Consider the following 70,741-nt stretch of genomic DNA (forward strand, 5'->3'; position numbering starts at 1 on the left):
TCCAACGCTGTACATTCACTCCCGGCTACGTAACAGCAAGGCCTTGCCGCCCTGCACGTTGCAGCTCAAGGCACCGAAGCATGAGGCACCGTGAGAAAAACGCCCAAGTCATCTCAGCAGAGTCCCTTCCATACCAGGAGGGCTCATTCTGGAATCATAAATGAAAGATACAACTGTCCTTTTCTAAGCTTACGTGTGGTTTGGTGGGTTATGCAGAATCACTTCATAACTGGGAAACGTCAGTGGCCCCAAATGTATTCATTTCAACGTGACACTTGTCGATAGCACGGAGGAAAGGAGAGCGGCGGAAGGGCCTTCTCCACAAGTGTCCACCTGGGGCCCCGCCAGCCGCCCATGCTGCAGCCTTGCAGCTGGCGCCGGGCAGGGCGTGCTAGGATGGGTGGTGGTGGTGGTAGTGGTGGTGGTGGTGGTGCTCGTGGTGGTGGTGGTGCTCATGGCGCTGCACCAGGGGTGTGGGGTAGCCCTCCCCGACCAGCAGGGGCGGCAGGTCCCTTACCACCTCGTGCTCCATTACCGAAGGCTGGCCCAGTGTGGCCTTGAGTGGCGAGTGGCCCTCCCTGCCCTTCTGCCGGTACCGCTTGTGGCCGTAGGGCTGCGGCGGGGGCTGTGGTGGGGGCTGTGGGAGGTGGTGGCTGTCCTGAGGGGGCTGGGGCAGGGCAGCTGGTGGGTAGTAGCTGAAGGCCCTCCCAGGCTTGCCTCCACCGGGTGCACCCCCACTGGGCACCCCGGGAGGCCGGCTCGAGCCCTTGGGGGACTTGAGGAACTGCTTTTCCTGCCCCTTCAGCCGGGGCTGCATGTCCAGGGCCCGGGCAGCGGGCTCACCAGCCAGGAGGACGTGGTCAGCCAGCACCTGGGACCTGCGGTTGTGCACAGTGTGTGCGTCCGACTCCTGGGAGCGAGACCTGCTTGGGAGGTGTGAGGCTTTGCCCTGGTGCTCCTGCTTGGCCTGTGTTGGTGGGGATCCTGCACACATGGGATACAGACTGTGAGACCCTCTGGACATCTCACCTTGGATGTGATGCCACAGCACAGCTATTGCAGGAGCCCTAGAACCCTCAGGCCAGGGCTCGTGCTCCTAAGGGAGGTGCCCACATCCTGGGAACTGGTCCTTGGTACCTACCGGGTCCAAATTTAGATGTGTAGTTTTCTATTCCGGCCAGGTCTAGGTAGTGGTTTCTCCGCTCAGTGTTCTCATCCACGCAGTATGGCCCCCTCACAGGGCAGGGGTGGGGATCAGCATTGGGCCTCCTGTGTGGGGCACAGGGCAGAAGGGGCCTGACCTCCACACCAGGCCAGAGCAGACAGTCCTCGGAGACAGAGTGGACACTGGAGCAGATGGTCCTGGGCAGTGGGCTCTGACCAACACCCACCTCCCAGAGAGAAGCATCAGAAAGGGTGGGTGTCCAGGACAGCAAGGTCCCCAGCAGGCCTGGGATCCCGTCAACATCCCAGGATTATTGTTGCAAATTGCCTTAGATGGACCTCTTCTGGTCCATCTAGGACCCTGAGGCAGAAAATGGGTGACTGCTCTGACACCTCCACTATCCCTGTCCCCAGCACAGCCAGTGAGTGGAACCACAGTATGCCAGATTGAGGGTCTCAAGGCTGACCTGCCCTTCAAGCCTCACCCATCTCTCAGACAGACGCTGGTGTTCTCAGCTCCAGCTGGAGTGCCGGGCCATAAGATAGCACCCTCACCCCAACAGGAGGCTGTACCCAAGGCTCCTCCGCACCCAGGTGCTCATCCTGGCAGTTTGCCCTGAGAGGGCAGTCCCTGAGGCCCGCAGAAAGCAGGGGTGTGGGAGGGCTGTTCCTACCTGAGTTGGATACACCTGGAGGGTGGAGCCGGACCCTAGCCCCTCACCTGATGTGAGCAGACAGCCTCCTGTCGGCCACCCTGGGGTCCTCGGAGACCTCGCCTTCTGTCCTGCAGCGCGTGGGCTCCCGGTCTGAAAGTGAATTCACTCACTCATTTGTTCACTCGTTCATTCATTCACTGAACAGACACCTCTGAGCCCTTGCCAGGTGCCAGGCCCTGCTTTCCATGCTCAGGAAACCAGAGATTTTGCCACGGTGTGTGAGGGGCGGATGGAACACTGAACAGTAGACACAGTGAGCAGTAATCCCCACGGCCTGGTGTGTGGAGGTAAGGGCTATGGGGAATTGCAGAGTGCGATGGGGGGCCAGACGGGGTGTCTGCAAGGAGTGGGGGGCTGCCATTTAAAGCAGAATCTTCAGGGCATCTGAGTGGGGGAGCCAGGCCTCTCACCCTGTCCGGCAGGGGGACTCTCCCTCCTCTTGCTGGAGGGCTCAGGGCTGACGGTCAGCTTCACACGGAGGGTCTTGCTGCTGCCAGAGGAGTGATTGACTGAGGCGTCGACGACCTCGTAGATGGTGTGCATCAGGCTGGACATGTCCTGAGGATGGCACCGGCATCACTGACACAAGCATACCGGGCTGGGAACTGCCCATCCCATGCCACCACCTCCAGGCTGCCTGCCTATTTGAGTCACTGCATTCCATACAGACCCTGGCTCAGACAGAATGACCACTACTGAGCAGCCTTTCTTACTCCAAATTTAGCCCCATGTGGCACCAAAGAGCCTGAACAAGCAGCCCTGCTGCTGTTGGAATCACATCTCTTGGATCTTTCAAATTTCACACTGAATCTATATGTGCAAAGGACTTAGCAATCAAATAACTACCAAAGTTTTGCTCTAACCCAGACACTTATTTGTCACCCTACATGTCTGCTTCCTTTTGAGGGGCATATGGCCCATCCTGGACACACAGACCAACAGAGGCGAGTGCCAGCAGCACTCCTGGGACTCTCACCAGCATTCCCAGGGGCTGCTGGCCCCACTAAAGCTCAGGGGATCCAGCACAGACCATGCAGGGCTCTCAGAGCCTAGGGCCACCAGATGCCCAAGGCTCCATCGATTGCCTAGATCCATCGCCCCGGCCCCCATCCCAGGAAAGGTCCAGACTCTCCTCCCACCCTAGAGGGCTCAGCCTGTCTCCCCATCCCAGAGACCATGGTCTGTCTACTGCCAGCCCCCTGCCCTGTGGACCATCTTCCAAAAACTAAAGCACATCACCTCCCTGGTGGCCTTCCCACTATTGTCAAAGCCATAGAGCGTGAAGGTCCACTCCTGGCGGTTGTCCTCCTCCACCGAGACATCACACTGGAGCGCCTGCAGGGCACGTGGGGACAGAGGCAGGTGGGGTCATCACCCTGTGCTGGGACTCCTGAGCCTCCCCCCATCTCTCAGGAGAATGACCCCCCTTATTGCTCCCTCAAGCTCCTGCTCTGGGTGAGCCGGGAGACCAATGGTGGACCTCTGTGTCATTCCCCTGGTGCTAGCGCCATAGCTGGGAAAGTCCCCCAGATTACTTGGTGTGATCAGCCAGTTTTGGCTGGATTTGTGGCCACACCTCCCCCTTTCCCAGAACTTACGGACGCTGGAAACACATGCAAGCTTTGCTATAACCTCTCCAACCTCAGGCAAACTGCCCAGGCAGGAGGCTGTTTTAGGGCCAACATGTGCTTATCCCAGCTGCAGACCATCTTGCACCACGAGGCAGAGCAAAGACCTACGTCAATGTTCAGGTGCTTCTTGCCCTGGCCTCGTGGGCCCTCGCGGTTTGCTGCTCTTTCAACATCATCCACACCGAAGAGCTGTCCAGTACCCTCTCGACCGTCAGCCTTCTCAGAGGGGAGGGCCACTGGAGATACAAGAAGCAGAGAAGAGCTGTTTCCCCTGATCCAGCCCAAGCGGGTAACTCAGGGCAGTGGGGATGTGGGAAGGTGCAGCTAGGGAGCCTGTGATTCTTTCCAGGTATTCCTGAGCTAAGAGCCTGTTCTTCCAGAATGAGAAGGCATCAAGGGGATCTATGCAGAGGGCAGGGAAGCCCTCACCTCAGTTAGCCATGGCCAGGTGTGCCCTCAGCCCTAGCCTGGGATAGCCAGACATAGCCAGGTGTGCCCTCCTGGCTCTGCCCCACCCAGCCAGCAGTGGCTTCGGAGATCAAGGTGAGAAGGAGGCTGCCCTGGGTTGGTCTGGACTTGGTGGGGAAGTTAAGGAGTGTGAAGCATGGGTGGTCCATGTCACCAAGGGCTCATCTTGTCCAGGTGTCCTGAGGGTAGGTTTGGGCATATGCCTGGCCTACAGGGTAGAGTCTATGAGGTTTGGGGAGCAGGACTTACCCTCTAGAGGACACTGGTCCTCCCGGAAAGGTCCCTCCGTGGGGTCCCCGCTGAGAAGCTCCTGCAGAGAGAACAAGGAGCATGTGACCCCATGGTTCAGTGGGGCAGGCCATGGACACCAGCCACCGGGGATGTCACTGCAGAGATACCAACCTGCGCGCACCTCACTAAGCGCCAGACTTTTAGAAAGTAAAACACACACGTTCCATTAGAACCATCTCCAGGACGAGACGCAGCTGCCAGACACAAGAACTGGAAGAGTGACACCCGTAGCTGCCCGAGAATGCAGGTGGCCAGGCTCCGGCTGTGGGGGGAGGTGCCTCCCCCAGGGCAGCCAGGTGAGGCTGAGGGATAGGCTCAGAGAAACCCCTCAGATTCCAGAGCCAATCCCAAAACCAGTCATGGAAACTTCCAACAGAAACTCTGCAGAACACAAGCCCACATGGTCCTCATAAAGAACCCACAAAATAAAGAACATGAGGAAAGGAAGCATGACCAGGGTGATCAGGGAAGCACCGTGAACCAGAGGACCCTGCCTGGCAGAGAGACTTATGCCCACACCAGCCACTCGCCCCAAACAGGAAGGTTTCCTGGGGACTCTGGGGGAGGCAGGTGCCCTCTGCTTCCCAGACACTTCTGTCCTGACTTGATGGCTGCAGAGTGTTGAGGGCCTGGCAGAGGGTGGAAGCAGAGGTGTCTGCATGTGGACAAGGACCCCCGAGGCTACTTGGTGGGACAGCCCGCCCAGCCCCACAGCTTCATCATTCCCCCGACAGGGAGCTGCAGTGCCATGGGAGGCCCCTCACCTCTTCCTTGGCCACAGGCCTGGAATCCAGTGTGACTACTGCCCTAAAGTGCCCAGAAGTTCCTTTTGAAAAAAGCGTTCGTCCACATGTATCCCAACGCCGCTAGAATCTACTGTGTTTATCAACGAACTACATCAGCAATTACCTCTGAGATACAGAGAGGCTCAAATAAGGGGGAAAAACATTTGGGAGAAAAGTAACAATTCTCATCCCTGTGACTGCTGGTTTCAGTCAAATTCGTTCTGGTTACATAAAAGTGTCCTTTAACCTGTGCTGCTCTGGCTAAACAGAAGGGCCAAAAGCTTTAATTGTAACAGATAAACCTACCACAAGGATGCTGGCCAGATGTGCGGCCCCACTGGGATGACCTCCTAGGCATCTAGTCCCAGATCATTGGGACCCTCAAGGGGGACAGGTGTGTAAGCAGACAGCCCATCTCCTGAAGTCCAGCAAGTGCCTGTCTCCCACGGAGCCCAGCCCCCCTCCTGGGGTGCCCCTTATCGGTCTACCCTGATCTGACCACCCTGTGGCAGAGACCCCCGGTTCTGGCACTTTATTCTCCTTTGCCTCCCCCAAAGGAGTCTCAGCCATATGTGTATAAGACTGCCTCTTACCCTGACCAGTGTGGCTCAATGGGTTGTGCATCAGCCTGCAATCCAAAAGGTTGCAGGTTCCATTCCCAGACAGGGCACATGCCTGGGTTGTCAAGGGGCGTATGAGAGGCAATGGATCGATGTTTCTCTCACAAATTGATGCTTCTCTCCCTCTCCCTCCTTTCCCCTCTCTCTTTTCTTAAAAAATATTTTATTTATTTTTAAATAAAAAAGTTTTAAAATATTTTATTTATTTTTAAAGATTTTATTTATTTTTAGAGAGGAAGGGAGAAAGAAAGAGAGGGAGAGAAACATTGACGTGTGAGAGAAATATTGACCTTCTGCCTCTCGTATGCCCCCTAACTGGGGACTGAACCTGCAACCCAGGCATGTGCCCTGACTGGGAATGGAACCTGTGACCTTTCAGTTTGCAGGCCGGTGCCCAACCCACGGAGCCACACCAGTCAGGCAAATAAATAACATACTGAAAAAAAAAAAAAGTCCGTGTCTCATCCAGATCTGGCCCTACCTTCTGCCTAGCCAGGTTTCTGTAGAGGGTCCTTAGCACTATTCTCTACTCCTCTGGCTGAGAGCTCCGTTCCTGCCACTGCGACCCCTCCATTCCTGGGGCTCCCTTACCAAGCAAGCAGGCTGGGCCTGACCTTCTGCTGTCCCCTCAGGCATAGGAGGGTGAGGGTCGGCGGACAATGCTCCACGCTCTCCTCGCTTCCCGCTCCCACCTGCAGCTGCCCCAGTGCATTATCCAATCATCCTCTAGCCTCTGTTGGGCCCTTCAGTGGCCTGGCTCTGCTGGGCCCTGGGACAGGATTTCAGCCTGAGGCATCCTAATGCTTTGTGAATGTCCAGATCCTCCTTTTGCACATCAATGTTAGGTGGCTGTGCATGTGTTGCAGGGTCCCTGTGGTCTGATCCCTACCCCCTCTCACCCTGCAGGTGCTCTCAGAAGAGACCACTCAGGCCTATGAGTCAGCTGCCCCAAGGCTACCATCCACATCTCCTGCCCAGCTCTGACCTGAGCTCAGGCTGTGGAGGACATCTGCTTCACAGGACATAGCACAGGACTGAGCTCCTTGCCCTCCCCAGCAAGCAGCCCTGTCCTGGACGGTCTGTCCTGGAGGGGTCCTAGTGAAAGGCCCAGGACTGACCATCTGCTCACGTGAGACCGTGAGACATTCCCCACAGCTGTCTACAGGTGCAGGGTGTTGGGAAAGTCACCTGGAATCTTGGCTCCTGGCCTCCCTTGAAAGACCAGAAGGTCTGGCCACACTTTCCTGTGGGACAGCACTCAGTAGCCCAGCAGCCACACCCGGGTCCTCACCCCCATCCACCTGAACTGTGGTGACATGGGCTGTTCAGCCAGGTGCCAGGTTGGGGAGACCTCGCACACCTGCTGAGGGAGGGGCAGGAGACCAGCTCCTGTTTATCTCACCCACTGGGGTGAGACAGGAAAGGAGAAACCTTTTGTGATGCAGATAACCACACGCTGAGTGCCTCTGCTTTTCAGATTTCAGTGTTCACCTCCTCCTTCAAAATTTGGTGCATCTGGGACCTTAGCAAACACATTCCTCATTTTCGGGTGCCTCTGTTTCCCTTGGAAACCCCATGCTCATGCATAAAACAAAGGTGGGAACCTTTGGGAAAGATCTCTGAGGAAACCAGTGCAGCGGAGTTACTGCTTCTTTACTGATGACTGAGCGAGACCAAGCATCATGGAAAGAAAGACCTCATAAGAACTGCTTCATGTCCAACCAGCGGCCATTGGGAGTAATTCAGTTGTTTTGCCCCAGGAAGGACAGGTGCCTCCTGTTTTCCAAACAGATAAAACCTGCGTGGGTTTCCCTTGAAAGATCTGTGTTAGCTCAGCCTACAGTTCTTTACAGGAGGTTCATGTGGAGGTCTTGGGGATTTGGGCTTCAATAAACAGTCTGAGGCCCTAGCCAGGTAGCTCAGTTGGTTAAAGCGTTGTCCCCGATATGCCAACGTTGCAGGTTTGATCCCTGGTCAGGGCACATACAAGAATCAACCAATGAATGTGTAAATCAGTGGAACAACACATTGAAGTCTCTCTCTCTCCTTTCCTCTCTAAAAAAAATGTCAATAAATAAAATTTAAAAACAGAGTCTGTCGAGGATAACAGGTTCTGAGGGACAGTGATAGCGTCCTGGAGCAGCCACAGCCAATAGCCACAAATTGGGGGCTTAAACAATAGAATGCACGCTCTCCGTCCTGGGGCCAGAAGTTAGAAATCTAGGTGTCAGGGGCCTGCACTCCCTCTGGAGGTTCCAGGGGAGGGTTCTTTCTGTCTGTTCCAGCTCCTGGTGGCCCTGGGTCTTCTGGCCTTATGGCTACACCTGCAACTTCTGCTCCGCTGTCAATGGCCTTTCCTGTGTCTCTCTTCCAGGTCAAGTCTCTCACTGCCTCCCTCTTAAGCAAAGCCACATGTGCGGGCAGTTAGGGCCCTACTAGGATGAAGAGCACATCTGCAGAGACCCTTTTTCACATCAGGTCACAGCTGTAGGTTCCAGAGAGGAGGACAAGGATCTCTGGGGCCAGTGTTCATTCAGCTCCCACTGTCTGAAGCTGGGTCTCTATTCTGCTACAAGTGGCCAACAATTCTGAATCGGCCACCTAATCACTTGAGCCTCAGTTTCCTTTTGGTGAAACGAGGAATGGGTTCTGAGGAGGGAGCTGGGGCCCTCCAGGTGCCCACTGTGTGCCAGGAGTGTCCCCACATCGCACTGGGGGGGCTTCCCCCCAATGGGGAGACCTGTGCTGTGAGGACAAACAAGGTAACACCGTTGGCTCTGACATTTAGCTTGCTGACTGGCATTCCTCCTCTTAACCTGAACAGGCCAGTGACGAGGCTGAGGGCAGAGGAGATGTAGTTCCTGCTTCAAGAGAGAAGTGTGGTGGACACGCTGCCAGAAACTGGTTTGCTTCTCAAAGTAGACACTTCGCAGACGCCAAGAGGCCTCTTTGGCTTGCGTTCCTGAGAACGTGGTGTTCCCCAGGGGCAAATATTTGCGCAAGACCAGCTCTGTGTGCTGAGTCCCAGGAGCAGGCCCCCCTTCTGTGAAAGGGTCCAGGATGTGTGTGATGAGAATCCAGTGTGACCACCAGGAGGGTAGGCTCCTGGCACCGGGGTGCACCCCACCCACCAGGCAGGAGAGTTGCTCCGATTCCCCTGACGCTCTCAGAACTGCCCCTTCTTTTCCATGAAAACAGACTCAGGTGACCCACTCAATGGGACTGAGAGCTCCTGATGGCTCACGACCTAAAGCACCAGCACCTCTGGCCTTCTGGAAGTACTGCCCTCCTGAATTATGAGGTCAACGCTGCTCCTCGGAGTTCTGGGTGAGTTCCCATGTCTTGTGTCTCCTACTCCCAGGTGTAGTGGGGGGCGGGATGGGACTCCAAGCAGACCAGAGTCCAAGCAGGTGAGAAAGACAGGCTCGTGCTGAAGGTGGCCAAGGCCACTTCAGGGCAGTCTGGAAGGTGCCTGGGGCTGGGTGAGTGTGGAGGGCAGTGTGATATCCAGGCCAGGATGACCTGGGCCCAGGAGGTGCCTGAGCTCCCACTGGAGGCCATTAGGACACTGGTGGGGGAGGGGGTTAGGATCATCATGCACCAGACAGAACTGGACCATGCAGGAATAGGCAAAGGGCAAGGCTAGGTCCCGAGGAACCCCAAGTGCTGGGACACCCCAGAAGGGGAGAGGAAAACTATCAGGGTCAGAAGGGTCCAGGGTCTTGAAGAGAACAAGGAGGCCCACAGCGCAGCTGGCAGGATGGGCACCATGGGAACTGTCACAGGGCAGGTGAGGGTGGGTGGGAGGAAGAAGTGGGATGGGGAAATTGGGGGGGGGCAGGTGGAGGGAGGGGCTGAAAGCCTGTGCTTTGTGCTCCATGGAAACCTCAGGTGGGAGGGGCCCATCACTAGGCACTCCAGCAGAGATGCATGGACGTGGAGGTGGGCAGCAGCTCCCAAGGCTGTTTAAATAAAAGAATCCCATCGTCAGGGCCAGGAATTCAAGGCAGGTTTCCAGATGCCACCAGACTGACGGCTGTGTGGGAACACATCTGCCCCCGAGTGTCTAAGGGAATCAGGCTACTTTCAGAGCTTGTTGTTTGTAAGAAGCGCTTTGTGAGGGGGTGGAGGCTGCTTTCTGCTGGTTGCCAGTGGATGGAATTTGACTTCAAGGTGATCCGCCAGCGTCTGTCTGGAAACACCACGGCAGCTTTGAAGTGGAAGTCTCGGTTTCAACGGCTAAACAGTTTCAGATGTGACAATGTAGTTTTATGGGCTTAATAATTCCGACACATGTGCGGCTGAGGCCCACGGAGGGTCCCATTCAAGGGGCCTCTGTAACTGTTATTCTGAACTTCTGATTTTAAAGCAAAAGATTAGGGATGATGAAACCAAGCCTTCACGGGCAGGGGGCCTTGCAAACAGGCTTCTCAACGAGCTGCAGATGGTTTTAGTTTCTTTCTTTCAAAATTAAAGCAGAGCTTCAAGATCCGAGAGGGGCATTTCTAAATTCTGCCCATCTGTAATCCTGGGATTATTTAATCAGGCTTTGTAATAACCAAATTTGGAATTTACATCTAGAAACTCAGCCATTTGGGATCAAAGGGTCTCCTAAAATAAACACGTGTCTCCTCACATGACAGCAGTGACTTATATCCTGTATGAAGTCTCTATCTTCTTATCCCTGTCCCAGCTTTTCACAGTTTTGCTCATTTTAGTGAGATAAAGTGCATTACACACTCCACTTACCCAGGTTTATGGAGGTTTATTTGTTGGCACTCACCCCCCAAAACACCCTGACCCTGGAGAGGGCTCCCGAGGGCCCCACACTTGGACCTGATGTAGAATGACTGCCAAGCCTGTGCTAAGAGTGGCTGAGGACACATGCCATGAGGACAGGCGCATCCACTGATGACACATGGGGACAGGAGTGTCCACGGATGACACACACTACTAGGGATCCAGCCCAGTGGCCAGCCCACAGTGTGTCATTATGAATAGGGGACCAGGGGTGGACCCCGGCCACCTGCTGCAGGAGCAACTGCCCCATGAACACATGCAGGACAACACTGTCATGAGTAGAGGGTCAGTGAGGAGCTGGGTTTAACAATGTGATGGCCAGGATTCTCCTTCTGCCACACTTGGGAAGAGGGACTCATGTTACCCACATTAACTGACATGATTGGGAAGATAAGCAGTAAGAGCCCCTGGCCCCAAGCCCCAGGCTTGTCACTGGGACCAGAATCCACATCCTCCAGTCTCCACTAGAATCAGGTGTGGCTGAGGGTGAGCAGGCTTCCACAAGCGGGAAATGAAAAGTCTCAGCACAGATACTAAGTGTACAGGAATACAGACACAGGTATATGTACATATGAATACATATGTACATACGTGGGCAACACAGACTATATATTCACACTGTATGTATACAAACAAATACACCATTTTTAGCCTTGATAATTGAGAAGTGACAATAAAATATTCCAAAAAAGCCTAGGGGATCTCCATTCTCAGTATCCTAGAATTCTGCTTTCAGTTCAACACTACATGTTTCATTATAGAATAACCTTGCGGCTACTCAGCAGACCTCACTTTCTCCTCCCTGTTGTGTTGCTACTGTTTTTGTCTTCAGAGCTCATGACTCAAGAGTTTCACAGAAAAAGGAAAATCAAGGGTGATCGATCTTCCAAATACAGCTGCTGTCCTCTGAGCATACTGACTAAAGGTCACAAAACACACACAATAAAAACAAGACCCGCGTCTCCAAACCCCTGACCCCTTCCTCCTCTCCGCCACCCTCATTCAGACGAGGTCCCCACCACTGGGTTTCAACTGCAGAATTCACCTCGCCCCAGCCTGGATTCTTGCACAGGAAGCGCCACTGGACTTTCCATTTTCTTTCATTAGTATTAAAGCCTCATGTTTCCTACTTTGAAGGAAGATTATGACAAAGATGGAAAGGAACCGTAGGCACTTAAAGTTTTTAACTTAGAAGGCACCACGTTGCCTACTGTGCATGTCAGAGCCCTTAGCAGAGATGACCAGACTGGAAATGTGGACGGGCTACTATCTGATTACAGCACCAGGATCACCGGGCTGAGCTACTCTGAGAAAAGGAATGAGTATGTTTTCTTCTTTAGAAAGCACCTCTGCAGCGTCATGTGGAAACACACCCTGCATAGGACGACAACGTAACAACCTCAGCCTGGCTCTGTTGTTGTTGGCTGAGGCTCCCGAGATCAAAGGAAGGAGGCTGAGGCCCAAGGCACACCCCTCCCTCAGCTCTGGTATCTGGCAGCCGTGGCAGCTGGATCTTAAAGGAGCAGAGACAAAACCTAAACTGCTTTTACAAACACCAACCAAAATCTACCCTTGAAGAAATTCAGCTGAGACCCCACATATGAAAGATAAAACGTGTTCAGAGGGAACCTGCACGTATGTTTGGTAAGAGACAATCTCATCCTGAACCCAGGAAGCTGCAGGGTTTGGAAAACGGGGGGCAGGGTGCAGGATGAGCCCAAGTGTAGGACACTTGCCCTGGCAGCTCCTCCGTGGGTTGTTACCAACACTACAGGGCAGGAAAGATGGCCCAGCGCGGGGTTCTTTGGATGAAGATAGATCTGGCACTGTGATGTGTGAGGCCAGCCGGCCAGCCAAGGACCCATTGTCTGAACCCTCAGGGGAGCAGCCTGGTCACGCAGTCCTTTGACTAACCCAAGACTTGCCTGCTGGGGCTCTGAACCCCCTAGACAAGCCATGACTGATGTGGTCAAGGTCCACTGCCCCAGCCTGCTGACCCTGAAAAATCTAAAAGCAGGAACTATGCTCCCTCTGTCCTTGCATCCAGAGGAGGAGCAGATTCCTTCTCCATCTGGGCCACGTCCTCTCCATGACAAGCCAAAAGGAAGGGGAACTAAGGAGGGGGGAGGCTCCCTGAACTTCAACCAGGCCCAGGACCTTCCAAGCAGCTTCCCCTCAATGCAGCCAGAAGGCCAGCGCCACCCTGAGCTCCCTGGTCACTAGGACAGAACGCTGAACAGCACTGAGCACTGGACAGCCACAATGGAGAGGCCTGAGCCAGGCTGATGCAGGTCCTTCTGACCACAGGCTGGAAGCACTGGGACCATTCTGGCGTTCCAACCGAGGCCCTTTCTGCTGGGCAGCTGTCAGCTCCTGTAGCCTTTCCCCACTCACCTCAGGGACAAGGCGGCCATGGTGTCACCACCTCGACACAAGGACCACAGAAGTGGTTGATTCATCACCCCAAGCACTCCCCAAGCTCCTGAAGAAAGCAGAGCTGCTCTCTGCTTAAAATACATCTCAGGCCTCTGGGGAAACCTCATGGGATAGCATAAGCACCGCATTTCCTGAGGGCTAAAGACAGTTTTGTTTTAAAGAAACCTAAAGCACTTAAATCAATGGAAAGAGATGAGAAAAGGCAAGATGCTCCCCCTCCCGCCCCCTTCTCGGCTCCAGCCTGCTTTTCCAAAATTGGGAAGATGGAGGGTCTGGGAACCCCGAGAATGCCAACTCAGTGGATGTGGGGCCCAAGGACCACTTGGCACTTCTCCTAACAGGAGCTACTTGTCATAGACAAAATGTCCAGCCTCCCAAAGCGGCAGCAAAGTTTGGGAGGTAACCATGTTGACATGTAGCGCATTTAGCGTAGCTGCTTCTGGGAGGTGGGACCGGGGTGTAGGTCATGATTATTCTCTCCACTCCCTTTTTTCACAACAGTCCTCTGCACACACAGCCTCAGTGGCAAATATGGCAAAGCCCAGGCAGCACCCTGCCCGACCCTGTCCTACTGGCTCCCTGAGCCTGGAGTTGCAGGGATGGCTACACAGACTTGTCAGACCTTTCGTCAATGCCATGTCCCCACATCCATGGCAGCCCCCACCCCCACCTTGTTTCTCGTGCACCCGTGCTTTAGTTCTCCAGGCACCAAAGGAACTAGGGGACACCTGTTCTGTCACCTGCTGTCTGGCTGCCCCACAGTCTGTGAGCAGCACAGTGCCTGGAGCAGGCAGGGAAGCCTGCTGGTCAGAGCACAGGCTGGGGGCACTGTCTGGGTTGGGGTCCTGGCTGCACGACTCCACCCAGCGTGCCTTTGGGCAAATGGCCTAACCCCACAGTGCCTTGGATTCCTGTCTCTGAAAGGGGAAATGACTGTTATGAAGGGTAACCAGTAACTGTGTGGAGTACTGTGAACGCATCATACTCCTGAGTTAACCAGTGAAGACCTATGGGTGTCACCTCAGAGAGCCAGGTATACACAGAGCTTCAGGGGGTGGGGGGCTGGTGGGAAGGTACTGAGAGGCCTGGACGTTGACCTTGGCAGGTTGGACTATCCAGGTCCTCGGGTATGATGGCAAGGGCCACCAGGATTGGTGCACCACCTCTAGGGAGGTCCTTCTTGAGCACTAGGATCAGGTAGGATTTTTTTTTTCTCCCAGAAGACAAACAGACTCTACCTGGGCCTCATCTGCCCCTAAGCTTATGTGTCCCAGAGGGTTGTCCACTTAAGACCTGAGATACACGAGGTTACAGGGAGGACACAGCCTGGGGAGGGTCCTGCCACTGCTGACTGGCTGCCCAGGACGGAGGCTGGCAGCCTCACATTAGCGAACACTGACGGCAGGAAAGCGCCAACCCCCTCCCCGCCCTACGCCCCACTCCACTAGAATTAAGAGCTCAATCCTGGCCTACTGAGGGCTCTGCCACAGCAGCACACCAAAATCAAACCCGCCAAGACACTTCGAAGGCTGTGTGAAAAATAATCTCTGGCTTGAATTTTTGTATTAAAATACTTTTTTGTTTTTGTTTTTTTGTTCCTCTCATTTTAGAGCTCAAAACTTGTTACAATTTCCTTGGGAGACATTGCAGAACAAAAGGAAGTCCTTCCCCTCCGGCTGCTGAGGGCTGGCCGTCATCATGAGCAAATTCCAGCTGGCACAGCAAACAGGATCGAACAGACCCAATTTGTTTCATTCTGGCATGAAAAGGGCTGCTGGCGGTGCCTGCCACATATCCATCGACATGAAAGTGGGCGAGGAGCTCACAGGCTAGCAGGGATGTAGTTCATGGTGAGGCAGATGGTGTCCCTGCAATGTTCCGAGTCCTCACTGGAAAGGCAGCCCGGTATGGCACTCAGACCAGAGAGGTGGTCAGTGCAGAGAACTGGTCAGTCCAGCAAGGCTGGCAGTCCCCAGAGAGGCAGTCCTGACCAAAGCCAACACTGTATTTTGTTGTTTTGTTTCCAGGACTGCGTGATGAACTCCACCCAAATGAGTGACTGTTTAATGTCTGGTGAGACATCCAGTTTGTGGGTGGGATCGCTCTCACCTCATGTGGAAATTAAACAATGGCTGTCCCTCCTATTTAAGGAGGACAACCCCAAGCGCCAGGCATTGTGGCAGAACTGAGCCTGCGAACGCCCCTCAGTCTCTCTGGAGAGCAGCTGATCACCAGGTCTGCAGGCACCAGCCTAGCACTATGAAGAGAAATGAGAGGGGAGGTATGGAGGGTGCCAGGCAGGAGTCCTAAAAGGCCTCTAGAGGACGTGTGAACAGACACCTGAAGGCAGGAGGCAGTGAGCCGAGCTGTTAGGGATGGGCCTCTAGGCAGAGGGGCAGCATGTGCAAGGGCCCTGGGGAAGAATCAGCAAGGAGGCCAGAGCAGAGTGGGCACTCTCTGAGGAGGTTCAGAGGCAAGACACAGGGTGAGGGGTGTCATCTTCCTGGGCTTTCACTCCAAGGAGGTGCTGGTATTGCCCGTCCTTATGTTCAAACACCCTCTTGGCTCACAGAGATGGAGGGGAAAAGTGGAGGTCTGGTTAGAGGGGAGGAAGGGGGAAATGGGGCACAGCAGAAGGGAAGATGGTGGAAATGGCCAATTCTGAGAGGCGAAGTTGATGGGTTTCCTGAGGAATGGGACCTGGGTGTGACAGACAGGGGATGAAGGACCACTTTGCTGAGATGGAGGAACCAACCAGTTATATCGTGTCCTGCCTTATTCCCACAGGGTGCAGGCAGATTCCTCCTACCTCAACTGCACTATGAAGAGGAAAATTGCAAGACGGTAAGTCTCCTTAACATCTGGGGACACTGCTGTGCATGGAGTGACGTGTAGCCTCTGTCAACATCTGTCTGGTCTAGGGGGCTGCCTCAGTCTAACATGGCTCCCTGAGGTGTTTCTGCTGAAGCCAGATCATTCTCTGTGCTTATATTGTCCCTAAACTAATTAAAAACTGTTCCACATGTAGAGACAACCATGCCCACAATCCTGCTTCTAAAAGGGCCAGATGTGGAGCTGAGTTGGACTGCTGGGAGGGGCCCACCCTGCCAGCTGCCCTCCCTTCCAGGCTGGGCTACCAAAAAATCATAGAGCTGACGCATATGGGGACCAAATGGTGATGTGCAGAGAACGGCCCTTGAGTTCACTGTGGCTAAAACAGAACTCGTCATTACACCAGAGGTTTGTCCACACTCATGGTTTGGCAACTTTAGTTTTCCTGAGCATAGAGCTCAAATCTGGATACATTATTAAATCAATAAATGCCAAAATGGAGCAATGTTCATTGTTGCTCAATGTGGACATGGAAGGGGTGACCTGAAAAGAAGGATTTAGAATTGAAATATTAATGTGAAGACTACACCAATGTGGAAAGAACTTTGCCAAACAAAGTAGAAGGTGGCAGGCATTCAGACATTATGTTTTCATGGGTGATATACTGGGTTAAACAGTACCCCCAAAACCCACGTCCACCCGGAACCTCAGAATGTGACTGAATTTGAAAGTACTTGCAGATGTGATTAGTTAAAATGAGGTCATGCTGGATTCAGGGTCAGTCCTGATCCAATGACTAGTGTCTCTATAAGAGGAGAGGACACACACACACAGGCAGGAGTCCAATTGAAAATGGAGGCAGAAACTGGAGCCATTCGGCTGGAAGCCCACGGGACCCTGGAGCCCCCAGAAGTTGGAAGAGACAAGAAAGGACCTTCCTCTAGAGTCCGCAGAGAGTGCAGCCCTGCCGACAGCTTGATCTCAGACTTTGGCCTCTAGAACCACGAGAGAATAAATGTCTGTTGGTTTAGGCCATCCAGTTTGTGCAACTTGGTCACAGGAGCCCCAGGAAACCAGCATGCAGAGGTTCAGGCTGCTTTTTCATGATTTAAAATATTTCACCCTAAGGTCCTCCCAGCATGTGCTTATACTGGTTGGCTATCAAAGTCCAATAATTCCTGAATGATCTACCATCAGATATCACTGCGGAACACGTAACAAGACCATGTGTCTGGCTTCTTTCAGAAAGAATTACCCAAACAGTCCTCGTGGGATCGGGGGTGCTACTGCACCAAACTCCTCCTGAGCATTCAGGGACCCTATGGCCCTCTTGGGGTAGGACACATGTGTGGACATCTGTAACCCTGCAGGCTGGGAAGGCTTGTCCTCCTCAGGGAGCAGGATCACAGAGAAGCAGATGTCCCTGCAGACCAGGGGGACAGCAACACGCCCCAGATGGTCAGGGTCTGCTGGGCTTCCGGACAGGAAGAAAAGAGGAGGGGGGAGAGAAGAAGGAGGAGCAGAAAGAGGGGGAGGAGGAGGTGGTGAGGGGAAGGAATAGGAGGAGGAAGGGAGGAGGGGAGAAGGGGGGAGGTGAAGGGGGAGGGGGAGAGCAGTGCCCACTCCTGAGAGGAGAGTGGGGCAGGGGTAAGGTGGGCCTCTGCCTCACCATGAGCTGTGAGCCATGTCCAGCAGGCACACCGACAGCAGGATGGGCTTCGCGGTGTGGCCTGCGTGAGAAACCCCAGCCCCAGCCCTTGCAGAGGGCCTTTATGTCTGTAGCAGAGAAAGGAAATGAGTGCTTAAAGAGGGAGGAGCGTTTCAATGCATTTTCTTCTCAAGATGAGAACAGGGAAACACTTTCTTACAAGAGCTAAAGTGGGGAGAGTTGAACCACAGAAAAATATCCACCCTTCCTTCTTCCAACCAAAACAACCCGCAGGAGTTACAGGAATTGGCTCCAGAAACAAGAAATAGAAAATGCAGCTCACAGTTCCCCTCCCCAGACCCACCTCCCCTGGAACTCTTTGTGGGGTGGGGAACTTACCGGTGGCAGCAGGGGACGCTCATGGAGGAGCAGTGATGCCTGAGACCTTCCCAAAGCCAGGGTGCAGGCAACCACCTGGCTGGGACATGAGCAGCTCCGGTGCTAGGAGGCACTGGTCTGCGATGTCAGGGCTAGAGACCCTATCTATGTTGCCTGCCCATCATCTGCCACCTGAGTCAGGCCTTGCAAAACAGGCTATGGCCAGTGGTCACTGTGTTCTCGGGAGCGGTGGCCTGCAAGTGACGCAGGACCTGAGCGACCGCCTGTGCTGAAACAGAGGGTCTGCATCGCCGGCCATGCACCGGATCACAAGGCTCCCCATTAACAGAGGTGACTAAGGCATAGCTGCTGCATCCTGCTGAGAACTAATTACACCCCCATGGCCCCTTCTCCTCTCCCTTACTCATTTCCCAGGAACAAGAACCATAAGTCTCCTGACAGCCATCGCTAATCAGGGAATATTGTTCTTCACAAACACCTCTATACCCTGGACCCTGGAGCCAACCAGCAGCGTGACCTATCCCCCTGAGGGTGTTTGCTCCAAGCCCTTAAAAATCGCTCTATCCCTTCCCTTGGTGCTGCAGCCTGCTCAGACTCAGCTGCCTGCTTGAACATCCCTCAATAAAGGCTTTGAACTGGTCCACCCAACTCCTCCCTTCTTCCAGACACTAACCTAACATGCGACAGGTTGGAGGAAGAGACCACAGGAGTCTCCCCTGTTTGAGGACCACACACCCCTTGGATCTGCTCTCCCAAATGACAAGTCGCAGGTCAGGTGACAGCAGAACGAAGAAAACCCTCTTATAATGGGGTGAGCAATGCAGAGGCCATCTCAGGATGGACAAGCAACACTTCCAGCCCTAAGTACCTGAGGGGCTCAAAACACATGAGGGGGCTGTGGAGGGTGCCGATGATGGGGATGCAGAGTCAGCGTACAGCAAAAAGCCTCAGTTTAGGAAATAAAACCATGGGACAAGGGGTCCAGGGGCTGAGGCTAAGAGTGGCCTACGTCCTCCGGCTGGGAGAGACTGCTTCCTTCCACTCATCATCGCAGACAGTCCAGCAGCCAGCCGAGGTGGATGGATGTAAGGGGAGGACAAGGTTGGGGGGAAGGGAGCTGAGGAAACCTGGTGGCCTATTAGGGGCTGAACTGTGTCCCATCCCACACTCACATGTTGAAGTCCTGCTCCCAGTGCCTGTAGATGTGAACTTATTTGGGGTTAGGGTCATTGCAGATGTTATTAGTAACACCAGGGTGGAGCCTAAGCCAACATGACCAGTGTCCTGACAGAAAGAACATCACATGAAGAGGAGGACACACAGAGGGATGGCCATGTGAGGGTGTGGATAGGGGACGGTCTATAGTCCCAGGAGAGAGGCCTCAGGAGAAACCACCTTGATCTTAGACTTCCAGCCTCCAGGACAGAGAAAGACAACAAATTCTTGCGCTTAAGCTGCCGCTGTCTGCTACAGCTGCCCCAGGTAACCTATACCCAGCCAGCCACCTAGGCCCACCCTCGGCCTGTGCGGGGCTGGGGGGCACCTTCTCTTCTGACACCAGGTGGGTTTTCTGCTGTGCCCCTGTCAGCTCCTTGCTCCACACATGTGGAATCATCAGAAAAGCACCTTGCTAGGTGAAACATCTGGGGCCAAGAGCATGTCCCCACATGAGGCAGAGAGCAGACAGACCCTGCTTGCACACTTCTCTCTGCTCTCCTGGAACATCAGCATTAACCTAACAACATGAAAGATGTTTTACCCTGTCCTACCTCCCAGGTCCTCATAGGTAAAGGAGACAAAAAATACAGGGGGTATAGGCAAGGCGGCCAGGAAAAGCCGGTGAGGCTGTGATGGGGTCTCTCATGGCCCAGAAGAGGGGCCTGGGTCAAGGGGTGTGGCAGGCTGCCCCCTGAACAGGCCTTTGCCTGCAATTCCTCACAGAGACCAGCTCTGCAGGGATCTGGGGTCTGTCCCCAGCTGGGCCTGCCTACAGGGTGCCTCAGGCCTCAGAGGCTGCCCTGAGAACTTCCAGGGACAACACAGGCCTTTCCTTCCAAATCCAGACACTTTCTGAGGCAGGTGTCTATCAGGGAGAGGTTCCGCTCCACACCTGCAAGAACAGCTGAGGGCGATGACATCGTAGTGACTCAGCCAGTGGCTTTCCTCATATCCCACCTATCAGACAACTCAATTCACAAGATGAACTGTCTGAGGAGACTTCCAGCCAAGATGGAGGCCTAAACTGACACGCTCCATCTCCCTCCACATCTAAGAAGGACTACAACTACCGCAAAACCAGAAATAACCAGAAGTTTCAGAAAATAAATGGAAGTCCAACGTATGAAGTTATAAAGAAGTGGTGCTCATCCGGATGAGTAGGAGGGGCGAATCCGGGGCGGAGAGGTCAAGCTGAGCTGGTGGCAGTGGCAGCGGCAATAGTGGCAGGACAGCAGTAAGCACAGACACCCGTATTTAAGAGGAGGCGAGAAGCACCTGGGGAGCACCCCTGGCTGCAGACCAGACCCATCAGCTTATGATTCCAATGCTAGGGAAGGAAGACCCCCATTGCCTTGGACTGTGAGGCCCAGAGAGGGGGGGACGGAGGAGGAGATTCCCAGTCTCTCAGTGGAGAGTGAACGGCAGGAATCCATCTTGGACCCCCATCCCCACAGAAAACGCCACGACGTGGTGAGAAGGGTCGCCTGGTTGTGAGGAGTGCACGGGGCTCCACCTCCTATAGCGTAGGAGGTGTGATAGCCCCGCCAAGGAAGCAAAAGTAAACACAAAACTGTCAGAATGGCACAGATCATGATAGAGATCCCGGTGACGCAGCTGACCATACAACAAATATCTAATCTAACGAAGCAGCAGATAGGAAATCTTTCTGAGGCACAGTTCAGAGTTTTGGTTATAAAAATGCTTACAGACCTAACAGCAGATCTTAAACAAGACGGGGAAGGAATGAAGGCTAGTCCTGCTGAAATGAACAAAAACGCATATGAAACTAGTGGTGAGGGAAAGAAAACCAGGGGTCAAATCAACAAATTGGAACATACGGAAGGAACAAACAGTCAACCAGTGCAGAAAGAGGAAATGAAAAGTGAGGAAAATGAGAAGAGACTCAGAAACCTATGGGACAGCTATAAGCGGGCCAACATCCAAATCATAGGGCTGCCAGAAGGTGAAGAAGAAGAACTAGGAATTGAAAAATTATGTGAATAAATAATGAAGCAGAACTTCCCAAACTTGGGGAAGGAAATAAGACTTACAGGTCCAGGAAGCACAGAGAGTTCCAAAAAAACTAGACACAGTGAGAACCACACCGACACATTATAATCAAAATGTCAAAAATCAAGGATAAAGAGAGAATCTTAAAAGCAGCAAGAGAGAAGAAGAGAATTACGTACAAAGGGGTCCCAATAAGACTATCAGCTGACTTCTCAAAAGAAACTCTGCAGGCAAGAAGGGACTGGCAGGAAATATTCAAAATAATGAAAAGCAAAAACCTACAACCATGATTACTCTATCCGGCAAAGCTGTCATTCAGAATAGAAGGGCAGAGAAAGTGTTTCCAGGACAAAGTAAAACTGATGGAGTTCATCAGATCCAAACCACTGTTATATGAAATGTTAAAGGGACTTGTTTAGGAAAAAGAGGATCAAAACTATGAACATTAAAATGAAAACTGTATCACAACAACCAGCAACAGAAGCTAGGGAACGGAAACAAAGGCAAACTAAGCAGGTAACAAGAGTGGGAAAAGAATTATAGATATGGGGAACATTATGGGGGGAGGCCAGCAGGAAGAGGGAAGGGGGGAAAGGAAGGAAGAGGGTTGGTACAGGAATTAAGAAGCATAGTAGGAGGGAGTGGAATAGACAGGAAGATGTTGAGAAGAACTATATGCACAATCAATGGGCATAGGCTAAGGGGTGGGGGGCAACTGGAGGGAGGAGGGTCATTGGGCAGTGGGTGGAGGGGAACAAAGGGAAAAGAAATTGGGACAATTGTAGCAGCATAATCAATAAAGCATATTTAAAAAAAAAGAAGATGAACTGTCTGGATCAGGCCCAAACTGCTGCTTCCATAAACCAAGCCTCTGCTAGTTCGCAGACAGTGGCACAGGCTTCCTTTCTTGGTAAGAGAAGAGTCAGGGCCGCATGACCCCATGTCCCCCACACCTGCTCAGTGCACCTGGCCACACAGCATGACGCTTCTGCATAAGGAGGATGACCCCACAGGTATAGCCCACCAGTCCTAGTGTGAATGCACAGCCTCATGCCCTCCATCCCAGAAGCACTTGGTGCCAGAGCTCAAGAAGGTCGAGAATGGCACCTGATATTGGTGTTTATTGACCACATGGGCTGCGGTCCAGCAGGGCACCCTCACAGCACCACCCGTGGCAGAGGATGCAGAACCGCTCCTGCCCAGCAGTGCCAGAGCCAGCTCCTATTCCAGACTCTTCATATCTGTCACTTCAACTTTCCTCACAGGACTCCAAGCAGAAGCACACAGCCTGTGAGCCATGGACGACAAGCTGTGACCTTGAGACACAAAGGTGAGCAGCAGCTCCAGGCCTGGAGCTGGGTCTGGGTGGCTCAGAGTTACCACACAGGCCACCTCTCACTAATAATCACATAAGCGAAACCTCAGGTGGGTGAACCTGCCACATTTTAAGATGACCATCTCATGGGGTTCCCAGATGTTATCTGCGAGCCAAATTCTTCAACAATCTCTCCTGGGGCTGGCCGGTTGGTGCTCCTTGGCTATATAGTCGGGGGTGGAGGACAGGGGACATGGACCTTGACCTCTCACCTCTTGAGGGAAAAAATAACCAAACCCCTGGCCCTGAGGAGACACAATGGAGATTGGTAGGGCAATGCCATCCAATTCCCACACCCAGGGAAGGTCTGTGGCCTGGCACAGCCAGGGATGTGCTGCCCTACTCCAGGCAGGTCGGGACAAGTACTAGCCCCCCAGACGACAGTGGATGAAAGAGAACCAGGTCGTGTTTAAAAGAAAGATGATTCTAAGGATCCTTAAACGTCAATTCAAAAGAACCTATGCACCCCTATGTTCATAGCAACACTATTTACAATGCTGGAAACAGCCTAAGTGCCCATCAGTAGGTGAGTGGATCAAAAACTGTGGTACATTAACACAATGGAATACTACATGGCAGAAAGAAAGAAGGAAGTCCTAGTTTTCAGAACAGCATAAATAGAACTGGAGAGTATTATGCTAAGTGAAATAAGCCAGGTGGTGAAAGCCAAGTACCATATGATCTCACCTATAAGAAGAATCTAATGAACAAAATAAACTAATGAGCAAAACAGAACCAGAGGCACGGAAACATGGAACAGACTGACAATGGCCAGAGGGGAGGGATGAGGGAGATAATGGTGGAAAGAAGGGGAAGTGGCTAGTCAAATAACATGTATGAATGACCCACAGACACGGACAATGGTGTGAGGGTTGACTGTGGGAGCAGGGGATGGGCTGAGTGGAGGAAGGCAAAGGGGGAAAAATTGGGACAACTGTAATAGAACAATAAAAAAATTTTTTTTAAAGAAAGAAGATTTAAAATACAGAGTTCATTTGTCACTTTGCTGCTCAAATAAACAAGATTAGTCTGTTCCTTGCCTGCACAGCAGGGTCACAGTGCTTAGGAAGATGATCAGGAGGCTAGGTGTCCTGTGTGCATGGTGGGGCCATGGTGACAAGGACACAGCATTTGCCGACAGCCTGTGTTCATTACCTTGAGCTCACCACAGACCCTGCAGTATTAGAGTCAGAAGGACCAGGCTCGCCCCTCACCAGGGCTCTGTCCAGCTTACACTGATGCTGGGCCAGGGTCGGGGCCGGGAGTTGCCATCTGGCCACCCCACATCTCTATGGCTTCCCTGCACCCGCAGCAGCTCTCCACCCACACTCAAGAGTGAACATGTCTTGATCTGTGCTCTCATCCTCTTTGAAAGTCAGATAGGTACCAGGGCTGAGCACTGATTTTTGAAGACTGCAAAGTAGCATGGATTTTTAAAGAAAAGGTAAGATGTAAGCTCTTCAACAGCAAACACCCTCAAAGTTACTCAAACGACTTAGCCACAGTAAAAATGTAGGAGAAATAAGTGACAGGAGTGACTTAGGTGCAGCATGGTGTTTTCCTGTGGCAGCTAATCCTCACCCCCTGATGAGGGCAGTGTGACTTTGGGTCTGTTCTTTCCCATTTGGGCAGCTGAAATTTCAGCTCATTCCACAGCACATGAGCTGTTTGTGCCCGAGAAAGCTGTCACAGAGATCTCCTGCAGCCTGTGGGCTCCTTCACTCTGTCTGTGTGGTCCCCCGACTCCAGAACTGCACTGATGCTCCTCGTTCTCCCCGAATTCTCCATCTAAGTCCTGGCCTTGTCTGCGTGTGGGGCCCCAAGTGTACCTGTGGACTTGGAGGGTCAATGTTCTCTGAAGCCACTGCCTAGTGGGAACATATCTTCACAGGCCAGCTGCCATGTCCCCTGGGCAGGCCAGTAGCACATGCTGCGTCCCCAACAGCTTTGTGGGAGCTTCTCTCTAAACCAGCATCTCAGGGGAAGTGCCTCTGCTGACCAGTGTCCTAGCATGGGGGAGAGGCTCCACAGCGGGCCTCTGACCCCACTGTGGCCATCACAGATCTGCTGGCCTAGCCTCAAGGCTCATCTTATGGACATCAGAGTCCTTGACACACAACATGAGGGTACCCACATCCAAGCTAATGAGAAGTGGGCACATATACTGTCCCTTGGTGGTTGAACTACCATCCACAGCAGCCCCTCCACGGGCACCTGGTTGGGGCAGGGCAGGGGCACGGCATCCAGCCAACCATACAGCCCTCATCCCCTCCTGAGTGTCTGATGCTGTAGACTACATGCCCAGATGACCCCAGCACCTCCTGCAATCCCACAGGGGACAGCCAGGTGAGTACAGTGGATCCCCGTCCCCTCTGAGAGTCCTGCCTGCAGACAGCACCAGTCCACAATTCCACGTGAGGAAAGGAGGCAAACCTCAGCTATTTACTCTGGAAAAACACTCAGAGCAGCAAGCTCCCTCACAGGGTCCTTAGGGCAGTCCCATCAACCCTTTCTAGGAGGCGTTTCCCACAGAGTGGCCTGGTGGCTCCTCGGGTATGAATTTGTTGGGACCACTCGGCCCATCCTTATGTAGAGCGGGGTCTAGGAGGGCCATTTGCAATTTCAGAAGCACAGTGGGGGTGAGGAGCTATGCAGCTGACCTTGGGAAGAGGGCCCAGGTGCTTGGGAGGTCTGGACCCCCAGGACCGTTGTCAGTGCTTCTGCATCCATGTGACCCTTCAGGCTTCTGTGCATATCTGTGCCAGCCTTGCACACAGCAGGGTCACGTCTGAGGGCAGAGACAGGGGCACAGCTGCTAGTATTAAAGGTTCCCACAGGGGACGCCAAAAGAAAGTGAAGAGCCCCCAGCCCTGATGCCCAGACACACCACAAAGGCTGGCACTCTGTGAGGTTAATGTCCCAGAGCCCAGGTCACAGAAGACCGAAGGTCATCCCAAGGAGTTGCACTGTGGCTGGAGGACCTGCCACCTGTCTCACTGAAAGTCTCCATTCATGAGGCCTGTGGGCAGATACTCTAGGAGGCATTCACACCTCCTCATCTCAGAACAGACACCGTCCCTCTTGGGTGTCTCCTGCAAACACATGGTTCACTCCCCAACCCGCACCACAGCTCTCAGTGTTGAGTGCAGATGTGGTGGTGTCCAGACTTTGTGCAAAGCCAAGGGACTTTCCCAGAGGTTTCAACAAGAAGCCACAAAGTTAACATTTCAAGCACTCTTAACTAAGATGTGTAAATCCTGCTGCTGCCACGTGTTCTGGTGGTATGGTGGGCAGGTGGGCAGGTGGGCGCAGGCTCCTGGGCTGCCAGGCGAGCAGGAGGAGCAGCCCTGTCCCACCACAGTGGGATGAAAGCCTGCTGCCAGGACAACAGGGGTCTGATGTTCTGGTGACTGGCTTCAGGGAGCTCTAACCAGGGGGAAGACATCAAACCATGCCATGGGGCTGAGCTCCCAGATTCCAAAAGCAGTGAGAGGTCACCTGTGGACAAGACCACGTGGAGGGCAGATGGCGTTTGCTGAAAGCCAGAGGCCTGTCCAGAGGTGAGCCTCTTTGTGGGGTTTCATGGCTCACCACTTCGACTCCCTGCAAGGCTGCCTCCATCAGGGACAAGTGCAAAATGTCAGCACACACAGAACTGCCATAGGAGCATCTGTGGAACTGGTGTGTAGATCCTTAAAGCTGAGATCCATCCAAAATAGTACAGGCAGAGCCCTTCCCAGCTGCCTGTCACAAAGCCTTGGGAGCTGAGAAGTGACATCCTTCAAGGACAGCTGAGAGTCCCACCATGCAGCACACCTCAGTCAAGGCCCTAGTGGCCGCCTGGACTCATGCACTTCTGCCTCAAGTCTATTAAAATGCCACCTCCAAAGTTGCCAAAATAACCCTTTTTCAGGCTTATTTAATGGAAATCTGTGTTTCATCCACAACAAAATTTCAATTGTTAGTGGTGATTCTTATCTTCTGAACAATATATTACTGCCAGCCTGAGGGAGCGCTGGAGAAATTACAGAGAAGCAGACAGATGGTGAGCAACTGTGTGCAGGGAAGGGCATGTTTCCAGGATAGGGACAACCATGTCTCCAGAGAGCCTCGCCCTGATTCCTGCTGTTCGGTGGCTGGCCCTACCTGGAACCATGATCCCTGCTGCTCTGTGGTTGGCTCCACCTTCAGAAATAGCACTGCCAAGTGCTGCTGGTGCTACTGCCTGTCACTTCTCATAATTTTAACACATGTATGACCTCAGTTACCCACCTTTTAGATGCCCTATGCTGCACTTGCCTAAACCCCACATCACCCTGGCACAGCCCGGCCTTCAGGGATACTCAGCAATGAATTGATGCAGGTCCTGCAGCATTTCTCAGAACCAACAAGGAACACTATTTTAAACTGTGAAGAAGGGAGTGCACCTGCCTGGAAAATGCTTTTATAAAAATTTTTTAGTTGTGCACTAAGTAGGTACTGGGAGCCAACATAGCTCACTAACAATTAATGGGCAAAATAAACTTCATTTCCTTTATTTTGGAGGGTGAGGAGGGCAGGTAATAGTTGGATGCACTTTATTACCATGTGGTCATTTGCCACAGTTCTTGGGCAACATGGTGCACTGGGGTTGACCTGAATGGACATACAGGGCAAACTTCAGGAAAAGGAAGAGTGTGTCAGACTCACTGGGTGTGCTGCCTGATCCAGGCTGGCTTTCCTTGGAGGGGGGGGGGGCGTGGAATCACCCGGGAGGGCAGAGATGAAGGATGGAGTTCTGGGCACCACACGAAGGGAAGGGCACAGGACACTGGGCTGGAAACAGGAGACTTGTAGGATTTGACATGAAAACGTCCTGAGCGAGCAACTTCGAGGGGCAGAACCAGGAACAGGGATGGTTAGGCACAGTTCACACTGAACCTGGCCTAGAGCCACTCCAGTGTATATACAGTTTTGCCTGGCAATCAAGGGAGCAGTGACGTGGTGGCGGTGAAGATACCTGTGCATCTGTGGCAGCGTGTGCCTAGTCCAGGAGGTCTAAACTTCCTGCTGGTGCTTAGCCAGGGGCTTGCAGCACCATGGCCAAACAAAGAAAAGATGGAAAAAGCAGAACCACTGTCTTAAAGCTAAAATGTATTTAATTTAAAGGACCATCTTCTATTCTGAGATTTTGCTCTTTCTACATCTTGGTGTTAAAAGGAACTTATTTTTGTGAAATGAGTGTGTCTTAATCCGTTTAGGCTGCTACAACAAATACCACAGACTGGGGTGGCTTATAAACAGCAGGAATTTTATTTTTCACAGTTCTGGAGGCTGGATGTCAAAATCAAGGTGCCAGTGGATTCAGTATCTGCTGAGAGCCCTATTCTGACTCAGAGACAGCCCCTTCCTGCTATGTCCTCAAATGGCAGACCTGACAGGGAGCTCTCTGGGGCAGTAATCCCACCATCAGGCCTCCACCTGGTGACCTATTCACCTCTCTATTGCTTCACCTCCTAACACTGTCACTTTGGGGGTCAGAGGTCAACATATGAATTTGGGGGAGGGGCACAAACATTCAGACCATAGCAGAGGGAAAAATGAAAAGGGAACAAGCCAAGCCAACTCCCACGCCACTCTTTCAAAAAATGTCCTGGAAGCATGAAGTCCATTACCAGTTCCGACCCCAGCTCTGACCATCTCACAGCGACACCACAGTGTTTTCATTTTCAAGAACATATTTCCAGTGAGCTCCTCAGCCCAGAAGAAGCACTGCCTGGTGCTGCTGGAACTGCCCTCTTTATTGCCGTCACCTTCTGAACAAATGAGAGCAAGTGCCCAGAGTCTAAGGACTGAGTGAGCACTGCCAGGTCCAGCATGCCCATGCCCCTGGGGGAAGGGCCCAAGGCAGTACAGCCTGTGGAACCAGGCCAAGCCGAAACCCTTGACCATGAAGCTAATGCCACACAGCTTCCTGCCTGCCCCATTTATATGCAACACACAGGAGAGCCATCCCATTATCAACACGCCCATCTCTCTCCCATCTCTCTCGGAGAGAGAGACAGGCCTGGGCTGCTCCCTGGGTACCCACCCTTATCCTTCGGTACCAAGAAGCACAGGTCCATCTAACATTACCATCCAACGTTACTATGATGTACCCAGAAAATACCTTAAACGTACTTCCTGCCTTCACAGGTGTAGGGTTAAACCTTCACTTCCAGAAAGCAGGAACTCTAACTCCAGAATGGGTCTGATTTCAGGGCAAATCTGGGCCCTTCCTAGCGTGAGCTGCAGTGTTTTCAAATACACTCAGAACTTTTCATTTATACACTGGTGGGAAGAATGTCGTTCCAAAAACAGAGATGACTTCCCATGAGCAGTGGAACAGGGTGTTGGGGGGTGGGGCAAGCAGTAGGGGAATAGGGGTCTCAGCCATCTGCTGTGGCCATTACACAAACCCAGTTCACACTAATGCCCATCTAACGTCCACTTCCTCCTGCTTGGCAAACATGTGCAGGTCTAGTTTATCCAAGGCCCCTCTGGTGCTTCCCCACAACCCTCTGGCTAATAGTTCTCTGCTTCTGGATGCAACACCTTCCAAATCCACCTGAGTAGGACCCATGCAGCCCCTGGCAGCACCTGCAGTTGGGTGGCCCCTCTCCCCAGTACATATGGAGCCTGGCTTTCCCATGAGTCTCGCTGTAGGCCAGTGGTCACCCACCCTGCGGGTGGGAGGCCTCTAATTCTGGCCATCTTTGCTGAGCAAGTAACAGATTCTAAAGCAAATCGTGCCTGCCCCCCCGCACCCCCCCACCCTCCGCAAGCCTCCAGCCTGGGATTTTAAGGGCTCACCCTCAGGATCCCCACCCAGCCTGCCCTGTGGAGGCCGGGAGGGACGGTTCTCTCTGCCCAGCTGGCATCACTCCCGCCCCGCCACCTCAGCCTGCGCTTTCTAGGTCTGGGTCCTGGCGAGGGAGCAAAACTCTGATACTGGCGTCCCCTGGCCACGCGGAGCCGAGCGCCCCACTCTTCCCGCTTCATCCCGCCACGCCTACCTGCTTGTCCCGCGCGCGGTGCTCCGTGCCGCCGCGCCGCTCTGCTTCCACCATGCCTTTGCGGCTACTCGAGTACGAAGACACAACGAAGCTGTCCCCTGCGGCCCGGCGAGAGGAAGTGCGGGAACCGGGCACCAAGGAGGGAAGGAGACGCGCGGTGAGCCCCGCGGGCGCTTTGCCTTAAAGGGGTCCCGCCGCCCAGCGCGCCCACCCCATTTCCTTGAGGCCTGGGGCGCAGGACTCCAGCTGGGTAGTTGGGGCCGGGGGCGGGGGTGAAGTGAGGGCCTACGCGGGGCTCCTGGAAACCCCGTGGCAATGTCCCCCCACCCTAGGGCACGAGGGCAGAACGCACGTCTGGCTCTAAACTCGGGGTCCCGGCCGGGTGGCCGCGCCACCCGGCCCGCTCACCTTCAGGGCTCTCTCTCCGCTTGAAGACTGCGGCGGCTGCGGCGCGCAAGAAGGAGGGCGCGGGAGAGGGAAGGGTCAGTGAGTGGCCGGCGCGCGCCCCTCTCTCCCGCCCCCCACCCCAGGCCCGCGTCTCACCGTGCTTGGACTGAAATTTCCCCATCCTGCCCCAGCCCCCGGCTGCTGCCCGCGTTCCGGGAGCGCGCTCAGGTGCGGGTCTGAGGTCCGTTGCCCGGGCTAGGCGTGCTCGGGGGCCGCATGGACCGGGCGCCTGACCTCCGCGCCAAGTCGGGGGACTGGGGTTCCGGCGGCCAGTGCAGCCCGGGAGCTGGGGTGACCGGGTAGGCAGGCGCGGCGACAGCAGCTACAGAAGCGGCCGGGCTCCCTCTGAGCGCGCACGCCCGCGCTCCGGCTTTAACGTCGGCCCCCGCAGCGCCCCCCGCGGCCACCGCCCGCAGCGCACCGCCCCCCGGACCTCGACCCCCACCCACCTCCAGGCCCCAAACCGCCTGGTCCGGGCCTGGCCCGGCTGAGGTGTGTGCCAATTCCAGGACTTCGTGGGGAAGGTGCCCGTCAGCGACGAGGATCCAGGACAATCCGCCTACGACAGTGGTCAGGGGCTGCAGTGGACCCTTCGGTTCTGTGCTGACCTTTTTCGGGAAAGCCCCTGACTAGGACATCTTAGGTCATGAGGTCTCCAATACTAGAGGAGTGGCGAGTCCCTCCTTTCACAGGAGAGGACCCTGGGGCAACGCCCTGAACTTTAGAAACGCAACCTGCATCCTTGTGGCTGATGGTGTGGTGGCTGGGGAAGTAAGCTTGGCGGGGAGGATTCAGAGGAGAGAAGGCCTATGGTGAAGGAACCTTGGAGAGGCGGTCGGAGAGAGGGAGTCGGGGTCTCTCCACAGGACTAACTCCCAGCCTTGGCCTGGCTGGTATGGACTAGCTGACTTCTTTCCAGAGGTCCAGTTCCAGCCTCTTTCTGTCCCACAGTAATCCAGGTCAGGAAAGGACTAGCATTGGGCTGTGGCCTGGATACACCCTGCGCCCTCACCCCAACTGTGGCCTTGGCTGGGGCAGGGCCTTTGCTGGGCATCTGGGCCATGGGGGAGCCTGTCAGCTGCTTCTCAGAGTCCTGGGCGTGGCCACCTGTGCTCATCGTCGTCGTCGGCAACCGTCCGTCTCCAGAGACGATGGTGTAGCTTCTTAAGAGTCTATCTGCACCGCCGAGAATGGCTGTGCAGTCCGACTCGGGAGTGACACGGTATCTGTCTCCTCCCGTGTTGAATTGACATCTTGCGATGACGCTGGAGTGTCCTCTCCAGTGAAGCTGAAGCTACAGAGCCTGGGCAGGGTGATATGTAGGGTCTGCTGTTGCCCATGCAGCAGACCCTACCTGTGCTCAACCCCCTCTACATAAGGGACAGGTTGCCAGCACACCTTTCCTTCCCTCTGCATTCTTCCACAGCCTATCCAGCTGCCCTGGTGACGCCTTCCTCAGAATCCTCTCTGTTCCTTCCCCTGCATCCTTTACTTTGTGGGGACCCCTTGCCCTCTTCTGTATTTTCCTTTGGAGGAACTATCCTTTCTCACCTCCCTGGGCCCCAGCTTGCCACTCCTCAATTTCTCCCCTTGCCTGCCCTGAACTTCCCTTGCCCACCAAGCACCTGTGTCTCCCACATTGATTTCAACTCTGCAGGTGCTGTAATGTGTGGTCACTCCCACATCTCCAGTCATGGATGACCCCACCATGGCCTGATGTCAGCTTCAATCCCTGGAGGTGGATTGCCATGGTGCGGTTACTTATCTGCCTAGGTGCCCACCTTCGCTTCCCTGATGAGCTGGGCCTCTCCAGCTTACCAATGCAGCTAGCCCCCACCATCCCTAGGACCCTCCCTACCTTCTGTCCTTGGGATACAGGCATCAAAGTATTGATGTCCAGCCAAGCCCAGAGGACAATTCACATGTATCATCTTGTCCAATTCTCAGACCGTCAAGAGGCAGATGCTGTCATCAACAACTTTACAGAGGCTCAGAGTGCCATGTGATTTCCCCAAACACACAACTGCTCAATGACAAAACCAGTCCTGCCACCCCTGCAGACCCCTGTGATGAGGGTCAGCCTGGAACCAAGCTGCACGCAGGGTGTGAATACGGGACATGTGAACTGTGCAGTGGGCACACTCACCTGCAAGCCATCCCCACCAGCCCTCCTGAAGGACCCCAGCTGGAGGTCTGGCCACAGAGTGGGCCACTTCATGCAAGTAGACATCCCAGCACCAGGAGGCAGGGGCCTCTGCTGGCCCTGCACCTGGCCCAGGCTCTCGCCCTGAAGAGGGGCAGGCACCTTCCAGCTCCAGGACCTGGGTCCAGGACCTCTCTCTCTGGGCAATCCTCCCAGATTCTTCCAGTCCCTTTCTCTGTCTCCCAGAAACTTATATAGATCTTTAACCCTCAATTTAGAACATAATGGTTTGCCATCTTCAGTGGTTTCATGTGTCCTATTAACGTGTTTGTGACAATAGTAATAGTACTATTGTGGGTTATGCAAAGTAACAGCTTAGAGATTGAAGGCCTTCCAAATGCCTTGTGTCTCTATCCATCACCCTGTACCAACTTGAACTTGGGCGTGCATCCGTGTGTAGATAAGATACAGTCTTGTGTGGAGCCCTGCGATGATGCTTGCAGATGCTGGGAAGCCGCCACCACACACTGTGATGGGGGAGGTTGGCTGGGACACCTGGCCAGGTGTGTTGGCAGGCACCATTGAGCCTCATTCCTGAGGCTCTGGTCTTTGTTAAATGTAGGTGACTCGAGGGCTGGAGAGGGCCAGGATGGTGCCTGAGTGCCCTAGGAACCAATCCCCACTCTGTCATGCCCTCCAGGCGGGCCCGCTCTGGGCAGGCCAGTGTCTGGGGTCAGTCACATCTACCTTGTCACACACAGCTAGGCAGCAGAAAGTTCTTATGTGTTCCACACTGACCTGGATTACCTGGAAAATATTTTAAATTTACTCTTGCCAGCTTTATAGATATGTAATTCATATACTCTCTAGTTTACCCACTTAAAGTGTACAATTCAGTAGTTTTTAGTATCTCTGTAGATTTGTTCAGCCATCGCCAGTCTTTTAGAACATTTGTTGCCTCACCCTTAATCTTCCCGTGAACCCCAGCCCCAGGGAACCACAGTCTGTTCCCTGTCTTATGGATTTCCCTGTTCTGGACATTTTATGTGAATGGAATCATGTGATGTGTGGCCTTTTGTGTCTGGCTTTTTTCACAAGCGTAGTATTTCCAGGGGTCACCACCCATGATGTGGCACATGTCAGAACGCCTTTCCTTCTCGTGGCTTCATAAAATCCAGTGTATGGACAGACCATGCTTTTTATCTGTCCATCTGCTGATGGACATTTGGGTTATTTCCACTTTTCGGCTCCTGTGAACAGTGCTGCACAAACCTTGTGCACAAGCTTTGTGTGGACACAATTGCATTTCTTTCCAGTATGACCTGGGGAGGGGACTTGCTGGGTCACATGGTAGCTCCCTGTTTAACTCTGTGAGGAACCACTTCTCTGTGGGCCCAAGCGTTTTCCACCGTGGTGGCCTTCACAGTCCCACCAACCGTGAGGCAGGGCCCTATTTCTACATCTTCTCATGCACTTGTTACTATCTGACTTTTTCAGTGTGGCCATCCTGGTGGGTGGGACGTGGTGTCTCACTTGTTTGATTTGCATTTCCCTAATATCTTATGATGTCAGATAGCTTTTCATGTGTTTACTAGTCATTTGTTGGGATGTGAAGTCCTTTTTATATTATAGGTACAAGTTCCTCATCATACGCATATATATGATTTGCAAATTTATTTTCCCATTCCATGGGTTGTCTTTTCACATTCTTGATTGTGTCCTTTGAAGCACAGAAGTTTTCAGTTTTGAAGCTCAACTTATCTGTGTTATCTTTCATTGTTTCTGCTTTAGGTGGCATACCTCTGAATTCTTTCAGTCTTAATTTTTGACTTTATGTCCACTCGCTAAGCCTCCAAAAGGGTCATGTAATAGAGCCACAGATGGGCAGGGGTGGGACTAACCTGGGGCAACTGGGCAGGTGACCCACCAACCAGGACATGCTGGGGATCTCTTAGCCAGATGACTATGGACTTCCTCCTCGGGTGTAGACATGGCCATGCAGCTCCAGAGAGCCCTGTTCACACCAGAAACTGGAGAAGAAGCAAGGACAGCCCATCAGCTTTGGCTGGGATGGTCCTGTGGAAGGGCCTGTGCAGGGCAGGATGGTGAGGCAGAGGTGGCCATCCTGGTCAATGTCCATGCCCGTGCCTGGGGGGATGATGGACTGATGCAGACAACTCCTGGAAGGGCCGAAGGCAGCTAACAGGGCTGGGCCCAGCCCATAAGCTTTACTTATTGCTCCTGTATCCTGGTCACTCTCTGTCTGGTGGTGTCATCACCTCAGCCAGCGACCACCATCTGCTCCTTGAAGAGTTGTCCAGGACTCCAGGGGGTCTGTTCCTTGTTCCCACAGCTGTTTCATCTGCCTGAGCCCAGACCCCTCCTCAGCCTCATGCTGACTTTGAGGAAAGAGCATAGGCTTTGCTCCTCCTCTGGGCACCCCAATCAGGAAGTGTCTACGAAAAGCTTGTCCACATGCCCTGACGCATGGAAACTGCAGATTCCCCACATACGTGTCCTTCAGAGGGGAAGTTCATCTGGGAGCGGGGTGCACCGTGTGGTGCTCAGGCTTCAGGGATCCCAGGAGGGCTCACCTGGCTGGGACACAAGGCCTCTGCACTGAGCAAGGCGGTGGCTGTGTCCCTGCTCCCTGGGCACACAGCTCTGTCCACCTGCCCAGTGAGATACCAGTCCCTGCTCTGTTCAGCTCCCTGGACTCTGTCTGAGAGGAGCTTGAAGTGGGCACATTGGTGTCTCAAGGAGTACAAGAAGCCTCCAGATCTCCCTCAGCTCAGGCCTCCAGGCCTGGTGTCTTAGCCACTTCTCACTGTATGCCTCCCAGAAGCACAAGGAGTCGACCCCACCACAATGTACATGCCTTGGTGATGCACACGTTCCTCTGTACAGCCCACGCGAGTTTGTAAGCATCGTTCTTACAGGATCACAGGGCGTCCCAAGTGTCTTGCCAACCTCCCGGGCAGCAGCAATAGGCTTCCCCACATCTCCAGTTCCATGGGAGCTGGGAAGGTGAAAGGAGCTTGAGCATGTGGCCCTTGCTGCAGACCCCCAACTCTCAGATTTTGGGGTGCACTCACTGCTTGAGCTCAGGAAGGAGGGGCTGGAATGCTGGCTTGGAAAATTATATGTGCACTTGCTCATTGCGCAAGGCCCTCCCGTTGGCAGGCACCCATCTGGCTGTCTTGCTCCCTGGCCCAGAACAGGGGTCTGCAGGGCCTTGGGGGACCCGTGGGCCCCATGCACTTTGGCCTTCAGAGGCTTTATTCTTCATAAAAATACTAAAAACTATAGCTTAGAACTGCACCTCCCCTTGTCATCTGCTTGGTTCATGTTTGCAATGGTGACAACATGAAGGCTACAAGGTGCCGTTGGCTTTCCCAGAGTTGTTTTCAGGCACCCTCCTTTCGTGATACTGACCAGCATGTCATTGCTGAGGTCTTTTTGTGGGTCAGCCATCTGCCCCCTTTGCCTGTGAGGTGTGATCGAGGCTAAGAGGAAGGCCCTACTGGCTTACAAGGTCACGCCCACTCCCAGTACACTTCAAGCTCTACGGGCTGCCAGGAACAAAGTCCAGAAGACCGCCCGCCACTGTGCCAATACCTATTGGCTAAACCTGTGCAGAAGCATTCAGGAAGCCGCCGATATAGGCAACGCACGAGGAATGTATGAGGGTATCAAGAAGGCAACAGGCCCAATCCCCTCCAAGATCGCCCCCCTTAAGTCCAAGACAGGTGAGGTCATCACTGACCAGGAACAGCAAATGCGGCGGTGGACCGAGCACTACCTCGAGCTGTACGCAACGAAGAACACCGTAACAGACACTGCTCTTAACGCCATCCCAGACCTACCAGTCATGGAGGAGCTAGACACCCCACCTACTGCGGCAGAGCTCAGCAAAGCCATCGACCGCCTCGCTTGCGGGAAAGCACCAGGAAGCGACGGAATCCCTCCAGAAATCCTAAAGAGTGGGAAACCAGTCCTGCTACAGCCGCTCCACCATCTACTCTGTCGCTGCTGGAAGGAGGGTTACATCCCCCAGGATATGAGAGATGCCAACATTATCACCATGTACAAGAACAAAGGAGACCGCAGCGACTGCAACAACTACCGGGGCATCTCTCTCCTCAGCGTCGTCGGCAAAGTATTCGCCCGGGTCGCCCTTGCCCGCCTGCAGACCCTTGCTTCCCGCGTCTACCCAGAGTCCCAGTGTGGCTTCAGAGCTGGCCGTTCAACAGTGGACATGATCTTCTCCCTACGCCAGCTGCAGGAGAAGTGTCACAAGCAGCATAAACCACTCTACCTCGCGTTTATCGACCTCACGAAGGCGTTTGATCTGGTCAGTCGAAGCGGTCTCTTCAGCTTGCTACGGAAGATTGGCTGTCCACCACATCTGCTTGCTGTGGTCATGTCCTTTCACGACAACATGCACAGCACGGTGTCCTACAACGGCGCAACCTCTGAGGCCTTCCCAGTCAGCAGCGGAGTAAAGCAGGGCTGCGTCCTCGCGCCTACGCTGTTCGGAATCTTCTTCTCCATGCTCCTCCAATACGCCTTTAAGGACTGCAGCGAGGGTGTCTTCATTCACACCAGATCCGATGGCAAGCTCTACAACCTGGCCCGTCTACGAGCCAAGACCAAAGTCAAAGAGGTGCTCATCCGTGAGATGCTCTTCGCCGACGACGCAGCTTTGACATCACACTCCGAAGAGGGACTCCAGCAGCTAGTCACTTGCCTTTCCCACGCATGCAAGGAGTTCGGACTAGCCATCAGCCTGACGAAGACGAACGTTATGGCTCAAGGCACGGGGACTCCCCCATGCATCACCATCGACGGATACACCCTGGAGGTTGTCAACGACTTCACTTACCTTGGGTCCACCATCTCGAGCTCTCTGTCAGTCGACCTGGAGGTCAACCGGAGAATCGCCAGGGCAGCCACAGTTATGGCCAGACTGAACCGGCGAGCGTGGAACAATTCCAGCCTCACTGAGAAAACCAGACTGCGCATCTACCAAGCCTGCGTACTCAGCACTCTCCTCTATGGCAGCGAGACGTGGACCACCTACGCAAGGCACGAAAGGAAACTCAACAGCTTCCACATGAGGTGCCTGCGACGCGTCCTGCATGTCGCCTGGCAGGATAAGGTCCCCAACACCGAGGTGCTGAAGCGAGCCAATATGAGCAGTTTGCATGCAGTTCTTAGCGAGAGACGCCTCAGGTGGCTCGGCCATGTCAAAAGAATGGATGCAGGCCGTATCCCCAAAGACCTCCTCTACGGCGAGCTAGCAGAAGGCAAGAGGATGACAGGGCGCCCAAAACTGCGGTTCAAAGACATCTGCAAAAAGGACATGACACAATGCTCCATCAATCTCAACACATGGGAAGTTCAAGCAGACGACCGCCTAGCCTGGAGGCTCGCGGTCAGGCAAGGTACGTCACGTGCAGAGGCTGCGCGCAACGAGGAGGCGGTCCAGAAAAGATCGAGGCGGAAGCAGCATCAACAGCAGCAACAACGGCCATCTGCCTTCACCTGTAACAAGTGTGGCAGGGATTGTCACTCCCGAGTCGGACTGCACAGCCATTCTCGGCGGTGCAGATAGACTCTCGGGAAGCTACGCCATCGTCTCTCGAGACGGACGGCTGCCGACGACGACGGTGACTCTGGACACACTGATCTGTCCTCCCCTGATCTTGGGCCCCTGAGTGTCCTCATCCCCCAGCAATGGCCAGTGTGGACAAGGATATTTGCAGCATTCCACCCACTGAAGAAGGGATAACGGGGAACACCACATGCACCAGGAGCTGAGACCAGCTCAAGCCTGGCCCAGATGACTGCCATGCACCATCCAGGTCCCTGGGCAGCTCTCAGGAAGGCAGAGCAGGGTGGGGGCCTCGCCCGTGTCCTGCATTCTCCCTTCTGCATCATGGAGCCTCCAGGACAGTTTTGCATGTTGATAAGAATCGGTTCTCAGTACCTTCAAAGAGAAGGGTTATGCTGCAGCCATATCTTCAGTCACTAATCTGCATTCTTGCAGGTTTTCAAAGCCTTCTCATTATCACATCAGTGCCTCCAAAAACCCGGAGGTGGGGGTGGGCAGGATGGGGCACCTTGTCTCTAAGAGGAGGAGATGCTTCCTGAAGGGTGGACAGCCCAGTCTCCCCAGGCCTGAAGGATGTGCCCAAAAGGTGAATCGCCTGATTCCCATGTCTGTTCCCACAGCTGCATTGTCTGTGCCATATGTGCCAGACTCCCTGGTGCAGCCTCAGGTTGGGATGGTCCAGGAGTCCTTAATCTAAGCAGGGATGTGGCTGTGGGGATCCTCCCCTAGGAGCTTGAGTGTTCCTGCTGTGGCCTGGTGCTTGCAGCAGGGAGGGGTAACACTGGACCAGGCTTTTGGAGATGAATGTCCAGCGGGACACCTCTGCACTCATGAAGGCTTTGAAAGTGAAGCACAGGTGTGTTCTTTATTACATCAGGACAAAACACATCAAATGTGGGGTCCTCACCTGAAAGGGGCCACTGGCCCACCACGTGTCATTGGAGCACAAGACATCGAGAGCAGGGGCCTGTCCTATTTCTGTGGCTTTTACCATCACCCTCTGCTCCCTTTTAAGGAGAAGCAAATGATGCTCTTCTCTGTGGTCTGCCCAGCTCATAGCCTGCACCGTGGACCAGGGGTGTCCTATCTCAAACTGAAACCACACAATGAAAACACAGTTTTGTCAGGTACGACCAGGGGCCCTTTGGATCCCAGGTGGTCATTCGAAGCCCTGCACGTGGCCTAGAGAATGCAGCCTCCATCCACACAACAACCATCTTCTGTTTATTGACGTAGAAGGTGCTGCCTGTGAAGTGCACACTTGATAGAGACGTGTTCGTGTCCACGTGGTGGGCCACCTCCAGATCAGCCCGCTGACCCCCAGTGACCTCAGCCCCTTGTCCCTCCAGCCACATTTCCCCTCCAGGTCAGCAACAGGAGAGATGAGGTGGGACGTGGGGCTAGCACGACTTCCAGAGCTCTCATCTCTAAGGAAAGCAAGCCCAAAGGAACTATTGCCACCTCTATCTGGTTGCTTCTTGCTTGCACAAAATCGTTAGGAAAAAACCACAATTGAGATGGCCTGGCTGACTGTGGGTGGATGGGTGGGAGGGTGGGTGGGGAATTGTGTGGGTGAATTCTGGCCTCCTCCCCACTGCCCACTCAGTGCTCCTCCCATAAGCAGTTCTTACAAGAACAGAAGGGCTGGTCTGGGATGCAGGCGAGGACCCTATGCAGGTCCAGCTGTTAACAACAGCTTCTCAGCCATCTGGTGTCTGAGATCATTTTCTTCTTCTGCAAACGAGGTCCCTAACCCCAATTCTCTTGCAGTGGGGGTCCAGGCACAAGACAAAGGATGCTCTGGCTGTCTGTCCCCGTGCCTCTCAGAGCAGGTCTGGGCAGTGGAAGGGTAGCCTGTGAAGGGGTAGACCCCAAGTGGCCACTGCCCGTGGGAGGCAGGGACTCAGACAGGGATGTGACTCAACCTGTTTTCAGTGCCTTAGAACCCCAGGCCCCCAACTAGCCTTTCAGTAACTTAGAATTAGTGAGGGTGTCATGTCGTCCCGGAGGGCAGAGGCCCTGTCTTACTCAGGGCACACAGTAGGTGCTTAATAATTGTGCTGCTCTGTCAAACTGAACTGCCTTCTCTTTTCCCTGGGATTTTCAAGTGTCCTGGGTTTCTCAAGTTAGGAACACTGCCTGAGTGTCTCCCTTGGTCCCAGACCCCCTGGTTGATGCCCCCAGGTGAGGGCCAGTGGTTCTGAAGCTCCGGGGCTCTGGGTGGTCTCTCCGGCTTCCGAGCTCTCAGGGCACCTTCTCCCTATATACTGACACTTGGCATTAAACATTTATTTCCTGGTAGAAGTTGTCTCTTTAATTTGAATGCTTGTAGCTTTCAAGAGCATCATTAAATTCTCACCCTGAACGAACTCGAGTTCCCTGCTTTCAGCCTTTGCTGACCATCACCAGGCACCTTAGGACACTTTCTCCTTGGCCACCAGAGCTGACTGACCAGCTCCCAGCAACCCTTGTGGCCTCGGCGAGGAATCAGACATTCAGCTTATTTTGTGGGAGCGAGATGTGGACCCAAACACCCTGCTTCTGAAGGGTGAAGAACAACGAAGCACAGCACACCCACCCCAGCAGCGGTCCATCATCTTCACACCCAGCTCATCTAATTCTCTCCCCCAGGCTCAGCGCAGCTACAATTCTCCTGAGGCAACCAGAGCAGGAGGAGCCTCCTTGAAGGGTTCCCCACGGGGACTGTCCTGAGCCTGTAGGTTTTATCTCTCTGCTGAACCCCGAGGGCCTACAGACACAGCCTTGCTTATTCTACCCTCCTCAGACATGGGAAATGGGGTAACAAAAGGAAATCCATGACAGCCAGCAGAGAGAGAAGGAGCACTTACGGCAGGCTTTGTGCCCAGGCCCCCTGGTGGGTGCCCTCTGGCTCAGCCCCATCAGTCACCCGTGGGACAGAGCTAGGAAGCAGCTGGACTAGTCTCCTGACCTTCAGGGCCAACCCAGGGTCAGGCACTCCCGCTGGCCCCATTGCTGGGGAAGACATTGATGTCTAGGATGCTGAGAAGTGGTGTCAGGTAGAGACGGGCGGGGAGCAGGCCCAGGTGACTGAGGCTGTGGTGTGCAACAGGCGGGAGCCTGGGGAACTGTGCGCCAGGTGGGAGCTGCTGATGGCCCCTGCGGGGAGAGGGCATGATCTGGGTTTTTCTCTGGTCATCAGATGGGTTGATGTGTAGGAGAGCTCTGCCAACCAGAGGCTCTCTCTCCAAGGCCCTAAGGGAGCTGGTGCCTTCTCCTGGTCATGGGGCCTGGGAGGAAGAACGCGGTCCCCCACCAGGTGTGTGAGGTGGAGAAGGCCTGCTGGAATTTGGAAAGCCTCTGCCCAGAGAGGCGAGGAGGGGTGGCTGAGCTGGGGCTCTGTTGACCCTGCAGGAGGCAGGCCTGGCCGGGGAAGGGACACAGGGCAGTGACTCAGCTGTGGTGAGAAACCCTTCATGTCCAGTGGGGTGGGGGTTGGGTGCGGTTACTGCCGGGTAGCCCAGAGGGTCCAGAGGTGTGGTCAGCCCTACTCCTGAAGGTTCTTGGGACTCCAGGTGACTGAAGGCCACAGAGGGTCTCTTATTTCCTGGAGCGCACCTTGTGGGGAGCAGGGACCTCAGGCAAGGACTCCAGCCTTCCCAAGCTTCACCATAAGTATCGTATCAATATGACGTTAGGTGGGGAAATGCCTGCCAGTCCTGGAACAGCACCAGCCAGGGCAGTGCTCCCTGATGCCGCCAGGATGCCTGTCCTGAGGCCTACGTGCACCTGCTCCCTCCTCAGCCTAGTGGGGGCAGGGGCTGGGTTACCAGGTGAGGGTGGGCGGGTCTTTCACTGAAGTCTTCTCTGCCTTGGCTGCCAGCAAGGCCCCTGGCTGGATTCCCAGGACTCTGAGTCCTGGGTCGGTGGGGACCCCACACATTCACGTTTCTCAGCCCCTTGGGTGCTGGTGCTGGGACTCTGTTTAGTTGTATGATGATGGGCAGATCCCTCCACCTTTTCATCTTCATAATGAGTGTAATTATGGTGGCCATCAGCCAAAAATGGACAGAAGATAAAACAAGATAATCATCGGCAAGCTGGACGAAGGAAGCCAGACGCTGCCTCACTCCAGCTTATCTAGCCCCTGAGAACACCTGGCTTTGCACATCGCCCACACCTGTGTGAGGGGGTTGGCTCAGGCTTTCACAACTGAGAGGGGATGGACACCGCTCAAGTCTCCTGCCAGGGGTGTCTAAGTCTCTCAGTGAGAATCCAGTAGAAGGTGGGGCTCTCTTCTAACCCAGCCCCCAGTTAGGCAGAGCCCCTCCTGCTGTGCTCAGCTCTTTGAGACCTTCAGAACTGCCCTATACCTTCCAGGTTCTAGGGGAGGGGCTGGGTCACCTTTGGTTTGCAGACAGAGTCCCTAGGGAGCCCTCCATGTGAGAGGTGCACAGGCAGGCTGTTGTCATTCCTCTTGGGCAGAGTGGTGAGCACCTTCTCAGAATGAAGGGCAGCCTTCTTCGTGAACTCCCGTTAGCCTTACCGAAAGAACCATCCTCTGGCACTGTTCTTGTTTTTACCACAGATGGAGGGAAACCTCATTATGGGCTCTCACTGGCTGGGGACCAGTTTCTGGGAACCACTGATCAAGCGCCTCCTAGAAGAATTTGCAAATAAAGGAGAAAAGAGACTGAAATATGACCACAGGGCTGGCGCTAAAGGGGCCATTCCTCTGTGGCCAGAACAGCCTGACAAAGAGGCCAGAGTGACTGTCCCTCCTTTCTGCTGACAGCAGGGAACAAAAATGACACTCAGGTCAAAGTGCACATGAGCCGCCAAGTCCCCAGCTTTTCCCTTGGGGAAGGGACTTTGCTGCGTCCTCAAGGGGACTTGGAGCTCCTGAGGCCAGCAGAGCCCTGGGTAGGGGACCCTCCTGTCATGAGGCCAACCAGGCCCCCCGCAAGTGGGGGCTTCTCTGCCCAGCCACCTGTTAGAATCAACGTGACACTTTGCCTCCCAGTGCCCGGGGTCCCTCGAAAGGGGCCTGAGTGTCCCTGTCTTTCAAAGACCTCGTGATCCTGCTGTGCAGCCAGAAAAACACTTTAGACCTACCTGTTGACAGTCCCTGGGGTCACAGCAGTGTGATGTGGGAGCCACCCCAGGAATGAGGGAGACTGAGTTTGATTCTGTTCATAACATAGATTGATGTGGGATGACTGGAGTGGCAACATCAGTTCAGTTCTCGTTTGTGGAGCACTGTGAGTGACCGCACAGACACTGGGCATCCGTGGCCTCTCAGAGGTCCAGTGTCCTCAGCTCAACTGTGGTCTCACTGAGGACTGCTGGCAGCCGGCACTCGAGGGCTGTGTGCAGACCCCTGAGTTGTTTTGTTGATCATGGCATGAGCTAGTCTCTGTCATAGGGCTCGTGTCTTGGGCTCACCCTGGATGAAATTGTGAAGGAGGAGGAAAGGCTTCTGGCCTCAGGGACTGCTGGTCTCAGTGGACTCGTCTGTTCTGGGTGGAATGTTGGAGAAGAGAATGTGGTAAGTTAGTCATGCTGAGGAGTTCCACCCCGAGAAACATGTGCTTGTCTTTTGGGTCAGGGCACCGACCATGGGAATTTTTCCTACAGACATGCTTGTGTGTGTAGGAACATGAGTGGAATTATCACATCTACATGATGGAATACTACACAGCCTTTAAAAATGGTCAAGCTCTGAGCAGACTCAAGTGAAAGAATGTCCAAAACTTATTGTTAAATGAAAAACAGCCATTCTCAGAGCATATTTTTGCTATGATTCCATGTGTACAAAAACAGTCCTATCTGTAGATGCGTGGGAAATGTCTGCATGATGCACATTAAATTGGTAACAGAAGTGGCTTCTATTAGAAGGAAGATGGGAGACCTTTGTTTCAGTTCTGAACTTTTATTTTTACAATAAACACATGTTTTTAAATAGATGGGGAAAAAATCTTTAAAAATTACAAGTGTAAAGAGAGACAGATGTCAGAGAGTGCACCATGTGAACCCAGAAGCGCTCGTCCTGAGAAATGTGTGTGGAGTCGATTTTGAACAAGGATCCTTCTGCAGCCCTCACTCCAAGGACTGGTTAATCAGTTAACTGGTTAACTGATTAACTAGTCCTCAAGCAGTCCACTCTGGATCTAAGGTCACTCACTAACTTTTGCAGCCTCAAGCCAGCAGGCTCCACAGAGAAGTCTGAGGAAAATGGAAATTAGAGGAAGAGAACTTTAAGGACTAGGATGCTTCTAGACAAGATTTGTTTTCTGTAGAGACTCGTTCATGGGGACCAACTAGCTTTAATGGCTTGGGTTAGTACTGTTTTATCATTTGTTTTGCTCTAAAGATATAATGGTCCAAAGTCTGTGTTGAAAACTAATGAAAATGTCTCGGTACAAGAAGGGTTCTGTTGGAAAAACAGAGAACACGTCTGATCCAAGCAGCTGGGTTTCAGGCTGTGCCAGTCTGGAGACTGGCACCCGAGGAATCTGCTGCTTGTCTAACTGTCAGGGGCTGGAACCCTAACTCCCCTTGCTGCCTCCCTGCGATAAATGTGGAGAGGGGGAGAGGGGCCTGCTAGGGGCCGATCTGGAGCAGATCTTTTGCTTTTGAGGTGGTTTTCTACATCAACCAGCACAAAGCCATGCGCTTTTCCAGGAAAGGCTTGCTGTGAAAAGTGTTAGCTCTTCTTTCAATCAGAAGAGGAAAAACAGAGCTTCTCTCTGTCTCTGAAGATGGGAATGGTTCAGACTCAAGACAAGTTGAAGGAGATGAATATATATTATTCTTTTGTTCCTTTACCCCAGCCTTCCCTGAGGTGAATGACTGCTTAGAGACAGCGCGTAAATGGTGAGGTCATCACCAGAAGCCTGACCCACAGGACCAAGCCCCACACACCACAGGGCCCCCACTTTGCTTTGAAGGGACATTATATAGGGAGGAGGGGAGCGTGTTTTGGTTCCCCACAGCTCCCGCCAGTCTCCAGAGAAAAGGCAGCTTTCTTCTCTGGAAAATTGGCAGAACAAAGAAGAAAGTTGGCTTGCAAAACACCAGCAACAAAACATCATTCTTATCTTTCTGGGGTGGTCCCTTTGGAGGCTCTATAAAAGGCTACTTTTGGCTTAGAGGACATAGGGGGAGCCCAAGGTGTTCGGGGCTCCTCTGCCCAGTAGGCACCTGGTGGGCTTCTCTTTTATGTTCCCGTGTCCCCCCACCTGAGAAAAGAGCTGCTGGAGGCCTTACCACAACCCTCCTCTCCAGACTGGAAGAGACATACTTCTTTAAAAAAATTTTTTTTAAAGATTTTATTTATTTATTTTCAGCGAGAGGGGAAAGGAGAGAGGAAGAGAAGAAGAGAAATATCCATGTACAGGGGAAACATCAATCAGTTGCCTTTCACACACCCCCAGCTGGGGACCTGTCCCACAACCCAGGCATGCACCATGACAGAATTGAGCCAGACACCTTTCGGTTCACAAGCTGGTATTAATTCACTGAGCCACACCAGCCAGGGTGAGGAAAAGACACATATCTTATTTGGCCATAGTGGAAGGGGGCCAGACACTTACTTCCAACCACCCCACGTTGTTCCAGGATGATGACACTAACTGCATTCACCCACCTCTGCAGGAGATGGTGCAGTCCAGCCAGCCCAGTCATTGGGAGTGGAGGCTGAGTGAGGCACATGGGCTGAACCAGTAGGTGCAGGTGGAAGAGGAGGAAGGGCCAGGCAGGATGGCTGGTGAAGGTTTCCAGGAGCCCGGTCTGCTGGCATGGGGGTTCCCTGTCATCCCTGCCTTGACTGAAAACATTTGGAAATTGCTGGTGAGCATCCCTGCAAACTTTGGATAAAGACCTGAAAACCATGAGAGACAGAAGAAGAAGAGAGGTGACATTTCATCTTGGGGGCACAGAGTGAGGTGTCTCTGGGTTGACCAAGAGTATTCCCCAGGCCTGCAGAGCACAGGGACCCCAAATTTAATAGGAAGAGAGCTGTGGCCATGTGTGGTGGGTGGGTGGAGGGTCTGCATCTCCTCCTGACTTCAGGACCACAGGGTAAGACAGACCCCAGGGCATTTGCATTTACTGCTAGAAGGATTTCATGCTCTAATATAGTTTCTGCAAAATGTCCCATTTCTCCAAGAGGGTAACCAGCCACCCTCCATAATGAGAGAAGGAGGTATCTCCAGTGAGACTCTTCACTGGGTTGTTTTGTCCAAAGTATAGCTAAGTTGCTGAAGAAAACACCAGCCTGCAACACCCGTCCTTCCAGGCCTTCTTGGGGAGTCCCCCCTGGGTTTTCAACTATAGGGACTGTGTCCTCTCCCTCCACATCAGCCCAGGACCCTGGCCCTTCCTCAATGCCCCTTCCTGTGACTGGTCCACCTCTTCCTCCTGGGCTGTGACAGTCCCAGCACATCCCACCTTCATACCTGTTCAGGCCTCCAGAATCATTCACCTCTGTACCCTGTGCTTCCAAACCTCCTGCCTCACGGGGACTCTCCCCGGTTCCCACTGCTGCATGATCCCAACATTGTGGACAAGGTTCATCTCAGGGCCTAGCACTGGCTCTTCCCTCTGCCTTCTTGCTCTTCCCCCCCCCCCCCCCCCCCAGGTAACATGGCCCCTCACCCACCATCACTCTGCAGCTGTCCACCCTGCTTTTCAGGCTTCCTTCCCAACAGGAATCTATTGTCTATCCCTCACCTCCAGGCTCCAGGAGGCCAGGAAGTGTGGCCTGACCTGGGGGTCTAGAAGCAGTGTGACCAGGAGGACATGCCAGGGGTTGCTCTGTACATGCCACACACATACACATGTACCCACATATGCATGCATACCCTGCACACACAGGCACACACAGGCTCTCACATACATCCACATGTGCACAGTATTGCTCCTTGCTGGCCTGGCAGCTCGGCCTGGAGGCAGCAGAGACCACCCAGGACACCTGAGTCAGGAGGGCCTGTGCCCAGAGAGAGGGCTATTCAGAGTCAGAGAGAGACAGAAACACAGAGAGACAGAGAGACAGAGAGACAGAGCCTGAGAGGGAGAGAGAGACAGAGAAACAGACTCAGATAGAAACAGAGAGGGAGAGTCAGCGGTTGCTGCCCCCATGGCTGGCTTGTGGGGTGAGCCATCTTCCTGGTGAAATGCTCCTTCCCACACAGGCTCAGGTGAGGCTCTAGGGCATCTGAGCTTTGGCACCCAGCAGAGCAGGCAGTTACCGGTGGCCTTGGAAGCCCAGGTTCACTGCTGTCATCACATTTGAAAACCAGCGGTTGATGAAATGTTCCCTGAGAAAGTTTTCACTTTGTATTTTTATTTCCCAATCACTTTGACCCGAGGGAAGAAACCGGAGTCAGGGCTCTCCGGTGGGGTGGTGGGGCGCCTGCCAGAACCCTCCCCCTCACCCCAGCGGCACTGGCCACACCCAGACACACCTGTGGTTTCCCAGGAATGGATGTGCCGTCACCTGGGAGCAGGACCAGCAAACACTGTGCACTTGTGTATCCTTTAAACCGAGGGAGCTCAGGTCCAGAAGTGCACGCAGCTCCTAACTGCAGAGTTTGATGAAACTATATATATACATAGGGTAGGGCAAAAGTGGGTTTACAGTTATTGGTGTGAAATGTAATATAATAATTAATAAATAATGATACAAGAACAAATTGTCTCGCATATTCTACAACTGTAAACCTGATTTTGCAATACCCTGTATATACATATTCATCTTTCCAAATCAGGACAGACAGACGTGCCCTCACCCCAGGAGGCCCCTCCCAGTCAGTGCCTGGCCCAAACATCCCACCATCCCCATTCCTGTCACCTGGGCTATTGCCTGCTGTTCCTCAGTTTCCAGAGAGAGCCACCCTGGCCTCCTTCCACCTCACAACTCGGGGAGGCTGCCTCCTTCATGTGACATTCTCCATCCTGTGGCTGACCGACCTACAGGCCTTTCCACCCGGGGCTGCAGTTGATGCAGCATCGGGGACATGTGTGCTGGCCTATTGGCCTCTCACACATTTACTCTGGGTGCCAGCCTTGGGTGGACGTGGGCCCAGGAATTGGCATGTGTCCAGCTTTGGTAGACGTGCCCAGCAGATTACCTCATCCTTGATTCACTGTGTTTGACCCCTGTCCTCTCCCCAGCCCCCGCCTGGTTCTTGGCCCTCCTTCCTTGGCCCCTGTTCTTGGCACTCCCCCCCACTCCTGGCCTCCTCAGCCCTCCTCACACCAGCTGTCCAGCATCTGCAGAGTTGGCTTGTTGTGGTTTTAATTTACATTTCCCTGATTATTAGTGTTACTGAGCACCTTCTTACATGCTTAATGGTCACTTAGAAGTCCTCCCGTGGGACGTGCCACGTCAGTCCTTTGACCATTTTAAGTCTCCTTGGTCCAGGCTCTGGACGTCTCCTGTCAGTTCTAACATCTCCCCAGACTGGACTGGACTCCTCCTGCCAGTGGTGCTTTCAGATGAACAGACGTTTTTAATTTTAATAAAGTCCCATTTATCCTGATTTTTCTTTTATGATTAGTGCTTTCTCTGTCCTCTTTGAGAAATCTGCCCCCGAGTCATGAGCGTATTTTCCTATTTCCTTTCAGAAGTTTTATGTTTTTCACATTCCCGTTAGGGTCTATGATCCATTTTAAGTTTATTTTTGTGTTTGATGTGAAGTGTGGGTCACAGCTCATTCCTCCCTCCCATGCAGATACTCAGTTCAGTTGTTGAAAAGATAACCCTGCCCCCACTTATTTGCAATGGTGTCTTTGTCACGAGCAGCTCTGTTCTGTCTCACTGCCTTTGCCATCCCTGCACCAATGCCACATTCTCGGGGAGCAAGGGCCAGCACCGCTTCCTCTGCTCCAGCCCCGAGCGGGACGCTGAGCAAAGGTGCCGGGGTCCTGAACAGGCTGCCCTGTGGGTCTACCTCACTCGGTGGGGGATGTCAGCTCCACGGTGCCCCAACAGGCTCCACAGAGGGAGGGCTCCTTATGAGCCATGGGGGTGTCCACAGTGCCTGCGGAAAGAAGAATGCATTGTTTTCCAGGAAAGCATTTAACGAGACTCACCAGCCAAGACAGTATAAGAGAAATAAATAAGGCACAATCGAATCCTTTATTCCACAACATTCCCGGCTCCACTGTTTTTACAGACTATGCTCTGGCATGCTTTTCCTGCTCGACTCCCCGTTTGCCTCACGCCTCTTCAGCTCTCACGGTGAGCAGCCTGGTATTTCCCTTTGACCATAGTGTTTATTAAATATCGATTGCAGTAATAAGAAACGATTTTTACCAAAGTCAAAAGGAAAAGAAAACATATCAAGTAAACCAGAACGTTTTCGACTTGCTCCTGTTTTAAAAGGCAGTGCCCATGAAAACAAAGCAGACATTTGATGTGCAGGCCCTGGAACCATGACTTCTCAGCAAATGGCCATTTGGGGGGTGGGGGAAGAGTGAACGGTAGTTCGAAAACTGCTTTTGTCATACTTGTCATAAGTGAGGCATGCCTTGGCAGTTCTTTGATAACTGCATGAAAAATAAGAAAGTCAAAAGCAAGTGCCTGAAAGAAAATTGGGTTCTCCGAGAGAAGCCACAAAACTTTATGAGGAGCCATCTGCTGCCCCGCTCCCTGCAGCAGCCCCACGGATGGGCCAGACATGGTGGGTCCTGGGCCATCTGAGCCACTCGACTTGTTAGCTGAATCTGTGTTGTAGTCAGCAGGGTGAGGGGTGACCATTGGCAGACCCAGGTCGAATGCTGGATGGACCTCGTTCCTGGCCTAGAAATCATAGTCTTGCTGAAATCATTTATCAGTTAACAGTTGTTTGCAGATTCCTTTATATTTTGTACATGTTGTCAATAAAGATAGTATTATTTCCTCCTTTCGGTTTCTTTTACTTGTTTTGCTGCACTGGAAGAGGCCTCTAGTAAATTGTTTATATAAGTGGTAAAAATTGGTATCCGTGGCCCTCTGTGTGTTATCTGTCAACATTTCAGCAATCTGTATGATGTTTGTAGAAACTGTTCATTATATAAAGGAATTTACTTGCTTTTCTTTCATTTCTTAGAGTTGTAATGAATGGGAGTTGAATTTTTAAGAGCTTTTTACCTGCATCTGTTGAGAGGATTATTTTTTATTTTATTTGGTTACTTGTGACATATTGATTTATTTTTAATGTTTTACCATTCTTGCATACCTGCATTACACCTCACTTAGCTGCACTGCAGTTTGTATTCTGTTGACTGTGATTTGTTAATTTTTAGAGCATATTTGTGTCCATGTTTTTAACAGGACTCTTCATACTTTAAAATTTTCCTTGCCTCTGTTTTATTGTGTTTTTCAGAATTTGTTTAATTGATCTAAATTTTAGAAATTATTGGCATAAGTTATTCAGCACACTTTTTTATTGTTTAATAGCTGTGAGATCTTTAGTGAAGTTTTCATTCTCACCTTTGATATTGTTGATTTGTAACTCATTTGTTCCTTGATCGAACTTTCTAGGATTTTATCATTTTGCTTTTAACTAGCCTATTTTAAGCAAACAACACTTGGCTGTTATTTTTTTTTCTTGTGTAATGTTTTCTATTTCATTAATTACTGATGTTATCATAATTGTTTTCTTTCTTCGAATTCATTGACTGTAATAATATAATTTTGTGTTTTCTTTCCAAGTTCTGGAAAAAATACTAGTTCTTTGATTTTCAGCATTTTTCCTAACATATGCATTGAAAGCTGTACATTTTCTTCTCAGTACAACTTTTCTTGTCAGTACATCACAAAAGTTTTTATACTTTACGTTTTCATTATCATCCAATTCAAAGTTGTTGTTTTTTTTACTTTTTTGGTTTTATTTATTTTTTTAAAGTATATTTTATTGATTATGTTGTTACAGTTGTCCCAATTTTTTTCTCCCTTGCTCCCCTCCGCCTGGTACCTCCCTTCCTCCAGCAATCCCACCCCCCTTACTTTCATGTCCATGGGCCATGCATATAAGTTCCTTGGCTTCACCCTTTTCCATATCATTCTCAACTTCCCCCTGTCTATCTTTACCAACAAATTATGCTTCTTAATCCCTGCACCATTTCCCCATTTCTCCCCCTTCCCCCTCACAGCTGATAACCTTCCAAATGATCCCTATGCTTATGATTCTGTTCTTGCTCTGGTTTGCTTAGTTGGATTTTGTTTTTATCTTTTAGATTCTTTTGTTGATAGTTGTGAGTTTGTTGTCATTTTAGTGTTCATAGTTTTGATCTTTTTTTTCTTAAATAAGTTCCTTTAACATTTCATATAATAATGGCTTGGTGATAATAAACTCTTTTAGCTTTACCTTGTCTGGGAAACACTTCATCTGCCCTTCCATTCTAAACGATAGCTTGGTTGTAGATCCTTGCCTTTCATCACATTGAATATTTCTTGCCAGTCCCTTCTTGCCTGCAAAGTTTCTATTGAGAAATCAGCTGATAGTCTTATAGGCACTCCTTTGTAGGCAACTCTCTGATTTTCTCTTGCTGCTTATAAGATTCTCTCTTTATCTTTCACCTTTGGCATTTTAATTATGATGTGCCATGGTGTGGTCCTCTTTGGGTCTAGCTTCTTAGGGACTCTTTGTGCTTCCTGGACTTGTATGTCTATTTCCTTCACCAAATTTGGGAAGTTTTCCTTCATTATTGTTTCACATAAGCTTTCAATTTCTTGCTCTTCCTTTTCTCCTTCTGGCACCCCTATGATTTGGGTGTTGGCATGTTTAAAGTTGTCCCAGAGGTTCCTAAGCCTCTCAATCTTTTTTTCAATTATTGTTTCCTCATTTTGTACCAGTTGACTGTTTTTTTCTTCTTTATATTACAAATCATTGACTTGAACCCTGGTTTCCTTCCCTTCATGATTGGTTTTGTGTGGATTTTCCTTCATTTCACTTAGCATAGCCTTCACTTCTTCTCTTATGAGTTTGCCATACTCAAACATATCTGCAAGCCTGTGAGCATCTTTATCACCAGTGTTTTGAATTCTGTATCTGTTAGGTTGGCTATCTCCTCATCTGTTAAGTTGGCTATCTCCTCATCACTTAGTTCTCGCACTGAAACCTTGATTCGTTCCATCTTTTGGGCCATACTTCTCTGTCTCCTCATTCTGACAGGCTCCTGTGTTTGTTTGCCTCTGTATCTTAGGTAGAGCTGTCACTCCTGTTATGTTGTAAAGGGTGGAGTTTTAGGTATTCATCAGTACAGGGCGACCTGTTTCACCACGTTGTGGCGCTGTATGTGGGGGATGGGTCTGAGAGGGAACAATGCCGCTTGCTCAGCACTCACCCCTTTTCCAGGAATCTCTCCCACTTCCACCCCAGATTTGCGCCCCTCCTGCTGTTGCCCTGGCTGTTGTTCCCAGAGTGGGTGGGTCTGTGGGCATTCTAGGACCGTGGGGGCCCTTTAAACAAGCAGACTCTGCTGAGAGACTGGCAGTTTCTTCCTCCGCCCCAACTCCCACTGGTTTGCATAGTCAGAAGCAATGAGGCTTGATTTTCCCTGGTGCTGGGACTGCGAGCTGTGGGGTCTGGTGAGGAGCTGGGAATGCTCCCCACTTTTTAAAATGTGTGACTGTGCTTTCCACCAGCCTGCTACTACCACTGCTGCTGCTGCTGCTGCTACTGCTGCCGCCTCCATTGCCGCTGCCACCGCCACCACTCCATGTCCTCTCCACCCAGGCTCCGCCCCTCCTACCTGTCTGGATGAGTATTTCTGCTTTATATCTGTTTGTTGGACTTTCATGCAGCTTGGTTTTCTGGAACTTCTGGTTGTCTCTAGTTTTAAGGTAGTTGTATTCCTTCTTAGTTGTGGAGGGAGACCCAGCCTGTCTGTCTAGGCCTCCATCTTGGCTGGAAGTCTCAAAGTATTTCTTAACTTCCATTGGAACCTCTTTGATTGATTATTTAGATGTTTATCACTTTATATTCAAACAGGATTTCCCCATGTATCTTTTTCTTTTTTTAAATAAAATGTGTTGAGGTGACATTGATTAATAAAATTATGTAGGTACCATTCTGTGATACGGCATCTGTATATTGCATTTTGTGTTTGCCGCCCAAAGTCAAATCTCCTTCCATCACCATATATTTGACCCTCTTTACCCTTTGCTACCCCCTAACCCCCCTCTCCCTCTGGTAACAACCATATTGGGGTCAATGCCTAGTTTTTTTGTTTGTCTTATTTATCTTGTTTGTTCATTTGTTGCTTTCAGTTTACTATGTATTTGGTGTTACTGATTTCACTGTGGTTGTAGACTCTTCTCCCTGTGTTCTCAACATTTAACAATCAGTTGAGGCTTTTTACTGGCCCAACATGTCATCAATTTGGGTTTATGTTCCTTATGCACTTGAAGAAAAAGTTGTATATTGTGGTAATCTATTAAATTCAGGGTTCTGTGCATGTCAACCAGGTCAAATTTGTTTACCATGCTTTTCAAATCTTCAATATTTCTACTGATTTTTGTCTGTTTACATGGTATACCTTCTCCCACCCTTATGTGTTTCCGTACTTACATTTATGTGTTATCTGAATAAATGAAGCATGTTTTGTTTTATTTTTGTAATTAAACCTGACAATCTTTGTCTTTTAATTAGAGCATTATATAATTTAATGATGTGATGAAATAATGATTACATTATTTTATTGTATTGGTGGTGTTTAAATTTGCCACATGACAGTTTGCTTTGTAGTAGTCTCCTCTGTTCCTTTTTTAGTCCTTCTCTGCCAGTTTCTGACTAATCAAATATGTCTTATTATTTCCTCCATATTAGATTTTTATTATTCTTTTAATGACTTCCCCATGCATCCTTGTAAAAAATGTTGTTGAATTTACAGAGGTGACATATGTTAATAAAATTATATGAGTTTCAGGTGTACACTACTATAACACATCATCTGTATGTTGTTTTGTGTGTTTACCACCCCAAGTCAAGTCTCTTTTCATTTACTATTTATCCCCCCCATACCTGCTTCTTTCTCCCCCCACGCCCCCAGTTTTCCCTCTGGTAATCCCCATACGGTTGTCTGTGTCTATGAGTTATCCTTCTTGCTTAATTGCTTTCTCTTTTCACCCAGCCTTTTAACTCTATTCCCTTCTGACAGCTGTCAGTCTGTTCTCTGTATCTAGGAGTCAGTTGCTATTTTGTTTGATAGTTTATTTTGGTCATTACATTCCACAGATAAATGAAATCATATGGTACTTGTCTTTCTCTGGCTGGCTTATTTCACTTAGCATAATACTCTCCAGGTCCATCCATGCTGACGCAAAAGGTAAGAGGTTTGCTTCTTTTTTGTCCACTCATCTACTGATGGGCACTTGGGCTACTTCCAAATCTTGGCTATTATAAATAATGCTGCAATGAACAAAGGGGTACATATATTCTTTCAAATCAGTGTTTTGCATTTCTTTGGATATATTCCCAGAAGTGGGATCGCTGGGTCATAAGGCAGCTCCTTTTTAAATTTTTTGAGGAAACTCCATACTGTTTCCCATAGTGGCTGTTCTAATCTGCATTCCCAACAACAGTGCACAAGGGTTCTCTTTTCTCCACATCCTCTCCAGCACTTGTTTGTTGACTTATTGACGATAGTCATTCTGGCAGATGTGAGGTGATATCTCATTCTAGTTTTAATTTGCATTTCTCTGATGACTGGTAACATTAAGCATCTTTTCACATGTCTATTGGCCATCTGTATGTCCTTTTTTGAGAAGTGTCTATTCAGGTTCTTTTCCAATTTTTAATTGGATTGTTAGTTTGTTTTTGGTGTTGAGCTGTATGAGTTCTTAATAAATTTTGGATTTTAACCCCTTACCAGATGTATTATTGGAGGATATATTTGCCATTAAGTGGGCTGTCTTTTAGTTTTGTTGATGGTTTCCTTTGCTGTGCAAAACCTTTTTAGTTTTATGTAGTCCATATGTATCCTTGATATTAGAGTTGGCACTGTTAGCCCTCCTGGACAATGCAAACTCATTATAGTCCTTTAATCCCATTTATCTATCCCAGCCTTTTTACTACTATCTGTATCCTAACTTTATGAATATTTAAATTCTACAAAAGATTATTGTTGTTGCATTCAGTCAATAGTCATCTGGATTTTGCCACAAATTGACTTTTTCTGTTGTTTTCCACAATTTCCTCTATTTTCTTGGTTAAAAAACGACAACAAGATTTGGGGGTGTGGGATAATTCCCCTTTTGCCTGAATATCTTTATTATTTATTTTAGTAAAGATCACTGTTTACAAATTTTTTCAATTTTTGTTCATTTAAATATATCTCAACTTCCTTTTTCTTTTCTTTTTTAAAACGTTTTAATTTAATTTATTGGTGTGACATTGGTTAAAATATATATATGTATATATATATATATATATATATATATATATATATGTCTCAGATGTACAATTCTATAATGCATCATCTCTATAATGTATTGTGTGTTCATTACCCCAAGTCAACTCTTCTTCCATCACCATTTATACCTCTATACCCTCTTCTACCTCCCTCCACCCTCCCTTTCACTCTGGTAAACACTATACTGTTGTCTGTATTTATGAGAGTTTTTTTGTTTTTTTTGGCTTAATCCCTTCACCTGTCTCCTGTTTATTTTTTGATAGTATTTTAACTGGATGTAACAATCTAAGTGAGCTGTTTCTCCCACAATTTAAAAATACACTATTCAATTGTCTTCCAGCCTTCATAACTTGTGTTGAGAAGTCAGCTGTCCATCAACATGTTTTCTTTTACAATTTTCCTCTTTCTTTTTATTTCCAACAGTTTGACTGTGTTGTGCCTGGTGTTGTCTTCTCTGTGTTCATTTTGCTTCATGTTTTCAGAGCTTCATAAATATATGGTTTGACATCTTTCATTTTTTTCAATGCACCAAATATTTTTTACTTTTTAACACTGGTTTGGAAATTTCTTGACCAGCATTTCTTCAAATATTTCTTCTCCCTTATTCTCTCCCCTCTCCTTCTGGGACCCTGATCCATGCATGTTATGTCTTTTCATTGCATATATTTTATGCTCTTTGTTCTATTTAATCCTTCTAACTTTTGTTTCTTTGTTCTTGATATTCTCTACTGACCCATCTTCCATTTTATGGACCTTAATTATGCTGTCCAACCCACTGCTGAATTCATCGTTAAGTACTTAATTTCAGTTAAAAGTAGATTTTAGTTCCAGTATTTTCATTTGATTTTCAAAAATAAAAATATTTTAGTTGTCCTGTGAAACTGTCTGTCTTGTTACAGTTCTGTATATATATAAACAAAGTTAATTTAAAATATGTACTTGGTAAACCCAATATTTGATCACATTTGATTCTGTTTATATTGTCTTTTTACTCTTTGTTTTTGGCCATTTGGTCCTTGGTATAGCTAGAAATTGTGAGTGCATTTTGGATGTCATGCATAGAAATAGAGGTTTTGGATGATGTGTTTTCTTTCAGAGGCTTTTAACTCACTTATAGAGGAAGGTGAGCTCTGAGTCAAGGAAAATAAACACCCAAGAAATTTAAAAATCACAAAAGAAAAACTCCAAGCTTATAACATTTGAAGCAGAAGTATTAAGACAGACAATTTAAAATAAGTGTTACAAATATCCTTTAAAATATAAGGGAAGAAGTTAGCAATATTTAAAAAATAATATTTTGAAAAAACAACAGATATAGTAGGTATAAAATATAATAGTTGTAAGAACAAACAATTTTGAGGGCATAATAAAAATATTCTCATAAGATTTTAAAAATATGCTAACAGAACTCATAATGAAAATATTTTTGGAGGAAACCTCAAAATAAAAAGAGAAACAAACCCAGAGAAAGCTGAAAGAGATATGAGGAGAAAAAAGAAAGATTAAAGCTATTCCTTTACAAAGTTTGTTGTTGGCTTATGAAAAAGCTAAGACCAAAGAAAGGAAACATAAACACGAATTTCAGGACTAAAACTTTCAATAATATCAACAATGACAAAAAGAAATAAGACCACTTATATCATATATAAGAATAAACTCAAAATGGATTAAAGGCTTAAATCTAAGACTTGAAATGATAAAAATCTTAGAAAACACAAGCAGTAAAATCTCAGAAATACCTTGTAAAAGTATTTTTTCTGATATGTCTCCTTGGGTAAGAGAAACAAAAGAAAAAATAATCAAATGGGACTACATCAAGTTAGAAAGGTTTTGCACAGCAAAGGAAACCATCGACAAAATGAAAAGACAATCCCCTAAAAGGAAAAAACATTTGCCAATGATAAATCTGATAAAGTTTAATATCCAAAATTTATAAAGAATATATACAACTCAACACCAAAAGCAAACAATCCAATTAATAATTGGCAAAGGACCTGAATAGACACTTCTCAAAAAAGGACATATGGATGGCCAACAGACATATGAAAAGATGCTTACTGTCACTAGTCATCAGAGAAATGTAAATTAAAACTAGAATGAGATACCACCTCGCAACTGCCAGAGTGGCTATCATCAGTAAGCCAGCAAACAACAAGTGCTGGCGAGGGGGTAGAGAAGAGAGAACCCTCATGTACCATTGTTGGGAATGCAGCAACTATGGAAAACAGTATGGAGTTTCCGCCAAAAATTAAAAATGGAATTGCCTTATGACCCAATGATTCCACTTCTGGGAATATATGCAAAGAAATGCAAAACACTGATTTGAAAGAATATATGCACCTCCTTGTTCATTGCAGCATTATTTATAATAGCCAAGATTTGGAAGTAGCCCAAGTGCCCATCAGTAGATGGGTGGACAAAGAAGAAGCAAACCTCTTACCTTTTGCGTCAGCATGGATGGACCTGGAGAGTATTATGCTAAGTGAAATAAGCCAGCCAGAGAAAGACAAGTACCATATGATTTCATTTATCTGTGGAATGTAATGACCAAAATAAACTATCAAACAAAATAGAAACCGACTCCTAGATACAGAGAACAGACTGACAGCTGTCAGAAGGGAGGGAGCATTGGAGGGCTGGATGCAAAGAGGAAGGGATTAAGCAAAGAAGAAAGCAAGTTATATATGACAATATGGTGATTACCAGAGAGAAAAGAGGGTGGAGGGAGGTAGAAGAGGGTAAAGGAGCTAAATGACAGTGGAAGAAGACTTGACTTGGGGTGGTCAACACACAATAGAATTGTATACCTGAACCTATATAATTTTATTAAGAAATGTCCCCCCAGTAAATTCACTATTTTTTCTTTTTTTAACGAGGGACCAGAAGGTTGAGACTGAATGCTGTAAGAGACCACTAAGACCCTAATCTGGTCAGGGAGAATATTTGTTATCAATTTAAATAAAGGTAAAAAATGAGAAAAAGAAAACAGGAAAGACAGAGCAAAGAAATGTGTAAGAGTTGACAGGATATGTCCAAATACATCGGTAGTCACTGAAAATCTCAGTGGGGTGACACGTCCTGCTGAGGCCTCACACATCTGAGTGTGCTAGACATCCCTTCTTCTCAGTCTCCTCACCTCACTGACCTGGTTCTTCCCCTCCCCATTGGTTCCTCCCATCCTTGACCCCAGCCTCAGAGTGTCCACATGCCCAGGACTCTGCACTTGGGTGGCATGAGTGTGGGTCTGGAGAGAGGTATCATCATTGTGGCTCATGGGCCACATGTCCCTCACACTGACACCCTTGGCTTCTCTCCATGGGACCCCAGATTGAATTTCCAACCACTCCCATGACATCTGCTAGGTGCCCCTCCATCATGTTCACTACACATGTCCCTCCATGGCTCCTTCCTTCAGGAGCCAGCAGTTGCCTCCTGCAGGGGATGTATCTTGGCCTTCCCCTCACCTCAGCCTAACCTATCAGCAGATGTTCTCAGCTCTGCCTTCAAACCTTCATGGCTCACCCTCACCCCACCCATCCAGGTCTCACTAGCTCCCCAAGAGCTGACCTCAGCCTTCTGGCTGGTTTTAAACTCATGCCCTGCATGGTACATCTTCCACGGATTACCAAAGGCACCTTTCAAACTGAAGGCAAGGCTCAGTCACCCCATAACCAAACCCCCATCCTCCCCACCTCCCCAGTAGGAGCAGGGGGCCTCAAATTGCCTGCAGTCCTGCATCATCACCTACCCCACCTTGGCTTCCTCCAGCACACTGGACTCAAGCAGCTCAGTCCCTGTCCCCAACGACAGGGAGTTCTCTGACCAAGATGTCCACAGGCTCAGTTTCTCAGTCCCTTCAGGTTCCTGCTCAGAGGCTGCACTATCAGCCCCACCCTGGGCCCTGGCTTTCACTGGTCACTGGGTGGACACTGGATGTGAGAAGACACTCACAGCTTCCCACTCTTCACCAGATGGCTTTATCCCAGGCCCCAGGACAGGGTGGCCCCACAGTGTGGGAGTTTAGTGCCCCCAGGACAGAGGTGAGTAGAGAACATCTCTGTTCTCCTGTCCACTGTTGGGGCAATACAGACCACCTCTGCTTTCTGGGACCACATCCCAGTATGCTCCTGTATCTCAGGTTCTGTCCTGGGATCTGCTGCGGGTCACTCCCCCTTGGGCTTTACATAAAGCAGTAGCCCCTGCTTCCCTTCTCTGCATGCATGTGGGCCTCTGCCATTGCGATCATCTGTGTGCTTACCACGCCCCCTGAGACGACAGGTCCTCTTTATCTCACTGTTGGACCCCAGAGCCTGGAAGACACCCCTCCCATAGCATGTGCTCCAGAAATTTCTGGTAAAGGGAACGAAGAAAGAAAGAAAGAAGAGATGAACAACTAAGTGAAGGAGCCCTGGTTGTTCCATGTAGGCATAGGAGGCATCTGCTGGGACAGACAGTAAATGGCGACCGAAGCTCCCCTCTAGCCAGGCCTGTGGGAGTTGCCACCCAACAGGGACCCAGGGTGAAGGTGTGCTCTGCACACGCCCATGGCGGGACCTCAGCTGAAGAGAACACATAAATAGAGTGTTGTCATGGCTCCCAGCAGGGCCCCAGGGGAACCGTCCAGACTCACTGCTCCATTCTAAGCACTTTCTTTCCAGCTCTGTTCCTCATATGGAAATAATATTGGGCCTCATAAAAGATCCAGGTTCTTGTTTCAAATTATGAAACAAACATTCTCCTCGGATAATACCATGTCAAGCCACGAGTGAGGTTTTGAATTCCAACTTCAAGGGGAAGTTGAGATTAGCTCTAAACCAGAGCATGTAAGTTTGTAATAAACTGGAGGCCACGTTCTGCTGCCAATTAGAAGTAACTGTGGGATCTGTTCCTTTGAATTATTTAAATCTATGCACATGTTAGGCCCTTTGCAAAGCCTTAAGATTGTGCACAAAAGTATAAATTAAAAAATAATTAATGCAGTTTAATGTCAATGAGTACACTTCAAAGCCCTGCAAAACAGCAGAAACTCATCAAAGCAGAAAAAACAAATATGTTTCCAGTTCAGATCTGAAATCCTCCCAGCGGCCCAGCATTTAATCTTGTGGGAAGGCTTGCGAAACCCTCTGGACCAAGGGTGTGCGCTTGCTCCCTGCCCTTTCCTCGCGACACTGAGACGCAGTCACGTGTGTAGCCTGCGCATCCCAGAAAAAAATTTAACTGCTTCTAATATTGTAAAGAGAGAGTGCTTCACGGAACAAGCAGACAGGGCTAAATCTTGAGACACATCCCAAAGTTTAGCAAAATGGTGTTTAAACTTGTGCTTTAATTAAACATTACTTTTAAAAGCAACCAACTTCTCCACTTTGGGCATTTTCTAGTTAACTTCATTCAGCTCAGGGCTTTGCGAACAAAATGAGTGTTAACTAAAAGTTAGTGTTAAGAAGAGGAGCGTTCATGAGCTCTGTGCTAAATGCATGAAGATTAATCTTAAGCATGCATCATTTAGAACTATTTAAGAATTAACAATGGGCTCCATCATGAGACTGCATGCCTTGTTTTACAACTCGCTGCTACTTTGGAAAGCACACAAAGATCACTTAAAATGTGTGTATAAATGTGAGCACTGAAGCCTTTCTTTCAGTGACTCTGGTGGCCCAGAAGGGTCAAAGTCATCCAACTTCAAAGGCCCTCATGACGTCTTCCCAAGTCTTTCTCTGCCCAGAATTGAACCAAACACCTTCCCATGAGCCTCCAGAGAGGAGAATAATGCAGTCTTTCTTGGAAATCTGTTCTTATGTTTAAGCTCCTGTCAGGAAGTTATTCCTCATCTGCGTCTCCATGACACCAATACATTAAGTCAATTAGGGCAAAAATTGAGTCACTTGCCCACATGTTTTGTCTGCATAGGGCTCAACAGTGGGGGACTGAGTTGACAGGAGGTTTTGACATCACTGTAACCCAGACACTGTCTCTCAACAAACATTCCTTTGATACAGTGTAGACCAGTGTTTCTTTCCTGTGTTCATTAGAACATTTTTTCTCCTAGAAACCTCATTGAGTCAACCCACAGAGTCACAAGCTTCTCTGTGTCTTTGAGGAAATTGGATGTATACTCATGGTCACATCATCCGTGGCCTGGGCACAAGAACCAGTGACATCCCCTGGCCAGGTGGGTCAGGCCCAGCCCTCACCTGCCCCTCAGCTCCTGAGGGAAGGAGTGTGAGCAGCGGGCCACCTGGCCAGGCCAAGCCCACACTGTGCCAGCTGTGGCTGGGAGAACTCAGCAAGGCCCTGAATCTCCCTTCTGCTCCTCTTTCCTTACTGTTCATCCATCAGTTTATTGAGTGCCTACTGTGTGCCAGGCACTGAGGTGGACATGAGGACATCAGGGAATCTTGCTTTAAAAGAACTGGAAGCTGAGAGAGAAGGAAACAGCACTAAACTAGAAACAGTGGGGTCCCTCCCTCGGTTGGCCCCATCCAACAGCCCCTCCATCAATCCAGCAGTCTCCTCCGATGATAGGGACCCCTGTGTGCATCAGTGCCACAGCTGCTGAGCCCTGTCTGCTCCCTGGGGCTTCTCACAGTCCACCATCTTTGTTGGGTATAGTACAGATGTTGGGGTTTTTGTCATTCTCTGGAGCCCTTGCTCCAGGAGATCTGGGCCCAGAGCTGCCTGAACCTGGCTCACTGCCATCTTGGTAGGAACCAGCGCTCCTCTTACCCCAATCTGAGTCATAAAAACAGGGTTTGGATGCAAATCAGCAAGTGCTACCCAACCCAAAGGGAATACTGGCTTGAAACAGCTGAAGAAGCAGTGTCCTCTCACCCAGTGCACATCTGGAGGGAGCCGTGGACTCCTGAGGATGGAGCCCTGTCTTCTCCCATTGGCTCTCTGGAAAAGGTGGGGTGTCACTGGACACACACAGCGGTGCACCTGCACCAACACGCCAGAGGGACCAAAGAGCTTAGGGACTCACAGCTGCCCACCTGACTGCCTTCTGACAGAATGGAAAGTGAGGTTTCTGTCATGTGTGCAGGCGTATGAGTGTGATCCTCATGGCAGTGAGCTGTGCATCTACTCTTGTTTCATTGTCACCGGCTTTTCCTTCACCACGAAGGTGCCAGCGAGGACACGTGATATTTCACTAGAGGAAGACAACTACATGTAGACATTTGAAGGTTGAAGTTCTTGTGTGCATGTGTGAGTGTGTGTGCATGTGCATGTGTGGGTGTGGGCGTGCGCATGCGTGTGAGTGTGGGTGTGGGTATGTGTACAATCTCCTAGTGAGCCTCAGGCAGGTGTGGCCGTGGGGTTCCGAGGTGTGGGCAGTTTTCCACCAAGAGAAGCAGGCCCTTCTCCAAGGCTGGAGTTACTGCAGGGGCCCGTGGCTGCTCTCCTGGACCGTCATGGGAGGAACTGCCCCTCGTTCCCAACCGTAAGCATGCTGGATCCACCTGGCCATGAGAGCTCACCCTAGAGCTCTTGTCTAGCCAATGCAGTCCTAGGGCCTTAGCAAAGAGGCTGTCCTCAGTGCTGGCAGCAGGAGGACATGCAGAAGAACCTGTGGAGATTCAGGAATATGAGCTTGTCCATGGTCCTGGAGCCCCAGCATGGTCACCACACCCTGGTCCCAAGGGAGGGGCTGACATTCCAACATTTCCTCAGCAATGACAGCTCCAGGGCTGGGTCCTCAGAAGGCTGAGCCTCAGGTCACAAATTACACGGGCTAAACCATCACGAACAAAGTGAAACCTGTTACAGTGGCCCAGAGAGCAGTACCACAGGTGTGGCCATTTCTCATGCTGCCTGGGACCCTCACTGTAACAGTGGAAAATTGTAACGGTGGGAAATTGTAACTCACCCCACCATTCTTTTAATATTGTTTCTGTAAGTACTATTTCTGACAAATATGTAGCTTGTAGATGAACAACATATTCGTGTAAGAATCCTAGAACTAACTTCAAAAGATACAGACTCAAACCTTCAGGCAGGCATCCCAGCTCTGGGAGATTTCTGACCTTCAAAAATGGAGCCAGGATGACTAAACCAGGATGACGCATGGTGGACCATCACTCGCCTTATCAGAATGGACTCTGCTCATCTGCACATAGAGAACTTTTTAACCCCCTTCCTTGCTCTCTTTGTTCTGTTCTATTCCCCTTCCCTCCTTATAAACACCTGTGCCTCCATTGAGATGGGCTTTGAGAAGTGACTCCCCCATCTTACCAGGTGATGGGCTTTGTGACATGAGTTCCCCATCTTGCAGATGGACAGCATCTGAATAATCCACCTTCCTTTACATCAGCACCTGCCTCTTGAGTATTGGCTTTGGTAGCGGCAGGCAGACAGACCTGCTTTTAGTTACATCACCATGCCGGAGGCTGGGGGCTGCCCGGGAGGGCAAGTAAAAGGCTTTTCAAAGTGAGAGGCCACAAGCATTTATTGAGATCAGTGAGGAGAGCAGAGGCCCAAATACTGTTCTGACTGGTAGACAAAGGTAAGGGGTATTCATGAGAAAGGGAAAGGGAACAATTTTATCAGCAGCAGTCATCATTATTGATGCAGACAACATAGTATCACTAATTCTAAACATTGTTTTTAATCTTCAGTCTCTTAGTCGTAATATCTGCTTTCTTGTTATCTTTGCAAACAGATAGTTGGGACGCAATGTTGCCCTAGGCCCAGTTCAAATGTTATTTTGCCCTGTTTTTAACATTCCAGGGTTTGAGGTATGAGACATTCAAGGAAGTTCCTCTGGGATGGCAGCTCTTGCTCTATTTTAAATTGACTCTTCTAAAAATTATTGTTTACACCAGCTTGCAGGAGGGGTCACAGCTGTTGTCTGCGTTAGGGGCACCTGAGACCTAGTCCCTGAAGGCCCATCAGTGTCACAAAAGTACTATAGGTACAATGGGATGGGTGTGAGGGCTCTATCATTGTGTTTTGTTAACCATTGTCTTCATATCTAGAAATGGGAGTGGTATTACCAAAGAGCCTTTCACACCTGGCAAATGCAGTCCCAGCGCAGGTGGCTTCTGGCATTTTTAACCCTCTCAAGTACATCTTGTCTTTTCAATAATTCAGTGGAGAGCAGCCTTCTCCTGCAATCACAGTCTGAAACCTCCCTACCTTCCACCTCTGCCCGAGCACTGCCAGGTGAGTTTGGACCCCAGGCCTCTGTGGCCGCCTCCCACTCCCATTGGTATAGGCTTGAGCCCCCGTGAGGCCCCAAACCATCAGGAGCTGTGGGGCTGGTGACCTTAACCCCCAGGGGACCTCCACTCCCTCATGAGCAAAGTCAGAATAATGTCTCTGACCTCAGAGATTGTTTAAGGTGACTGTGCCTAGCCTATCACAGAGGGGCCTCTTCTCTCTACCCACTGGGTGGGGCCAAGGAAACTGCACTGAGAGGAGGATCTGGAACTGGCTCAGAGAGGCCAATGCTGAGGCAGTTTGGGACAAGGGGGTATCTACCCTTCAGGTCTTGCCGACACCTCAGGAGCACACAGCATGCCCAGCCTCCATGCTGAGCAGGCAGGCAGGGAGAGGGTGAACAGGGAGCTCCCACTAAGGCCATCACCGCACACAGAGATGCCTACAATCAGGGAGAGAGGCCAGCTTCCTTCATACCATTTACTCAGCTGCAGGGAGAGAAGAGGGAATGCTGGTCTGTCATAAATGTCCCCAGCTCAGATCCCTTGGAGGCAGAGCCTATGACAAGTACAGAGAAGTGCAGGCCTAGGGCAGTGAGCCTGAAGGACAGGGGAGCAAGGGGCATTGTTAGGTATCACCACTCTGGTAACCCTCTTTTCCATGAGCCACAGCAGATGGGACTTCTCCAGAAGGGCTGCAAAGAGGAGCTGTAGGTCCTAATGTCCTGAGGGTGGGGATGGAGGGGACCTTGGAACATGCTACAGGTTTCCTCCACAGGGAGTGAGGTGGCAGTAGCCAAGGGCATGGGGACGGAAGTGGGGACTGAAGAAGCCTCACCTTACAAAGACCCTCATTGGCTGGAGATAAAAACAGAAGCGGGGGTGGGGCAGGGCTTGACAGACCCATTGGTCCTTTCCTGCTGTGCTGGGAGCCACATCCCTCCTCTCTTCCTTCTAAGTCCCACAGCATATCTCTCATTCGTGCATGGCCCAGGTGACCTTCCAACCTTCCTGAGGCTGGAGGGAACAGTAGAGTCAGACATCTACCTGCCTCATGGGGGAGGGGAGTCAAAGGTTTAAAAGTCATCAGCACCAGGTGCATCCAAAGCCATGGGCTTAAGGCAGAGCCCAGAGAAGTCCTCTCGTGGTGGAGAGGAGGCCAGCGACTGAGAAAGGGCAGGGATCAGGGCATTACATTGCAGGCTCTGCTTGTGTCCCCAGACTCCTCCTGAAAACCAACATGGACAATCGGATAATAACACCAAGACCCATGGACAATCTGCTCCAGGATCGGCCACAATGCTCCAGCATACCACAGCCAACAAATGGTCAGTGCATCCCAGGGGAGTGAGGAATCAAAGGGGCCCAGGATGGTTCTGGGCTGTGCTCCTTGAATCACAATGCCACTCACTCCAAAAGGAGAGGACCACTAGAATTGGAGCAGGACATTGGACTGGGCAGAGGAAGGCCAGGTCAGAGGGGTCACAAAAACAGCTAGGACAGAGTAAGGTCAACACCACACAGCTGGGCTGAGGACATGGCTCTGCAAACAAGGTTGTTGAATGTTCCTGAAGACATCGTGGAGAGCAAGGCTGTGTTCCATGAGGAGGACCATCTGAGTCCAGTAAGAACCTAGAGAAACTCATCTTAGAGGCCACTACCTTCCCTGCCATGTCCTAGGAGCTGCCTGATCAGTGTGCACAGGAGGACACATCATACACACAGATGCATGCATGCACACACACCTCACACACACACTGCACACCACACACACCCAAACATTGTATACATGTGCATACATGTGCACTGCAGAAGACATGCATATGCGTCACACCCAGATACACATGCAGGCACACCCATACAGACATGCACACACAGATACATACACACATCACACATCCAGACACATACACACTCACATAAATGCACACATACACACACATCATACACAGACATATGCTGTACACCATACACTCAAAGATACACAAACACAGGCAGGCAGACATACAACACATACATCCTGCACACACACTCACAGTCACCTTTTTCTGCCTCTGAAACATGACTTTCTCATAGACCTTTACATTTTTTTCTGTTTCTGTTTAATTCTCTTCACTTCTATCACTTTCAGTTCCTTTTTCTTTGACTGCTTTCCATAGTGGCCATTATCCTTAGATTATTTTAATTTCTGAAATTACCTTTACTTTTTTTTCCACAGTATTTCATGATTTCTTTTTTTTTTAATTTATTTTTATTTTTATTTTCTTTTAATGTTTTTATCTTTTTTTAAAGTTTATTTTATTGATTATATTGTTACAATAGTTCCAATTTTTTCCCCTTTGCTCCCCTCCACCCAGCACCCCCCCTTCCCCAACAATCCCCTCCCCAAGTCCATGCCCATGGCTCACCCTTTCATATATTCTTCTTCTTTTTTTTTTTTTAATAATTAATTAGTTAAATATTTTAACAATAAAAAATAACAATCCCTCCCTCTCAGACTTAAGACCCTTCACAATCTTATAAAGGACAATGGATGAAAGTCTCAAGCTCCTCTAGCTGCTTCAAGATGGACATGGTCGTCGTCTTACCTACCCTTGGGTCAAGAAATCCCTAATAAGAGTGGGGGTGTGGAGGGGAGGGTGGCCTTCCCACAAGGGGAAGGATCGTGGAGACTCCAGGTTGGTTGGCTGTCTCTGCACAACGGCGTGCTTGGTTTAACAGGCTGGCATCCTTGTTGTATTCTGGGGGCAACAGGGTTAAAGGACATCATTCAATCCGTAACCACTAGATGACAAAAGACAGGTATTAATTTTTCAATGTCCCACATTAGGGAAAAGAAGGGTTTCTTTGGAGGAAGGTATGCCAGATACATCTCACCTGTCCAAAACCCTTTTGCCCATTATACTTAGTTTGGACTGAGGGAAATATTTTAGGTTTCCCCCCTCTCAGGCCTCTGGGCTCTTTCTGTCCAAGCCATTAGGATAGAAAAGAGAAACCAGTTTTAAAGTGAAGCCCACAGACCACCCCGTTCTTCATCAACCCAGCCACTTAGTTCAGCCAAACCATTGAGTCTCAGGAGGCAGCAATGCAGACAGGATTAAGTGAGGCCTATACGTACAGACAGTCATTCAGGTAATGAGATCATAGGCTTATGCCCTTTGAAAACAGAAAACACATGTTAATTTATGTAACATAACCCACATACAAGTCTCTAAATCTGTAGGACTGTCTTATCGGAAAGACATCCAGTTGCAAGGCATTTGACATTCTTCTCGCCTGTAAATTAAACATCTTTGATAACACCACAGACATAGTTTAACTTCCAAATGAAAACAAATTTGAAATGAAAAGAAACTTTTAAGACGGTTAGCTGCACTACTTTATAGTCTACCACTGGGCATTGTGATCTTCCTTGAATCTTGATTTTTCTCCCTAAGATTACCCTCCTTGTCATTAAAGGAACTGCATTAAGTTCATTTTTAATTTATCCTGTTCATTTGCATAAACACAACAAGAGCAGCAAATGATCACTTATGATCTTTAGTTCTGCTTTGCTGGAACTTACGCAAGGAACATTTAGGGTGACCTTCAGTCTGCCCTTCAGGGCACAGAAGTTGAGCCACATACCTGGCATTCAGCCTTGCCTGTAAACACCTGTCTTTTCCAGGTCCTCCTGGTTTTCCATTGTGCCTTAAGGTCCCTTCTAGCCATCTTTCAGGAAAACAACCTTCGTTCCTTCCCTGGAAAGATTGCTATGGACCGCTCATCCATCCAAGGTACCAGGCCTTTTATCTCGTGGACTTTTATTACCTTTGAAAGTCAGTCCCAGTTGCTCAGGGCTTTTTGGTAACAATCAAAGCCCAATCATGTCTCCTTTAGGCATGACATTCCAGCCAAAGTCTTAGTAAAAAAATCATTATTAACAACTGGTCTTATTAGTTTTATGCAAAGAAACTTAGGTCATTACTTACTTCTTTAGAATGCCAAATTCTGGAGGGATCAGATAGGGAGAAAATATATACAGTGTGAAGGAAAATCCTTGTCCTTCTAATATTCACTGAACTTGCATTTCTATTCTTTATATTTTTATTTTTCCCCCCACTAAAAATTTTTCTGTTTGTTTGTTTTTCCATTACAGTTGTCTCACTTTTTTCCCCCTCTTGCTTCTCTGCACCCTGTCCCTCCCTTCTCCCACATTCAGTCCCCACCCAGTTGTCCATGTCCATGGGTCATTTATACATATTCTTTGACTAGACCCTTCCCCTTCTTACCCCTTCTCTCCCTCCCATCTCCCCCTTTGTTACTGTTAGTTTATTCCTCGTTTACATACCTCTGGTTCAATTTTGCTCATTTGTTTGTGTTGTTCATTAGTTTCCTTTAACAGGTGATAGCATAAGGTAATTTTCTTTTGTTGCCTGGCTTATTTCGCTAAGCATAATTCTCTCTAGTTCCAATCATGTTGTTGCAAATGGTAGAAGTTCCTTCTTTCTTTCAGTACTTATTCGTTGTCATTTTCCCCCTTTGTACTCGTGTTCCTCTCTGTCTCTCTCTGTTTCTTCATCTTCTTAAAGCAGACCCTTTAGCATCTCTTGCAATACTGGTTTGGTGGAGATGTATTCTTTTAACCTTCTTTTGTCTTGGAAACTCCTTATTTCATCTTCCATTTTGAATGAGAGCCTTGCTGGGTAGAGTATTCTTGGTTGTAGGCCTTTGTTTTTCATTACTTGGAATATATTTTGCCATTCCCTTCTGGCTTGTAGTGTTTCTGCTGAGAAATCTGATGATAGCCTTATTGGAGCTCCCTTGTATGTTATTAGTTGTTTCTCTCTTGCTGTTTTTAGGATTCTCTCTTTGTCTTTGAATGTTGGCATTTTAATTATGATGTGTCTTGAAGTGGACCTGTTGGGGTTCATCTTCATTGGGACCCTCTGTGCTTCCTGGACTTGCATGATTCTTTCTCTCTTCATGTTAGGGAAGTTTTCTGTCATTAGTTTTTCAAAGAGGTTTTCTATTCCTTGCTCTTCTTCTTCTCCTTCTGGAATTCCTATGATACGGATATTATTATGTTTCATGTTGTCCTGCAGCTGTCTTAGAGCCTCTTCAATCTTGTTCAGCCTTTTTTCATTTTGTTGCACTGTCTGTGAGTTTTTGTCTACATTGTCCTCCAGCTCGCTGATCCGATCTTCTGCTTCCTCTAGCCTGTTTTTAATTCCTTCTACTATGTTCTTCAATTCAGAGATCGTATTCTTCATTTCCTCCTGGCTCTTACTGATAGCTTCCATGTCCTTTTTGATGCTGGTATAATTCTCAGTAAGTTCCTTATAGTTCTTCTGGAGTTCACTGTAGTTTTTCTGGAGTTCTTTGTAGTTTCCGCTGAGCTCATTGAGCTTCTCCATAATCCATGCTTTCAATTCCATATCTGAGAGTTTGCTCCCCTCTATTTCATTTAGCACTCTTTCTGGGGACTCTGCCTTTCCTTTTGATGGGGGGTTGTTTCTCTGTCTCCCCATTTTTGTGACTCCTATTGTTTGTTGGTGCTTCTTAGAATGATCTGCACTTCCTGGGTCTGCCCCTGGTGGCGTCAGATCCTGTACCAGTCTGGGCCTAGGCAGCCTGTTGGAGACTTCCAGGGATCTACTGCCTTTGTCTGTCTCCTTTAGTTGTTAATCTATTCAATCTGTGATTAGCCATCAGGTTTAAGGACCGTGGGTGTGGCAGCTTAATTCCTGTAGGCAGGGCCTTTGCTTCCCCTCAGGCTGACACCACTTGGCCGGGAATGGTCTGCCTGCAGTACTGGGGATGAGTCAGCACTGGGACCCAGCCGGCCGCTTCCCCAGCTCTCCCCTCAAAGCCACCACACCAAACTCTCCCCAAGCATCTCCAGTCCTCTCTGCCTTTCCTCCGCTTGTGCCCAGGGTAAGTGGGGGCCAAAATATTTTTGTATGTGATCCGTTTAAGAGCTCTTTTTCTCCAGCTGTTTCTCTCCGGCTAGCAAGAAACCCTGTGGCTTTTCGCTTTTCTCAGCTGGATACTATTTTACTTTCCACTCTGTTGCTGTAGGCTGGGGAGCCCAGCTGGGGGTTTAGACACTGCCCTTCTCAGGGGGAATCCCCGGCTGCTGAGCTGTTTCTCAGCCCCTTCAGCTGCCACCTGTGTGATGCCAGCCAGCCCTTCCGCGTCTCCGCACTCCCTGCAGGTCATGTTGTGATGTAGCGGCCTTTTCTGTCTCTCCGTGGTTATAAGTCTTCTCTCCAGCTAGTGTTCGGTTGGTTATTCCAGATGATTTCTCCAAAATTACGTTGTAAATCCAGACTAGTTCTGGGAGGAAGTTAGTGTAGCTTCCACTTACTCCTCCGCCATCTTGTTTCTTCCTCATGATTTCTTTAGTTGTTTTATACATGCCCGTTTTCTGGCTATATTGCTACTAGCTTTTCCATTTCGGACATACACTCTTGTCTCAAATCTTATATATTCCCTTAATTTCTTTAATTCATTTTGAGATACTAGAATACAATTTTTATATGCTTTTCATTCATATCTTTCTGATATGTTTTTGTTGTCTGTTGGAAT

The 70,741-nt window shown here is 50.2% G+C and overlaps 1 protein-coding gene and 2 long non-coding RNA genes across 4 annotated transcripts; 2 read left to right on the forward strand and 1 right to left on the reverse strand.

Annotated features, from left to right (window-relative positions):
• Positions 1–349: 349 nt before the first annotated feature.
• Positions 350–30,245, reverse strand: NKD2 (NKD inhibitor of Wnt signaling pathway 2). 2 transcript variants are annotated; one of them, XM_090276260.1, is made up of 10 exons: positions 29,971–30,245; positions 29,836–29,871; positions 29,428–29,525; positions 4,229–4,289; positions 3,620–3,747; positions 3,120–3,215; positions 2,291–2,438; positions 1,886–1,970; positions 1,142–1,269; positions 350–984 (listed from the first exon to the last, which is right to left on the reverse strand). In XM_090276260.1, exons 1-10 carry the CDS (start codon positions 29,993–29,995, stop codon positions 392–394), a joined length of 1,398 nt encoding a protein of 465 aa, XP_090132386.1. In that variant the 5' UTR covers positions 29,996–30,245; the 3' UTR covers positions 350–391. The 2 variants fall into 2 exon arrangements, with proteins under 2 accessions (XP_090132386.1, XP_090132387.1); XM_090276261.1 differs by lacking the exon at positions 29,836–29,871.
• LOC150008362 (uncharacterized) lies at positions 14,912–18,424 on the forward strand. Its single transcript, XR_016511300.1, has 3 exons — positions 14,912–15,146; positions 15,699–15,755; positions 18,205–18,424. It is a non-coding gene; the product is annotated as an uncharacterized LOC150008362 (long non-coding RNA).
• Positions 30,246–45,337: 15,092 nt separating the features above from the next.
• On the forward strand, positions 45,338–52,637 carry LOC150008363 (uncharacterized). The gene is made up of 3 exons (XR_016511301.1): positions 45,338–45,464; positions 48,794–48,858; positions 52,249–52,637. It is a non-coding gene; the product is annotated as an uncharacterized LOC150008363 (long non-coding RNA).
• Positions 52,638–70,741: the final 18,104 nt, after the last annotated feature.

This window comes from Furipterus horrens, unplaced genomic scaffold (assembly GCF_987537825.1).
Source record: "Furipterus horrens unplaced genomic scaffold, mFurHor1.1.pri manual_scaffold_5, whole genome shotgun sequence".
NCBI classification, from domain to species: Eukaryota; Metazoa; Chordata; class Mammalia; order Chiroptera; family Furipteridae; genus Furipterus; species Furipterus horrens.

Excerpts from the sequence above, each read along its gene's own strand:
- NKD2 (XM_090276260.1), bottom strand. The coding sequence starts at position 29,995 with ATGGGGAAATTTCAGTCCAAGCACG. Across the intron at positions 29,526-29,835 it reads GCGGAGAGAGAGCCCTGAAG|GGGACAGCTTCGTTGTGTCT; the intron begins GTGAGCGGGCCG and ends GCCGGGCCGCAG. Across the intron at positions 3,216-3,619 it reads AGAAGCACCTGAACATTGAC|GCGCTCCAGTGTGATGTCTC; the intron begins GTAGGTCTTTGC and ends CGTGCCCTGCAG.